General features: G+C 38.8%; 1 protein-coding gene across 6 annotated transcripts; it reads left to right on the top strand.

Moving 5' to 3' along the window:
* Window positions 1–15,227: 15,227 nt before the first annotated feature.
* Tfap2b (transcription factor AP-2 beta) lies at window positions 15,228–43,766 on the top strand. 6 transcript variants are annotated; one of them, XM_047558799.1, is made up of 10 exons: window positions 15,228–15,440; window positions 18,505–18,531; window positions 19,698–20,156; window positions 24,808–24,868; window positions 32,232–32,451; window positions 34,281–34,399; window positions 36,422–36,563; window positions 39,392–39,651; window positions 40,696–40,758; window positions 41,967–43,766. In XM_047558799.1, exons 1-9 carry the CDS (start codon window positions 15,360–15,362, stop codon window positions 40,755–40,757), a joined length of 1,431 nt encoding a protein of 476 aa, XP_047414755.1. In that variant the 5' UTR covers window positions 15,228–15,359; the 3' UTR covers window position 40,758; window positions 41,967–43,766. The 6 variants fall into 6 exon arrangements, 5 of the variants coding, with proteins under 5 accessions (XP_047414755.1, XP_047414759.1, XP_047414756.1 ...); XR_007109524.1 differs by having other exon boundaries at window positions 15,229–15,440; window positions 39,392–40,758; XM_047558803.1 differs by lacking the exon at window positions 40,696–40,758 and having other exon boundaries at window positions 15,229–15,440.
* The last annotated feature ends 28,323 nt before the right edge of the window (window positions 43,767–72,089 follow it).

Below are 72,089 nucleotides of genomic sequence, written 5' to 3'. Positions count from 1 at the left end.
TGTCCTTAAATGCTTTTAATCAACAGACCTGAGAAATTAAGGAGAAAGATACTTAAGTCATTTCTAATAAGGAAGGTAAGTAAATTTCAGAAGCAAATTTGATAGAGTGGAAGAAATTAAAATTAGAAGGTAGGCAAACAGGAATTTTGTCCCAACCCACTGTGATTCTGGAAAAGTCACTTCACATTCGCATACTTACTCCCTCCTCTATAAAATGAAGGACCTGGCATAATAATTTATTAAGTTCCTCACAGTTCTTATGCTGAGCTTCTAAACTTATTACACAAAACATTTAGAATTGATTGTTCAGCTCAGTTCTGCTTCCTAACAGTTGAGTGAATTTAGTTGACTTGCAACTTACATTGGATAATATTATATATATTCAATTTATATTAAAATATAAATCATATTGCTCTAAAGTTACATTACACATTTTTTTTTCATTTAGGTATTTTAGTAAAAACAGAGATTAACAGTACTAAGTCTTCTCTCGTTGCGAACCTTAGATTTATTTGATGATTATGACTTAAGATCCCTTAGAAAATTATGAAGTTGTCTCAGCAACTTAGCAAGACCCTGTCTCAAAATGAAAAAGAAATTTAAAAAAGAGTTAGGGATGTGACTCAGTCATTAAGCACTCCTGGGTTTAATCTCTGATATCAAAAGAAAGAAAGAAAGAAAAATAAAGAAAATTATGAAGTTACTCCCAAATATTCTTTTTCTCCATAGTTTATTGGTTCATTACAATTATGTAATTCTGGAATTCATTGTTACAAATTTGTACACATGCACAATATACCAATATAGTTTGGTCAGTATCATTCCCTTTTCTCATCTCCTCCCTCTACTCTACAAATCTCCTTTTAATTTTCATGAGATCCTCTCCCACCTTTGTTTTCCTTTTTCCTCTCTAGTTTCTACATATAAGAGAAAAAAATGACCTTGATTTTCTGAGCCCGACTTATTTCACATAACATGACGTTTCCAAGTTCCATCCATTTTCCTGCAAAGGATAAAATTTCATTCTTCTTTATGACTGAGTAGAACCCCATTGTGTTTATACACAACATTTTCTTTAGTCATTCATTGATGGACATTTAGGCTAGTTCTATAGTTGGCCATTGTCAATTGTACTACTATAAACATGGGTATGCATGTATCACTATACCAAATGTGCTTTCTTAATGATGGTGGTAGCTAGAGAAGGGTGGACAAGTGAACCCTACACCAGGGTATCTCAATATTAGCATAGCTGTCAGTTTGTTAATTCTTTCTTGTGGAAGTTATCTTGTCCATCCTTTGATGTTTAGCAGCATCCTTTGCCTCTACTCACTAGATGCCAGTACTACCACCACCCTCTGCCCATTTGTGACAACTGAGAAATATCTCCAGACATTCCCAAATACCTTCAGATGATGAAGATCCCCCCACACACTGAAGACAACTGTCTAAATAGAAGGTAAACAGATTAACACATTCACTTTCTTTTCTTTCTTTCAATTTTCATACTTTGCCTATGTATCTTTTTTCTTTCCTCCATTTTATTTATTTTTCTCCTTTTATTATTCTACTTTTTCTCTGTGTCTACTAATACAAATTACTTTTGCCACTTTCCAAACCACTAATTCATGGAAATCAGAGAAAAGTTGATTTTTGGGTCTTGATAAATGCCCATAGAATGGTCATAAGTCTAAGGAAGCAGATTTGAAATCAAATTTGGGCTGAAATTCCCCATTTGTGCCCATTACTGACTCTATACCACCTCTGGGATATTTATTAATTTCTTCCAGCTTTTGCTTCCTCATTTGAAAAACAGAAGTATTTATGACTCTTTTGTAGAATTTCTGATTAAGGCTTGGGATGTAGTTTATTGATTGAGCACAGACTTAATATACATGAGGCCCTAAGTTCAATTCCCAGCATCACACACACACACACACACACACACACACACACACACAATGTGAAGATTAAATTAAGCAAGATAAAGTACTTACTGTGCTTGGCTTAGGGCACAGGACAAGGTGAAGTCTCAAAAGGTGGTATTAGGTTACTATTAATGGTGTTAGGTTACTAGAGAGAAGGAAGTTATACATTAATCACAGTGAAGAGATTTTAAAGGTAGAATAAATCATAATAGAAATTAGAGCATTGTTATTATTTGTTAAAACAGTCTAAAGAAAATAAACATGAAATAAAAGGAGATAATGCTATTAATATTTGTGTCTGTTGACCTAATTAATCCACAAATTGATAGTTTACAGAAGTGTCTGTTAACTATTTTACATAGGAGCAAATATATTTTTTCAAGTGTGAATTGGTAGTACTAAAGTGTATTAAAATAAGAATCACTCCAAAAGAAATTATTCCCTTCTTCTTTTGGAGATAATAGTACAACTCACCAGATGATAATAATTGTATAAAATTATTTTTTTCATTTCAAGTTGCTTGGGAGCAAGTTCAGTTTGGGGTCAACATCATCAGACTGTCCAAAATTAAGTTTCTTGTTTTCTAGTACTGTCCCCATCTCTGAAATTAAAATAAAAAGTACTTGCAAAAATAATATCAAGGTCATTGATCAAAAGACCCATTGCCCAAAGATACAAGGTTAAGAATTAGCCATTGTCAGGCTTTTATTACAGGTTTGTAACAATCAGACAAGTTTCTAGAGTTAAGCTATAAGTCCTGGGACATCTCCAGTTAGCTAATAGTTCGCTGCCTGACCCAGCTCTCTCTGTGAGCTCTATTTCTTCAGAAAGAGGACTTAGAAAAGCTGTCATTCAATGTGAAGAAACACTCAATCTCAGAATCTGGCTAGTAGAATCTAAGAACCAAAGAGGTAAAAAAAAAAAAAATCAGCTAAGGTTAAGATAGTACATTTGAGTCCAGGACAAGGTACGCCTCCTTATCAGTTCACAATCCAATGTCCCTTACATTCCCTGGACCAAAAACCAAAAGCTAAGAAGGTGTTACGATATGTGGCCCTGGAGATAGGGACCAACCAGCAAGTGATATCAAGACTCGAAAATGCTCAGAGTGATAATTCATGGGAGAAAGTCACCACTAGCAGAATATACAACAAGGCAACCTAAAATATAAAGAATCTGGAATCTCTGAATTTATTATGGAACAGGAGGCCCTCCCTCTCCCACACATATATATACATATCATTTACTAGTTGCTAATTCTAATTTTTATTAAAAGGAAAAAAATTCTAAACAAAATAGTAAAATTTGTGAGAACTAGAGCCTCTAAGCACTAGATAGAATGTGGTAAATTATTTAAGACTTTAAGTTGGAAACTAAAATACCACTTAATGAAGTTTCATAGTCAAAGTCTAAAACACTTCTCATTCTATAATGTTTCATTTCTTGATGAAGACAGCATATTCCTTATGAAAATCTTTCCTTCTCTAATTTATCTTTCTATATGTGTAATAATTGCAGAAAAAGTTAGGCACTTAAGAAATACGCTAAAAGAACAGGACTAATGTGTGATGTCACATGCCTATAATCCCAGCTACTCTGGTAATTCATGAGTTGGAGGTCAGTCTAAGCAATTTAGTGAGAACCTGTCACAACAATAAAAAGAACTAGGGATGACGTTTAAGGTAGAGCACTTAACCTAGCATGACCTAGATCCTGGGCTCCATTCACAGCACCACAAAAAAAAAAAAGGGTGGGGAACAAAGGAAAGGAAAAGAAACAGGAATGTACCCCATGTAGGCATCAGAAGCTGGAAATATGACCTAATTCAAATTTCAATTTCATCTCATTGGAAACTTTCAGAAAACTTTCATGCTGAAAACTTCATATTTCACATATTGACTCAAATTCTCAAGGCAACCAGTAGGAGAGAATGAAAAATGGACTGCCCATGCTTAGTGAGGTCTTAAAAATGTTTTTTACACTTTGTTTAGGTTGTGATGGTGGGGTTAATAAAATATTTTATAATACAGCAGGAAAAGAACATTTTCATAATTTCTTTATAAGTATAGTGAAAGTTTTATGAAGAACCTTCACATTCCTCCACAATTAAGGACAGACTTGGAAAGGATTCCTATTCTGTTAGTCATGTGCTTATTTAAATCACTTAAACATTTTTTAATCTCTCTCAAAGAAGTCTGGTTTTGAGTGTGATCACTGGATAAATCTTCTGCAAAGGATTTATGTCTTTTTTTTGTACTCACAGTTTATTTTTTTAATTTAATTACTTACTTATTTTTTAATTTTTTATAGACTTAATTTTGATTCATTGTACACACATGGGATACATCATTTCGTTTCTATGGGTGTACTTGATGCAGATTCACACTATTTGTGTAATCATGCATGTACATAGGGTAATGATGTCTGTCTCATTCTACCATTTTTCATACCCCTCTCCCTCTCATTTCCTTCTACATAATTTAAAGTTCCTCCATTCTTCTCTCACTCCCCACACACCCCACTACCATTATATATTATTCTCCACTTACCATGGAAAACACTTGGCCTTTGTTTTTTTGGGAATGGCTTATTTCACTTAGCATGATATCCTCCAATTCCATTCATTTATTTGCGAATGCCATAATATTTTTATTCTTTATGACTGAATAATATTCCATTGTGTATATATAACACAGTTTCTTTATTCATTCATCTGTTGAAGGGCATCTAGGTTCCACAATCTAGTTACTGTGAACTGAGTTGCTATAAACATGATGTGGCTGTGTTACTCCAGTATGCTGATTTTAAGTCCTTTGGGTATAAACCGAGGAGTGGGAAAACTGGGTCAAAAGGTGGGTCCATTACAAGTTTTCTGAGGATTCTCCACACTGCTTTCCAGAGTGACTGCACCAATTTTCAACTCCACCAGCAATGTACAAGTGTGATTTTTCCCCACGTCCATGCCAACATCTATTATTGTTTGTGTTCTTGATAATAGCCATTCTAATTGGAGTAAGATGAAATCTTAGAGTTGTTTTAATTTGCATTTATCTAATTACTAGAGATGTTGAACACTTTTTCATATATTTATTAATTGCATGTATGTCTTCTCCAGTTCCTTGGCCCATTTATTGATTGGGTTCTTTGTATTTTGGGTGTAAAGTTTTATGTCTTTCACAGATCAAACAAATGTCCCTCAAGAATCTCCCTTGAAAATGAAAACATTAAAGATCTTTCATCCATGTCCTACCTAAATAAATTTCCTTTCCTTCATTCTATACAGTCATCTACAGGAATATTATTAAATACGGAAAAAAGTGATAATGACAAAAGCAAAACAATCAGAAACTGACAAACCAGCAAAGCTATTGAGTATAATTACTGTGATGTTGTTTCTACAAATAGGAATCAGATAACATGTCTTACATGGAAACATGGACTCAGTAAATGTGTACAATTCCCCAGTCAGACAATACTTTTACAGAAGTAGAAATAATGAACTCTTCCACATATATTGCTCAATGCCAGTTTGTAACAATAATTAATCTGAGGCATTCACAATGCAATATCAAACTGAGCACCTCTAGTAGAATCCCAATGTCTTAGTGTGGGAAGGACCACCAACCCACACTAGACAGGTAGATGTCCTGCCCAGCATTACCCCATCGTTTATGGAGGTTGTCCAGGCTCTGCTTTTATCCTCCATGGTCCTAGCTGTTTACCACAATCAAGTCTGCTTTTCCAATACTTCAAATTTTTATTCTCATACTGAGTTAAATCTGCCTCCTGGTAACATCTCTCTTATCTTGTATCTTTGAGGAAAAAGAGAATTATTTCATCTAAAGACTTTGAGCACATTTAGGTCAGCTATTTCAGTATGTGTTGGCAATTTAGTAGTGAACAAGACTGGTAACTTTTTACTCAGTTTACTCTTCCTTCCTCAAGACACCCCTCAAGTATTAGCAAATAGCATTCACATGCCCAAGTTCCCATTCCACTTTCTTCAGCTCTCTCCCCTGGAATGCCTTTCAGGACTTTGCTTAATCTGGCTACTATCTTTTAAAGACTCGTTTTATCAATGATAGGCTTAAATTAAAACACCCTGACTAGACAAAATGTCTGAAGTACAGTTTAACTGGCATTGAAAAATGTGGGATTACAACTTCCATGTATCTGAACTAGGTTTACTAATTGAACCTGGAATTTCACTCAATATAAGGGTTTATTGGTCTCAATAATTTATTGTGCATTATGCTATGTGGTTATTATGTTTTAGAAATCATAAGGACAATGATTCATTGAAAACTAGGCTTTTTTTTTTGTACCAGGGATTGAACCAAGGGGCACTTAACCACTGAGTCACACTCACAGCCCTTTTTTATAGTTTAATTTGAGATAGGGTCTCAGTAAGTTGCTCAGGGTCTCACTAAGTTGCCAAGGCTGGCTTTAAATTCATGATCTTCTTGCCTCAGTTTCCTGAGCCATGGGAATTACAGCTGTACCTCACTGTGCCCAGCAAAACCAGACATTTTCATGTCTTCCTTTGTCAATCTATGAGCCACCTTGCTCATATTTTTGTGACTTTTAGTTTTGTTATAGATTTTAGGATTCGTCCTTGAGTGTTAGTTGGTTGAAATATTTTTTTAATCTTCATATTGCAACCCAACATAGAGATGGTTCTCCCTAATGTTCACCACCTATAAAGTAATGAACATGTCTTTTAATTCTTTCTCCAAGTCAATAATTTTGAAAGCAATATTAGAGAGAATAAGACCAAGACAAAGTCCTGTGGCCAACAAACTATTGAAACTACTGATTCAAATTGGTTTTACTTCATTGTCAAACTCATTGGGAGAGAATTATTCAAATAGTTCCAAATCTGAGGTAGAAGTAGTATATACAACTGGGCGTGGTGACCCTTGCCTGTAATCCAGCAACTTGGAAAGTTGAGGCAGAAGGATCACAAATTAGAGACCAGCCTCAGCAACTTAGTGAGACCCTGTTTCAAATTTTTAAAAAAGATCTGGGGATATAGCTCAGCAGTAAACAACTCCTGGGTTCCATTCCCTATAAAACTCCCCCCCCCAAAAAAATATAAGAAAAAAGAAAAGATAGTATATACAACATTCTGAGTGCTTCATTTATACTGAAGACAATGTATTCATAAGAGGAATATGCTTCATATAAATAAATTGTGACTCAGGGAATTTAACTATTATCCTGTGACCAAGAGTTAGTAAGTGGCAGATTTGGAATTCACACACATCTGTCCTCTTCCAAATTTCATGTCCTTCATCAAAAGGAGAATCAAAATACCACAGTATCAAACAAACCTAGATAAGAGGGCCAATAAAAAACCTTCAAAATGTCTCTATGAGTCCAGAGACTTAGCATATAAATAAATTTTAAAAAAAGGAAAGGAGAACACATGGAATGGTTCCTACAGATCTCTTTTTTCCCTTCCAGAGTTAATGATTAGTGACACGTTGACAACCTAAGCTACCATTTTTCTGGGGAAGACCCTATCCAAAATTTCTAATATCTATTATCTATTTCTCCCTTTCTGAAAAATGAAGCATTTTCCTGTCTTTCTAGTCTTAGTGTTGAACATTCCTTATATTCTGCACACTTCATCAAGTATTACTGCCCATAATTTCAAGATCATAAGCACAAATTTTTAGTACACTGATAAATAATTATTCTAGATTAAGATGTTTGAGTTTTTTTTCAAAGTACCTGTGAACTACTATTTTTTAAATTCATTTTTATTGTAAACAAATGGGATACATCTTGTTTCTCTGTTTGTACATGAAGTAGAGGCATACCATTTGTGTAATCATACATTTACCTAGGGTAATAGTTTTTGATTCATTCTGTTATTTTTCCCTTCCCCCCCTCCCACCCCTCTTATCTTGCTGTAGAGTCCCTCCTTCCTCCATTCTTGCCCCCTTCCCACCCCCTATATGTGTCGTCATCCGTTTATCAGTGAGATCACTCGTCCTTTGGTTTTTTGAGATTGGCTTATCTCACTTAGCATGATATTCTCCAACTGCATCCATTTGCCTGCAAATGCAATAATTTTATTATTCTTTATGGCTGAGTAATATTCCATTGTATATATATACCACAGTTTCTTTATCCATTCATCAATTGAGGGGCATCTAGGTTGGTTCGACAATCTGGCTATTGTGAATTGAGCAACTATGAACATTGATGTGACTGTATCTCTGTAGTATGCTGATTTTAAGTCCTTTGGGTATAGGCCAAGGAGTGGGATAGCTGGGTCAAATGGTGGTTCCATTCCAAGTTTTCTAAGGAGTCTCCATACTGCTTTCCAGAGTGCCTGCACTAATTTGCAACCCCACCAGCAATGTATGAGTGTACCTTTTTCCCCACATCCTCGCCAACACCTATTATTGCTTGTATTCTTGATAATCACCATTCTAATTGGAGTGAGATGGAATCTTAGTGTAGTTTCGATTTGCATTTCTCTTATTACTAAAAATGGTGAACATTGTTTCATATGTTTGCTGATTGCTTGTAGATCTTCTTCTGTGAAGTGTCTGTTCATATCCTTAGCCCATTTGTTGATTGAGTTATTTGTATTCTTGGTGTAGAGTTTTTTGAGTTCTTTATACATTCTGGAAATTAGTGCTCTATCTGAAGTATGAGTGGCAAAGATTTTCTCCCACTCTGTAGGCTCTCTCTTTGCATTGCTGATAGTTTCCTTTGCTGAGAGAAAGCTATTTAGTTTGACTCTATCCCATGAACTACTAACTATTAAAATAGTATCTTCTTCCTTCAAGCTATATGCTTTGGTCTGGATGTTTGTGTACTCCCAAAATTCTTATGCTAAAATATAAACCTCAACATATTGGTATTAAGAGGTGAGACCTTTGGGAGGCACCTAGGTCCCAAGGGATTAGAACCCTTAAAAAAGAGACTTAAGGGATCTTATTTGCCCTCTTTGCCTTTCTACCATCTGAGGAAATCTAGAAGGTGCCATCTATGAGGAAGGAGATCTCACCAAGCAGTAAATCTGCTGGCATCATGTTCTTGAACTTTGTAGCACCTGGAACTGTTATTTATAAATCTAAGGTATTTTGTGTTGGGGTAGGTTGACTGTGCATAAGAACTTACAGTAACTGCATATTTTAAAAAAAAAGTGGGAGAAAAGGGAAAGAGAAAATGGTTCAAAGTTTAACATAAAACTCTTAAAATTTAGAGCTGGGGATGTATCTCCGTGGCACAGCATGTTTGAAGCCCTGGGTTCGATCTCCAGTATCACAAAAACTAAAATAAAAAAAAAATTTTTTTAAATAGTTTAAAAGTTTCTGACATTCTGCCCTAATAGCAGCATAATTCAAAGGAATTAATGGCCATCTTGCTTCTAACTAAGCTAGAAGGTATTTTTTGCAGACCTGTAAGGTATTTGGTTAAAGCAGTACAAACAGAGTGAGACACTATGTTCTTATCATTTCTTTGTTTACTATATTCTAAGGTCATATTACTACTAACAACTCTTTTGTGATCAGTATTTATCAAAAGATTGGGGTCAATTCTTTTAAACTCTTACACCGCAGGGTCTCAGAGAGCTGAGATTTTGCTGCCACAACTTCAGAAAGGAACATTTTTATTTAAAGCATTCCATTAATTACCAACTGATACTTTCTTTTTTTTTTTTTTTTTTTTTTGCGCGGTGCCCAGGGCCTTGCGCTTACAAGGCAGGCACTCTACCAACTGAGCCATATCCTCAGCCCCCAACTGATACTTTCATAAGTGTGGTTTATATTAAAAAATGTCAGTTTTTAAGGATGAGATTTGGTTACCACTGAGTAAATTCTCCTCATTTTATAAAGAAGAAAACTGTTATCCAGAAAGGTCAAATGACTTACCCAAGGAAACATAGCTCATAACTGGGGAAAAAAAAATCTGTCTTACATGAAAACAATAATAAAGTCATCAAATAAGCATTATTCTCTATTGTGTCAAAGTGCATAACAGTGAATTTTAGGAAGTAGTTTCAATGTAATGCTAATTTTTCCCAAATGTCCCTGTACTTATAAGATAAGCTATGATGTTATACCTTGTATGTGTTTATTCATGCTTTAAAGGTTATATTTCTGCTCTGCATCTTTCCAAGCCTTTATTTGCAAATTTTTTTTTACTCACAGATATGCATTGGTCTATTGGTTGCCTTTCGAAACAAAATTGTTTAGTGTTCTCACCCTTCAAGATCACTCCTTCTTAAAGTAATAACATGGAAAATGTCCACAATGATGGAAGTACCTATCCTCTTGCATTAGTCATGGCAGAGGAGACACACCTCTCCCACATTTTGTATGTGAAATATCCTTGATACCAGAAACCATTGTTCTATGGCTGTTCGCATCATTTATTCCAGCACTCCATCTTACGTTCTTTCACCCCTTTATCTCTAGGAGATAAAAATTGGAAAACTGTCCCATTGGCCACTTCACACTCCCACAATTAATCAGAAAAGTCATTCAAACTATTAACTGAAATTTTAATTGCACCTCATAAGTTTAAGAGAAAGGAGTTTTCACAATTACAGTTATTTTCATACTTACAGGTGATTTCAACTCAATATCACTTTGAAAGTTCACAAATATAGCACTGATTAAATATCATGATTAAAATATGAAATTTTTATTTTGGGTGTTTGCCTCAATCTACATAATCATGAAGAATTAATCTGGAGATAATTTCACCTGTATTTAATTTATAAAACATTGTTATGCAAATATCAACTGCTCCAATATTGTTTCAAAATCACTCAAACCTATTGGTATCAAAGCCCTATAGAGCCGAGGGAAAGGTGCTTGTAGTTTAACCTACTCAACAGCAATTTTTTGAAACTGATGTTAAAATATGTAACAGCCAGGTGTGGTGATGCACACCTGTAATCCCAGCAGCCTGGGAGTCTGAGGCAGGAGAATCACAAATTCAAGGTCAGCCTCAGCAACTTAGGAAGGCCTTAAGTGACCTAGCAAGACCCTGTCTCAAAGTTTAAAAAAAAAAAAAAATTAAAAGGGCTGTGGCTGTGGCTTGGTGGTTAAACACCTCTAGGTTCAATCTCTGGTACCAAAATATATATATTATATATATATATATATATATATATACATAAAACAAAACTTCCCAAAAAATAGAATCATGAGAAAGTTTCAAGACAGCATGATGGCCAAATAGGAGTCAGACTGTCACTATAAAAGGTAGAGTAGTAACATCTTATTGACCAACCCCATGAACAATAATGTTCCTGATGGGTAAGGGTAGGACAGTGTTGGAGTTAAGTTGAAATGAATCAGTGCTTTCTTCTCCCTTTTTTTCTTTTTGCCTATTTATAAATCCAGGGCCAAAATGACCCTGGAAAATCATAATAATCTTAAATTATTTTTTCTAATTTCAGAAGTAAGGAAGGAAGGCAGCGTCATGACACTGTGGGAAAAATACTGAGTACATGTTTAGAAGACCTAAGTTGGGACTCCTACCACCAGTTTCTAACCAGAAACAAACGCAAGTTCCTAGCCTAGAAGTTTCCACTTTCCTTACACCCAACTCAGTGTTTTGAGAATATGACAAAAAATCACATTGCTTACAAAGCTGTTTACAAAGAAATTGCATTGCACATTTCTTTCACAAGTGTTATTTAATCACAGTTCTTCTTGTTTCATAGATAAGTACACTGAGCTTCAGTGTATTAAAGAACTTTTCCCCCATTACCTAGAATGAAAAGGGTCAGGGCCCAATACAATAATCCTACTTCTAAGTTGTAGCTTTTCTTACTTTGTTATTTTTGCTTTGGAGAAGATGGAAAAGGGAAGCCCAGGAGACTATGCAATAAAGAAAAAGAAAAAGTGGTCCATCAGTATTTACAAAGGGAAATAGCCTTAAACCATAGGTGCCAAGACAAGGAATAGTGATTGGAAGTTAAAGAGATTCAGGTAGTTCATAATTATATTTTTAGAAGAAAGAAGGCGTGAGAGTGCTAAAAATTGACTGTGATTTAATGCAATCACATTTTTACTAACATTATAGAAAATCATAAACCGATTCCGAAAGCTGCCAGCAGAGGGCTCCATGTTAGGTGCATTTGCTTTCGCTTTTTGGCTCCTGCATTTATTGTACTATATTCCTTCTGAGACTGAAAAAAAAAAAAAAAAAAAAAAAAAAAAAAAAAAAATTTAAGGAGGGTATTATTAACTCTCTGCTGTTATTAACGGAAATAAACATGGGCAAAAGGGGTAAATACAGGTGTAACTACCTAGGATGTCTCAAGTGCTCTTCTACCCATGTGAGCGAGCCTTTGCGCGCCCTGAAAAAGAAATAGCATAAGGCAAGAAGAAATGATGGTGAAAATGCATATCGTCGTCTTTAACTTTTTTCTGGAAATCCAGAGCTACTTCGCCTTTGCGTTTGCATTTATTGTGAGCTTGCAGGAATTTTTTCCTATGTGACGTGAATGAGTGTTAAAGAGAAATGTAATAGAATGCAGAGCAAGAGAGACCTGTTCAAGTTAGGAGAAATTACCTCAGTAGAGACGAGCTTTACTTGTAAATTTTTGAGACTTTTGAACTTTTCACATGTTGAAACAATCGTTTCTAAAATTAGTAGGTACAATAGGAAATGAACTTTTTGAAATACTCGTGTCAATAACGAGTTTTCAAGAACCGAAAAAAAAAAAAATCACAGAAAAAGAAATTAGCAACCTTTCAGAGTTTGCGTCTACAAAATCCCGACAGAGGGCGATGTTGCCCGTTCAATGACTTAGGGAACGCACCCTGGGAACGGTTTTCCTTGAAATTTCTAGGATTTTTCGAATAATGCCCACGTGAAAAAATTGTCTAGGACTTTTATTATTGATATTTATTTCATTGAGTAATTCTCTATATATGTGCATTAGTGCATATAATTTTAGGTTTGTGTTTCATTTTTAATAAAATCGGATTTAGTTTTTAAAATTGCCTAAGATTTAAAATAAATGCTAGTCAAATGTTTCAAGACTTTTTGGCATTTTAAAATACTTAATATTAACAAAAAATAAAATACATACTAAATTTTTAAATTATACATATATAAGGCTATAAATAGGCATACTAAGACATTATATTTTTTAAGTTTTTTATATAAAATTATCCCTAGAGGTTGTTTTGTTTTATTAAACTTTACTGTTTATTTCATATTAACCAATGATATATAAAAAGTGATTAAATGTATTAAAGGTATTTAGAAAGAAATGAGATTTTTTCAAATACTTTTTATTTGGGTTGAGATGATCTTTAGATAATATAAGAGAATTGTTGGTTTGAAAAGGAGAAGACAATTTTTCCCATCAAGAAGTTTGTGACTGGAGGATTGGAATTTTCATGTCTATAGACTATCTTTCAAAATATAGATCTGGGACTGACTTCAGTTCTAGAAAGGGATGCGGAACCCATTTTAAGTCTCACCACACAATGAAATTAGGAAGAATGCTTTCCCATCTCCTAACTAGCTTCAAGGCAAAAAGGAAAGTCATTGGCTGATGTTCTTTGTGGAAAACCTCTGCAGATTCTGTGTAGTTTAAGGTGTTAATATTTAATGAAGAGGGAAGGAAGGAAAAAAGAGGGAGGGAAAGAAGGAGAAAGGGGCATGAAGGAAAGAAAAGGAGGGAGGGCAGAAGGAAAGAAAAAAGAAAAATGAAGAAAGGAAAGGATAGGATGGAGGAGGGAAAGGAAGAAAAGAGAAGGAAGAAGGAAAGACAAAACATGAAAATTAGAACTGGAAATAAAGAAAGGGTTTATTAAGTTCCTATTGAGGCACCTTTTTGCTCCTCTTCTTTGACTTATGGCAAAAATAATCAAGATCTGAAGAATTGTTCATTTTGCCCTACATGAAGCATCTCCTTGGTTTTTATCGAACCGGTATCCACTGCTGTCGTCAGGAGCCCTCTCTCTGAGAAGCATTGGTCTGTGTTGAACCAATGCAGCAGCGCCTAGCAGGCAAGGATTTAAAGACAATCGCCCTTTGCAGATTCACTCTTATCAGATTTAATAACTTCCACCTCCAATTGCCCCAACACTCTTTCCCTCCTGTCATTTATTTTCTGCCCCAGGGGCAAAAATCTTCCCCAATGCTACCCTTCTGACTGTAGGGAGTCTTCCTTCCGCACCCTGAAAGGCAGTAGAAAAACAGAGGGGGTGGGAAAAAAGGGGAATAAGTGAGTATCCACTTCCTGATGAAATTCAGAAACCAACTGTCTGAAAGAGCAACTATTTATAAGGTTCGTTTAACTTTGTTCTTGTTGTTATTTATGCTTTCCTTAAAAAAAAAAACTGTATGAGTCACTTTATTAATAAAAAATACCTTTAAAAAATAAAAACACGGAAACCTCTTGACAGGCTAAATTGTTTTTTCACTGTTTCTTTGAAGAACATACAGCTTTAATCTTCTCAAAAATTTAGGTGACCATTTCTTAAGCCTCCATGATTAAAAACCATTTACAAGGGATAGACAAGAGATGTAAATATAAATGGTCTTACACTTCTGTGAAGAAGGCTCAAAATTAACATTATCTGAGCATGTGGATTTACTTCCAACATCTGAAGAAAAAAAAACTTCATAAAATGGAGATTCCAGTCATAAGGAATGGTACATGAAATACATTGAACCCTTAATCAACAAGCAGTATAGACTAAGGTGTTCAGACAATACTGAAGTTTCCAAATATGTTGGGCAAAATGACCAAAAATACTTGAAATGATCCCTGTGGTAGCTAGCTTTTTTGTTCTACAGTGACAGAGACAAAGTTAAAAAAAAAAAAAAAAAGTTGTATAATGATCAATACAGAGAGCCTTTTTAAAAATCACCAAATCCAATTTTCAAACACTCTCCTTCTGTACACACACGGATAGGAGATTTGTGTTTAAAAAACTCAGTAGTGGTCCCCTCCTCTTTAAAAATCTACATAGAAAATTAGAGGACTAATGGCCCCTGGTTTCTCATTATGAATTGTTGAAGATTTTAGTCAGTGGCTACAATGATTCATCTTTTTCAATATAGAGGTTTTAAAATGTATGTATTTATCAATCACCCTGAACAACTATCTCTTTTAAATGCACGTTTAGAGTCTGTAGACTCTGTGTGATCCAGAGGTGCTTATATAACTAAATGTGGGTATCTGAGTGTAAATGCGTGTTTATGATTTTTTATAATATATATGTCTGTGGGTTGCATCTAACTCCTGTGTGTGCAATACTGTTTTCTTTCTGCTGAGGCTTACTTCTCCAGCCTATTGTTTGAGACAACAGATATAAGTTGCGATGGGAGAGGAGCGTCGGATTTGGTGTGTATCCCCCATTTCCAATTATAGATGGATCATTACAGACAGCGGAGTCCTGAGAAGCCAGACATCTGCTCCTCACATGAATGCACTCACCTCCTAGAGACCAGGCTGCCATCATGCTCTGGAAGCTCGTGGAGAATGTCAAGTACGAGGATATCTATGAGGTGAGCCGACACCCCCAGATGCATTTTAGAGCTTTGCAGATAGAGAATTTGAGCTTCTTGACACCCCAACTGATATATATTTTTAAGCGATTTACTCGTAGATTTCCGGTTGGTTTTCTCAGCTTTCTTTAACTTTGAAAGGCTGACTCGGAGACTTCGCTATTCTGAAAAAGGACTTTTAAGTTTTGAAATCTGGCAACTTTATTTTAGGAACTATTTTTTTTTCTTTTCTTTTTCTTTCTCTCTTCTCCTCCTCCCCCTAGGTTATGATGGGGAATGTGGCGCTACTTGATGTGGTAAACTGTCAGAGAAAAATAGATTCAGATAAAGGCAGGAGCTCTTCTCGTTTTCAGTATGGGAGAGAATTGGGTTTTCAAGCCCCTTTCATAACAGATTCGGGCTTTAATTTTATTTTCAATAAAATTTCTGAAATTGTAACAAGCAGATCCAAGTGGAGGTCTGAAAATTAGAGGGAAGAGGTAAAACAGACAGATACATGGATGGATGAGCACAGAATAAGGAGCTGTATCCGACCATTTATTTTATTTTATTTTATTTCATTTGTTTTCTTGTGTTTTGCTCCTTTGCGGGTCAGTAGGTCCAAAGAGAGATCGCCGCCTCACTATGTTCGGGCACTTTTAACGAAATCTCCTGCCCAGGTTCAGTGCACGCGGTTATCTCCTCCGAGGCTAGCGCAGCGCCTCTCGGACTGGAGAAGTTGCGCGCGGCAGAGCGGGAGCCTGACGCCCCGGCGGGGCCCGACCGCGATAACCCGTGCCCTTTTCCGTCTCGGGCGAGGACTGACGCGGCGGCCGGGAGGCTCCGCGGCTAACCGGAGAGGCGGGCGTCCGGGCGGGGCGCAGGGTGCGAGGCGGGACGGGGAGGGACGACAGGTCGGGCCCGCGGAACCTCGCTCTCGGCGGGAATAGCCCGGGAGACCTCCAGTTAGGAGCAAGGGGAAGGGCCTTAGCGAAAGCTCGGAGGAGACGTCGAATGAGGGAAGAAGAAAGACAGTAAAGCCTGGAAAAGGGCTTTTAAAAAACGGCGAACGGGAGTTAGGGAAGGGGGTGGGGGTCGAAGCGGATGGGCAAGGCAGCGGAGTTGTAATGAGAAAAAGTTGGAGAGAAGAGGGAAGAAGAGAAGCACATTCCCGGGCGACAGGCACAGGCAAAGTCCGGTTGGACCAAGCGTTCGTGTTGGGACGCAAAGGCTCTTCAAAGGGCCGGGCAAGAAACCTGCGGCTCCGGGATGACTCTGGAAAGACCGGCGGGGAGTCGCCTTGCGGATATTAAAAGTGGGCGACTCGCCCAAGCGGCCGGCCAGCTTCTTACCGAAGCCGCTGGCCCAGTGCTACAAGACAGAAAAGGGCTCCGACGAGCGTCTCGCAAACAGCGCCCAGCGCCCGCGCCCAGTGTCCTTCAGCTCCCGCCATCCCTAAATCCTAATTTTGGTTGTGTTTGTGAGAGAGAGCGAGGGAGAAGAGAAAGAAAGAAAAAGATTCTTCTTTCTGCTGAATAATGATTGGGGTTTCCCTTTCCTCGTTGTGGTTGTGTATTGACTGTAACGAAGAGCCGCGCCTCCGCGCCTGGTGGGGTTTGTTTCGGTTCTACCTCCTTTTCTTTCCTTAACAGGCGGGATAATAGTAAAGTCGAGGGCATTAGAACTATGAACACCCAAAGTAGACGTGACACTGGCAGGGCTGGGGCCACGGTGTAAATAGCTGTGGGTATAGGCAGAGGGATTAAAGTAATCAGAGTAACACTCGTTCTTTGATTATGAAAAATAAACGGGCTAAATGGGAAAGGAGGGAGGGAGAGAAGAAAAAAGGGAGGGAGAGAGGAAGAGGGAGGGGTGGAGTGGAAGGGGGAAGAGAGGAAAGAGAAAGGGGGAGGGTGAAAAGAGAGGAGGAGAGAAAAAATATCGAAGGTGTTCCTGAGTGCCTAAATTTTATGCTCAAAAACCAGGAGAACCCTCCGTTTGTTGGAAGGAGACTATTTAAGTCTGGACTAAAGTTGAACTTTAACAGAAATGGCAGTCTGGCCAGTTGAACGGGTTCTTGAAACATCCAAAAAGGTTTTCTGTTGCCCCTGGCTTTGCCTGGAAAGGATAAGTTTAGTATACTTGAAGATTGATCGTGTACATTTAAAGTGGAAGTAAAATTGCAGTCTATGTGAACACTAAAGAGGAAAATTCTGTACATGGATGAAAAGCCCCCATTCTCACCTCTATTTTTTTTTTAAATCAGTGCAATCTTTCGAATTCAGTGAAAGTCTCCAAATATCACTGTAAATAACTGTGCCCACCAATTTACTTTTCTCTCCCCTCCAAATGATGAGTCGATGCCTTCTATTTTGGTTTTTAATCTGCTTTACACAAAGATTCCAGGGTGATCACTTCTTCCCATTAGGAAAGTCTCATACAAGAATACCTACATTCCGTACAAGCCCCCAGTGCTGCTTTCCTTCACTGACTTGTCCAAAGGAGCAGAGGCTGCCTTACGCGTGTCCCGGCTCAGTTAATTGAAGTTCTGCCTCTTTCCTGCTAAACTTTTTCCCCAGTCTGCCTTTGCCAGCCCCCTCGTCTGATTACATCTAGTAATTCTCCACTGAATGAACGTCATTTACAATAGTAGGGGAGCTCTGCGCTCACTGCTGCTTCACGCTCCATTTGTCCTCCATTCTCCCTTTAAAGTACTCGTGTAATATTAATAGTCATGAATATCAATTATTATGAGGCGGTGTAGGCAAGCGGAGGGAGGAAGGGGCGCCCGAGCAGTCTGAGCCCAGCTTCGGGTGGAAGAGGACTGCATCCGGAGCCCCGAAGAACGGCAGAAGAAAAGAGGCCAAAAAGACAGCAAGAGACAGATGAACGATTCTATCTGTGTGTGACAGGCATCGCCAATCTTGTTGGAGGGGGGTATTTTTTTTTTTTTTTTTTTTTTGATGGCTTGTCCTGGAAACACCTCAAGCTCAGCTTCTGTGTCCAGTTTGCTTCTCTGCCGGACTCCTTGATTTTTAAAAAATCATTGTTTGATTTTGAGCAGTAACCAGGCTTTTTTTTCCAGATGTTAGTCCACACCTATTCATCCATGGTGAGTTTGGATTCACGTTGTACCAGCATTGCATGCTCTCTCCTCTCCCTGTCTCTCTGTCTCTGCATCTCTGTGTGTGTGTGTCTCACTCTCTATCCCTCTGTCTTCCTTTGAGCGCCTTTGGCTTGGTAATTTAGCACCATAATTGGACGAGGCTGCAGCTGCTTCTCTCTGCATTGTGTGTTCTCCGTCTGAGCTCCATGAGTCAGCTGGGAGGGGGGGAGGCTGAACCAAAAACTTTTTATTTGCCATTGCAGTTTGAAAATTTAGGTGGCTATTTCTGCAAAAAGAACCATGGGAACTTTACTATGGTATTACCACAAAGAAGAGGGAGCATCTTAGAGTACCCCCAATACACCTCCCCCTTCTCTTTTCACTTGGTTTACACTCCAAAGAGGACCAAGAATAAGTTGTCTGGGTTTTTCCCCCCTCCCAAATTCAGGTCCTTCATTTTAACACCCTGAAGTATAATAGCATTCAATATAGAAAAGCAAGCTTAGAAATAACTCCTGCAAACCACAACTCAATTTAACATGGGCTTAGGATATGATTTCAAATGAGATCCAATTCAATCAAACACTATTTAAGTTATTTAATTCCTCCTGGGGAGGGAGGGGTGATTGGGAACTCAGATCTGGCAAATTCCTGGGAGCTCCTGGAATTACCAGGTTGTGTAAGGGGCTCCAGATCAGCCAGCTGCATTGCCAGTGAAGGCAGAAGTTGCTTTTTAAACAGGGGAGCAGCAGTCAGTTTGAAGTTCTATTTTGTTATGCTTTGGGTCTCTGGGAGTAAGGAAAAAATAGCTTAAAACATGCTGAAGAGCAAATACCATATATGTAAATCTCCTACTTTTTTAATTAAGACATTTAATTAATGTTCACACAGTTCCTTTACTCTCACCCCACTGCCTGCTTTGCACTCCCAAAAGAAGGCTCAAATGTTGGTTAGCGGGTGATCCTCCTTTTCTTTCCTCCCCAAAGCCTCCCATTTGGAATTGCTGAAATCATGTGGCCCAGAGTCAACTTAGGGTCTAAGTTTCAGACTCTTGCTTCCCCTGTCCCAGGAAGGCTTACAGAAGTAGCCAGGCTTCTCCATTTGTCCCTTGTATTTTTTTTTCCCTCCCTTTCTCTCTCTTTCTCTCTCTCCCTTCCTCTCTCCGCTCCCAGGACCGGCACGATGGCGTCCCGAGCCACAGCTCGAGGCTCTCTCAGCTGGGCTCGGTGTCCCAAGGACCTTACTCAAGCGCCCCGCCGCTGTCCCACACCCCGTCATCGGACTTCCAGCCCCCCTACTTTCCGCCTCCCTACCAGCCGCTCCCCTACCACCAGAGCCAGGATCCTTACTCCCACGTCAACGACCCCTACTCCCTGAACCCATTGCATCAACCCCAGCAGCACCCCTGGGGGCAACGGCAGCGGCAAGAAGTGGGTTCGGAAGCCGGCTCTCTCCTGCCTCAGCCTCGGGCCGCCTTGCCCCAGCTCTCGGGCCTTGACCCTCGGAGGGACTACCACTCGGTCCGCCGGCCGGACGTGCTGCTTCATTCGGCTCACCACGGCCTGGATGCGGGCATGGGTGACAGCCTCTCCTTGCACGGCCTCGGCCATCCCGGCATGGAAGACGTCCAGGTAATTACAAACAAGACAATAAATAACGATGCCCCGGGACGGGGTAAGGACAGGGGAGGGGCAGCTTTGTCTCCTTTGAGGGAAGTTGTTCTCATCTTTAGAACAGGACAAGCTGGACAGGACATACATAACCGTGCACGTGTATGTGTATATATACAGACAGCAGCAATTTCTGGAGGGCTAATTGCGAAGGCCAGAACCCCTGGAAATTAAATCATGAAAGAAAAGAAATGTGTTTTTATAGTTTAGGATCATTAGAATCAAAACTAATGTTTTTGTCTTGCCTCAGCTACCTAACTCCTGCATATTCTCTTCTTGCTTTGTGTGAACAAGCCTGGCACACTACTCACCCACCCCCATAATGCACAACCCATAGTGGGCCAGTCCACTGATTTAGCAGGTGAAGACCTGGCTGCCTAGAAGACATGAGTCTAGCATGAAAGTGCAAGGATCTCTGTAGGTTCCAGAGGTTCCTGCTGAATTTGCAAAGATTTATCTAAGCATGACAATGCACATTGGAAGAAAGTCATGAGCTGTTTGTTTAAACCAGGTCTTGCTTTGAATGTCCCACAAAGTGTAAAGTCTTCCCCAAGATAGGATTCCAGAGTCCCCATCCAAAGATGGAATATTTGTAGGGGACACAGAAAGTCACAAATTGGTTTGGGAGTCCATGAGGACAGATATCATTTTGGAGATTCTTTGCACTTCTTGGTCCATTAAATGACTGTGGTGAAATATTATCCACCTTCCTCTTGGGTCTCATTCTCCCATTAATACTCTTCTCTCCCAAATGCCGATATCCCAGTTGAAGGGGCATCACGTGTTTATTTCTTAAAACAAAAGGCTCAAAACACTCCCTCACCCACCCACTATCCCATATGCAACCTACACAATGGAACCTAATTTGGTTGAGAATACTTGTTAAACTAAACAAAGAAACATCAAAGAAATGATTCCTAAAAACTGTGATTCTGAGAAGGTTTCCTTCCCATCCCACAATTTAAATAATCTACAGAAAAGATAAATATAGTTGAAGGGTATTTAATTGACATTTGGATCTCCTTTGGTATCATTGTATATATTATATATCATTTTATACTTACCTCTGAAGTAAAACAAAATGAAAAGGGAAAAAGAAAAGAGTGCTCCAATCCTTCTTCACCTTGCTGAAAAAAATATATAAAATGTGACAGCAACAAATGCTGTCTCTGTGTGGTCTATGATGGTTTATTGTTTTAAAAGAAACTCGGTTACTTATTTTTTTAAAAAAGGCAAGATTACCTGATTTGTGATTTGTGGCTGGATTTACCCACTGTAATAAGAATGATGGTTTGTGGATTTAACCAAGCTTGACTGTCTCTGTTTGGAGATATTGCTCATTTTGGAATATCACATGAGAAAGGAAACATTTCATAGGTTTTTTTTTTTTTTTTTTTTTAATGCTTTGGGGTAATGTGTGTCTCAGGGGGAAAAGTTTTTAAATTAACCTTTCTGAGTATGGTTCAAAGTGCTGGATAATGAAAGTGGATCAACTCATCACTGTTACTCTTGGTGGTGCTAACACCAGCCATGTTACTTCCACCCTGCTGGCCAGGGGCCTTGGGCTCAGGCAACTGAGTTGTTTTCTCCAAAGAGGGAACAGATTTCTTTGATTTAGTTTTTTAAAAGCCAGAATTTTGAGGGGTTTTGAGTATTTTTTTGAAATGCAAAGAGTGAAGTCAAAACAGGGTCAGATCCATGAGTATTTTGGAGAATATCCTTATGAAAGCATGGGAAAGGATATAGTGTTTATGTGAACAGATTATTGTTGCTGTCTAGAATGGAGACTGCAGAGGTGGAGAGAGCTTAGCAATGAGCCCTCTCTTGCTCCCTATCTCTCCTGACTCCCTATCTTTTCCTTCTCCAGCTTCATCCTAGCCCATGGCCTGCAAGGTGCCCTGCAGGACCTTCTCAGGACAACCTTCAGTGCAATAGATTGCAGGGAATATACCCAGTGCTTCTCCCAGCGTATAAATAGTCTGTGCAGGGACAGTCCCTATCTCATTCTACATGACAGACCTTCTGATGCCAGAGTTAGATTGACAGGACACAGGGAAGGTGACAAAGACAGGAGAAGATGGGTACCTAGGATCAGATACCCAAATCCCAAGACTGCAATTTGTCTGCTCCACTTCCAAGTTAGGGATCTGGAGTTCTGGTGCTAAAGTTCCACAGTCCTACCGGATTTCAATATTCCTTGAAGCTGCCTTCAGAATGGGTTGACTGCACCAGACTGGTCTGTACTACTTAGTACTTAAAAGGGGCAGGAGAGTTCCTTGGCCTGAATCTCAGTCACTTGTTCTATCTCAAAAGCCTGATGTGTATGTGCTTGCAACGCCTGTGTGTGTGTGTGTGTGTGTGTGTGTGTGTGTGTGTTTGTGTTTCTGGATACTTCCAGCCACAGACCAGACAGACCCCAAGGGTATTGCCCAGGCCTGTGGGTCGAGGGTTGGGGGATGTTGTGCGACCCAGAGGCACACACGCAGGGCCACCGCCCTGTGAGAGAAGAGAAGGAGAGCTAATTAACCAAATGCTTCTAATATTTTTTTAAATGAAACTATAAAACCCTGTCAATTTCTATTTCAATTTACTCACTGGGGCTATTAAACTAGCAAATCACTGTTTGGGTTCTGGGTATGCTACATTTCACCCATTGTGTGTGGGGAGGGTAGTGTTAAAAACTCAAGAAAAATGGCTACAGAAAGACTGAAAAGGGAAGCTAGATGACACTTAGTTTTTGATTTGTTCGGTTGCCATGTACACCCCTTCATCTTCACATCTTTGCTCTCTAACTTTCCATCACCTCTACCACCCATGAATATAAACATAAAAAGATGTTAAGTCAACCCCCCAAACACACACACACACACACACACACACACACACACACACACCCTTGTGTCTTAAAGCAACCCCTGGTATCACTTTTAACTAAAGAAGTCTAGTAATTACGAGTCTGAGTTGTTTTTCTGCGCTTCCGCATGCAGTCCTAATTAAATCTTTACGATCCTCCCTGTGACGATTAAGCGCCAGCATGCTGCGTGAATATCCTGTACAAAAACCCAGCAGGCGGCCGTAATTAGATAGAAAATCAGACAAGAGCCTTCTCATTAACTACCACAACTACCCCACGTCGCTGATGAGGCGTATATACATATTTACGTACTAACGTGAGGGTGAGGTGTGGGGCTCACGGGTCCAGGCCCGTGAAAGCGAGGGTCTGATCCTGTGTGATCTCATCCATAGTGTAGACACTGCGCGTAGAAAGCGGTGAAACGGGTGTGGGTGCGTGTCTGCGTGGCCAGGTCGCCTGCGGAGCTATGAACAAGTTATGCTAAAAATTTTAAACAGTATACTATTTCTTAAGTTGCACATGGCATGTTGCAACACGGAAAACAATTCTTATGGAAAAATAACAATTTTTCTCACCTTTCTGAGAGCAGAAGGGTGACCATTAAAAATGGAAAGAAACAAATTAAACATGACCCCCTGATGATGAGATCATCCCAATTCCCAAATGCTGCTTGTTTGGGGTAGACAGTCTTTCTTATGATGAACACACACCCTGTCTGGGGATGCAGCATGGGTGGGTGGGAAGTGCTTTGTAAACAACACCTCACTCCCAAGCCCTTTTCTTTATACTTCTCTATTGAGCGGGTGACCAATTGGTTCAAACTTAGTTGAACATTTCAGAAAGATCAAGCATTTATTTTCATTGGTATGGGGGTTGAGAGGAAATGTACTTTTGGACACTGGGATGCACAGCCAGACTCAGTTGCTCTACATCCAGTAAGAAACTTGCTCCAACAACTATTTTCCCTCAGAAGTGCTGCCAATCCTGAGTTGAAACTTTTCTTTTCTGGGCACAGAAGATGAATGTTCCTTGTGATTACTTAGGTACTGACTGGGAAGATCCTGAACTTTGTGTGTGTCTGTAGTTACTGTCTTCCTACCAGGTGTGCTTCTTGCTGGGAAGCAGCATCAGCAGAGATGGGAGGGGCAGTACATTGTGCAGGTACCTCCAGGGATTGTCATTGTGAAGCAAGAATCTCACAGCTCACAGGAACATGTATGGACTGCTGTGGGTGTGCGGTCCTGGAGACTTGCAAACGTGTTCTTATGTGTTACTGTTTGCATTCCATTCCAAATTGCTCAGACTTTAATTAAAATCCCATAATGTAAACTATTATGTATTCGTAAAATAGCTCTGGGGTTAAGAGGCACTGGGATAGAATGGAAAACAGAAATTGCTTTTAACTAATATTGGTGAAAATTTTTCAGCTGTTGCCAAATTTTCACACTTCATAAGAGCAAATAATATAAAGGTTTACATATCTATGTAATATCTATGTTTTATATAATAACTTAACCAATGTTGCATCCCAGATGTCTCCCTTAGTTTCCCTTTTCCTTTTCTTCCATTGGAAGAATTTATAATTTGGGTGAATTTCATTTCTATGTCGATTTGGAGGTAATAATGATAATAATAAAACCTCCCTTTGTGTATTAATATAAATGGAAATATAAAAATTCCAGTTTAGAGTGACATGATTTATGTGTGCAATTCTTTAATATCCAGTCAATTTGAATAGTGATGTTTTTATATTCACAGTCAGTTGAAGATGCCAATAACAGCGGCATGAATCTATTGGACCAGTCTGTCATTAAAAAAGGTATGGAATATTCCTCCCAAAAGTAAGCAAAGTTTTCCTATGCTTTAATGTCTTTATGATGAGGTTTCACTTTGGAGGAACTCAATATTTTATAAAATACAAACGTCTGTTCAGGATTATAGTACAATTTCAGGGAATCTTCTTCCCTGAAATGTGGTGAGGAGTGAAAACCACAGACACAAACCCCGATGAGAGAAACAGAGGGACATACAATTGCCATTTTTCTCATAATATATATGGTAGCCATTCTAGATTTATCTTAAATAATTGAACTATCATAATGTCTGGAACTGGCTAGGAAACACTGGTTTCAAGAATGTTCTATAATCATTTCATCAATAACTAGAGTTTGCTGAACTAAACTATCATTGAGGCAGCTTCTTTTTTCCTTCTTTTTGTTTTGATTTTTTGATGGTAATTTTGTTCCCAGTTCTCTGTGTTTTATGAGTTGTTTCTTCTTATTATTCTTAATTGTGCCAAATGTGTTGCTAAATATGCGCATCCTGAAAAGCTAAGACAGCCTATGCATGTATCTAAATCTTCCTACATATGCACTCATGATTTAGTGTGACTGTGGAATCACCCCATACTGTTAAAGGGCATGTGATATTAACAAATGTTTGCAGTCTCTTGTACAGCTGTAAGCAAAATAATTAACTAATTAAACTAATTAAATGTAATTACAATAACTCATTTCAGGCGTATTGCAGCTGCTTAATTTTTTCCCCTCTTCTCTGACAGTCACTGAGAGAATGTTTGGCGATTAGTGTGGGTGCCGAAAGGCCTGAATGTCACTCATGCCACAAATTTAGGAACTTGAATGTGTAAACAGTGCAATCTTTAATTATCACAGGAACTGGTATTTGAAAACACAATTTTAACTACTGTAACCCTTTCTTATCGATGCTCCAGAAAGCCTGCCTTATGTTTGGTGTTAACAGTCCCCAGTTTTAGTCATTCATGATTTACTTGAGTCATTTGACATTCACAAAAATAGTTAAAAGAGGAGATGCTCTGCAAAGTAATCCATCCAAACTGGGAAAGTAGAAAGATTACGGAATAAGGATTACAAACAGGGTGAGGTATTCTAAATTATTTTCCTTTACAAAGGTAAGAACTATAAGAGGTAGGCAGAGGAAGCAGTACTTGATATGATGCCATTTGGCTTGGGAATAGATACCCTAAAGAATAGTAAGGTGTGTGTGTGTGGATGGGGGACGATTTCAGTATTGCTCCAAACACCTCTTTCTTTCTTGTTTAGATAATATCATTTCAGTCTTTAAAGCCAGCTTTTGGATTTGCTAAGATACTCAGCACTGGTGCTTAGACTTGCAGCTGTGCTGACAGCTCACTTTCACCATTTCCTCTTGGGTCTTCTCTTTTGGTTAATTGCTGGTTGATTGGAGTGGGTTGAGGGAGGAGTTTCTCCATTGCCTCTTTTTAAAATTTTTCCATTTTGCTTTCTTTTATTTCCCCCTCCCTTTTCATGGAAAGTTAGAACCACTTAGCACGGGGTTCTGTATCCTAGCAACATCATTTGAACTGGCAGTGGGACATGCCCAACAGATGACCAATCAGAAATGTTATTAATAGTCAGGCCAATAAAAATATTTGAAACATAGCTTGCCTAGCAAAATGGAGCTGAAAATATTCTTAGATGTATGATGCTTTGGTTGCAGAGCTTATATATGTTTGTTAGGGAAATGTGAATATTTATGTATAAGATCATCTCCAAGAATAAGAAAAGGAAAATATTGACTAAAGTTGCTGGTTGTTTTTGGAAACACTGGAGTACTTTCTTTGTCTTCAAAAGCTTTTAACAAAAACAAAAACAACAACAAAAAAGGTACAGCTTAAAACATCTAAGTAGCACCCAGTCACTTTAATTGATTTAGGGGAGTGTGATGAGTATGAATGTTAGGTCAATTCCATTATTTGATATTTGAGATATTTGCTTTATTACTTGAAGAAAATATCCTAATAACATTTTTATCTTTGAAGAGCCATAGGCAAAATAGGAATAAGTGGTTGTTTATTTTTGTAACTCACCACGAACCACTTAAAATAAACTTGTGGATTCATTAGCCCCTTTCCTGCCCTCTGGTCTCCCAATATTGCCTACCCTTCCCCCACCCAAATGAGGGATGTCTCTACAAGATTAATTTTATAAAAAAGGTGAGGAAGTTTTCTCAACTGAATATTCTAAATTTCAACAACTGGCAAGGGACTTAGTTGCTTAATTTATTTACTAATGGGCCTTTAGATATATTTTTTACATCTATCTCATTAATAAAAGACCAGCAACTGATCTGGGTTTGAGTGTTTCTGCCTCTGTTTATGAAGTCATAGACTTGGGCATAAAGGATATATTTCTATTTTTATGGCTCTCTCTCTCTCCAATTATGGCAAAGCTCCTACTAAAATTTAAACAGTCTACATTTTTTTTTTTTTTACCTGTGTTCATATCAACCGGTAGATTATAGGCTCCCTCTCTTGTTATGTTTGCTATCTGGGCTTAGCTGACATTTCTGAAGTAATTTAGTTAAGAGGAAATGAGTTGTTCCCAGTAGAGAGAGCAAACGAGTGGAGTGAAGGTAGCCAGCGTGATAAATGGCTCTTTCATTTGAAGATCTCCAGAGCTCGTTTACGGCTAATTTTCTGTATTGGCCCCCTTTGAGCTATTAATGCAATCGGCAGGGACCGTGGCCCCTCTCCTCTTAGCTGCCCCATTAGAGCTCCCATTAAGCTGCCTAGTCTCAACTCCATGGCAGGAGTGGGGGGGGGGGGGCGGGTAATGAAAGGTGCTTTTTAAACTCTCCTAATCTAAACCGGCAGAGGGTGGTTAATACGATTTGAAGGGGGCTGGTCAATGAGCAATCAATAAAGTAATAATGAGAAGGATTCGCTACATTAACAGTCTAAAAATCCAACGAGACATTAAAAAATCATTCTTAACTCTCAGTTCCATTAAGATTAGGAATGGGTGGGGATACCCAGCTAATATAAATGATCATTACCACCATAATATAACCTACCTAAAAAAGGCTTACCTACACTTTAAGAAAAAGTTTTTGGTAGAGAAACAGATTGCCAATATGCAATCTATTTGACACCTTAGACAGCAGAAAATATGCTGGGATTTCTTGGAAAGGCTAGTGTGGCTGGAGTCCAAGGTTCAAATGCTGTGACTGTGGGGCATTTTTATTGGTCTTAGGGATATCCTGTTTGGTTAGTTTCAGTTCAACCTCCATTCTCTACCATTTTTCCCCGTTAGTTCTGGCCCCTTCCCCACATAAACACTTTTATTTGTGTGGATTTTCTTAGGGAGGAGGGACAAAGAAATTGCCAAATCTGAATTCCAACGGGATTTTTAGAGATTATTCCTTCTTGCCTAGAAGGTAAAAAGCACAAAAGTCTGTCAGAGTCCCTTAAAGATTTAAATTTCCCCTCAAATAAAGGGGTTTGCATTTCCAGGACTGACTTTGGATCCCAATAGCTATGTATCAAATAGAGACCCTGAGATACATTTCAGTCACCCAGGGAATGATTGAAGTTCCTAGAATTTCAAAACTGAAAAGGTTAGACACTCTTCTGCACTCCTCCAATTGTGGAAACCCTACAAATGCAGAGAAAGAAAGAAGAAAAATTACTTTCTAAAGGTTCTACACACCAAATAAGTAATGAGACCCAACTCATTTTTCAGCTTCAGATTGTCCCAAATGTTGCCAGCACTGGATATTTGAGGTTTTTATATTACAGCTTTCTTTGGGAGAATTATTTTCTTTCTCTTTCCATGATTTCAGTGCTCACATTTATACAAGTGCTATACATGTGGAGTAAAATTTAGTGCTCAGGTGATAGGTAGGGAGGTAAATGTGAAGAAAGGATTCTCTGCTGGTGTGAAGTTATTATTTCACTTTTAGGGACCATTATAAATCAATGCTAAACCTCTTGGTTGCTTCCTAATGTAGTTTACATATTTAAGTCAGAGCACCTTTCAAAGCAAATTACCCTTTCAATCTGTAAAACATGTTCATTTCTTCCCTCCTTCCCATCAATGGATCCTGCGAAACAAAGTTTTCAAAGTTATAACTTCATATTTCTTTAAAAAGAAGAGATTAAGAGCTAGCCTATTAATGCTTTAGCTCTGTATAGTCCACCAATGAAGAATATTTTCTCCAATTATTTTACCTTCCTCTATCTTAAAACTATCACGAAGCATTGAGCTGTTTTTAACCTTATTTTTTTTTCTTCTTCCCAGCATAATTCAGAGGAAGAGGGAGGGGAATGAGTTTTGTATTTGTAGAATCCAGAAGTTGGCCTTGCCATTCAACTGAGAACTGAAGAGAGGAAAAACTCCCTTTTAATGTATGCACAGAAAATTGTAAACATGTAAAGAACCTAAAGCTTCATGCTGGGTTTTGCTATGCTCCATTTCCTTACCATTTCCTGCTGTCACTTTAAACCTATCTTAGTCATCGCTAGGTTCTGTGAGCAGGAACAGTGTGCTCATAATTACTAACAAATCAACCGGGCCCTGTTGCTCTCTGGGTTTATTGATAAATTGGAGAAAAGCAGCAGAAAAAAAAAACACAAAAATAATAAAATACTGGGTTAATCAGCTGAGGTACACAGGTGTGAGAGTGGAGAAGGTAGACAATCACAGAACTTTATGGACCTAAATGAAAAACTGGGACAAAAATGTGAAGAATCTAGCCTAGGGGACCAATAGGAGGCCAGGACAGGAGAGAGATTTAGAACCTGAGGATACAGAGTAGAGTGTAGGAACATGATTTGGATACTTAAATCAGAAAATGGAAATACAATCTGAATCACATTTGCTCACATTGTAATTTGGGGTGGGGGCGGAAAGCTCCTCTAAGACTGTAGTGTGCTGATAGAAGCTGACTGGATTGGGGTATTTACCTGAAAATATATATGCAGAGAAGTACAGCCCAAGGGAGGGAGCAATGTACAGTCCCCAAAGGAAACTGCTCTTGTCAGGTTAGTCAGGCAATTAACAATAGTGAAATTAGAGAGCAGGTTATAAAGTGTCTCTAAAGGTCTGGTTTTTCAAGAAATCTGGCATCTGGGATTTCAAGAAGTAGGTACAATTCCAGTGTTCAGGAGATATTTGGCTATTCAGTGAAGAAGCTGAAACTGAACTTTGTGTTTTCCGTTTAGTGATGATTTCTTCGTTATTAAAATATCCTAGGTAATACTTAGGGATAAAAGTGTTCCTGAGTATCAGAGATGAACTTTTTATACAATTATTTCTATAGTTATCATCATGTTAAAACCACAAAGAACCATGTATATTTGGGGGTAAATTTTTTCCAAGTTTACCTAATGCTACTTCCAATACTTGCAATTTTTTGTAATACCTTAAATATGAATCTGAAATATAGGAATCAGCAGTGCTATGAAAAATAAGATACATTAAAACAGATGTGGATATTGTATACAAGAATTAAATGGCAGGTGTTCCCAGCTCAAACACCCATCCATTAAATGACTGCAATTTCAGATTTTACTCAAATCTAATAAATATACTTCGAGTTTTTGTTGCTTCATTCTCTACCAAGAAGCACATTCACTAATGAGAACACATGGAAAATCACAAAGAAGTGTTCCCAATACTCCATGACAGGACAGAAGATCCACCCTGGTACCTAACATCATTCATCCATCTGGAAAAAGGGTTTGGGTACTGTGGACAGACCCAGAGATCTTAAATGATTATCAAGAAGTAGCAATTTGGAGCTTCTATCCACCCACCATGGGAAAACTCTTTTCCACAAGGTATTTGTAAAGAGCCAAATGCAGTTCATAGTGTATGAGATGTAGGACTTACCTTTTTGTAGGAGTCTCCAATCATGGAGGTCTGTATGTTGGAATCTGTAGTAGAAAGATCTGTGTAATAACAACAATGTCTTTGTTAGTCTATTCCATACAAGGGAAGTTATACATCTTGTTTGCCATATAGAGTTCTAGACCCCAGCTAGTAGAAAGAATATATCTTTACCCTGTCAAGGGGATTATAGGGTGAGACAGAGTCTCTATCAAAAAGGTAGTGTGGAAACTTCTTTTTTTCATACTAACAAGATGCATGTTTCAAAACATTGCTGAAACTAGTGATCCACAAATACTATGAAGATTTGGGGGCTTCATATCCCAATGGAAGAAGCTAAGGTGTAGGGCAGATCATAAGACCCTTCTCCAGTGACTTCTGAGGCTCCTAAAAGAAAACGGACTGAAGTAATGTAGAAGTCCAAGGGGCAAACTTTCAGGAAACCAGGAGGTTGACTGTTCACTGCTCCTCATTTCCCACTTTCTAGTCCCACTGAGCTCAGCCTCTTCCTGATGTGCAGATGACAATGAAACACAATTAAACAGAAATACAGGCTGGAGAGGCTGAATGCACCAGCGTAGCAGTGGCAACCAGCTGTCAGCTCTTATTAACTTCTGCATAAAACATACCTTGAGTGCGGTTTGTTATCAATTACTTGCCGAAATGAAACAACTGGGGCAAGGCAAGACCGCTGCTCATATGAATTAGAGTGATTGGTTGATTGATCAGGGCACCTGTTGTAAATCATAAGTGCCTCAAACAATCACCAGCCGGTGCTTTAATTTGTAAACAAAATTCATGTCACTTTGGAATTGCTTTCACTGGAGATGAGCATTTGGGTTCATTTCTAAATGAATCTGTTGCTGTTATTATGTAGGAAAGAATGGGGCCCACTTTAAAGAGATGAGTAGCTCCTTGGGGCCCAACTCCCCAGCTCAGTGGAATCACTTGTCTTTTCTTGGGCATAGCATCTGACAGGACCCATTCTCCTGATTCTATTTGTATATTACCATAGATTTAGGTCCTATTAGAGAGGAGGAAGAGTTTCCATAAAGACCATTGGTATTACTACTTTATATCATTGAATGGTCATAATAACCTTCAGCTCCAGCGCCAAATGAACTAGGCATTATTATCCTCAGGTGACAGGAAACCGAGCGAAGTTCAGTGAAGTGTCTAAGGCCACACCGCTAGCACGGAACAGAATGAGGTTTGCCTCATTTCACAGCACAATCCAAGCACTGAATTGAATGTTTTCTCTGATACTTACCATAGCAAGAGGGGCTAGGGTAAGCGACAGTCAGGTTTCTACACACTTGAGGTAAGTTTACAAGGGAGTGATGGCTTTTGTTTGTTTCCAGTGCCCTGAAATGCACCCTGGCCCCACTGGAACAAACATTTCCTCCACCAGCGTTTCACCTGGCGTCTGTCCTGTGTTCTTATGCAATGACACCGGTCACCAGGACTGAAACCCGGTCACCTTTATGGCATTTTTTTTTTCTTTCTTTTTAGTTCCGGTTCCTCCCAAATCTGTAACTTCTCTAATGATGAATAAAGATGGCTTCTTGGGAGGCATGTCTGTCAACACCGGCGAGGTGTTTTGCTCCGTCCCGGGTCGCTTGTCTCTCCTCAGTTCAACTTCAAAGTACAAAGTAACTGTGGGAGAAGTTCAGAGACGGCTCTCCCCTCCTGAATGCCTCAATGCATCTCTCCTGGGCGGCGTCCTCAGAAGGTAAAAAAACAAAACAAACAAAAAAAAATAGTGTCTTATTGGGGTGTGGGAGAGAAGACGCCTGTGAAACCGCTGGGCAGGCCAACGCGGTTGCCTAGCAACTGGGCGGTTAGAGTCCCTGCGTGGAGCGTGCGGAGAACTGTGGCCGCCACGTGCTACGTACCAGCCGCGCGCTACCGCCTCATCCCTCCGCGCCACGCTGCCCCCACCCTCGGGGCGCGGCGCGCACGCGCAGCGTCGCTCTCCCACCGATTTTTCCGCCCTGGGAACCTTCCGCTTTAGCGTCCTGAGCCTATCTCCTCTCACCCTTGCTACCGGAAAGGACCTGCAGAGCGCTCTCTAGCTGGAGAATGAAACCTATACAAACACACTCCTGTAAAATAGACGTTCCATAAACGCTCTTCACACCTTACGCTTGATATTTCTGTTTTGTTTTAAAATAGTTAGCGACCAGCTACTTTTCGTTTCACACACCACTAATGCGTTGTGCTCCGCAGATTGAAAAAAACTTCCAGATTCTGGACTCCTTCCTTTAATAACATCACCGTCAATAATAACCACTTTGGAAGTATTAGTAACATAACTTGGGCCACTTAAGCGCTGCCCGATATTCCAACCCGCAAACCGTCTCCTCCTTGTAGAAATGAAAGAGATGGTTAAAGATTTAAATGCATCCCCCAAAGTCTTTGCCAGTACCTAAACCCTGTGGCACTGTCACAGACTTGAAAGTGACGTTGTATTACACAAAACTTTCTTTGTACTGGGGATTGAACCCATGGGCACTTAATTAAACTAGATGCCCACCCCTTTTATTTTTATTTTTTTGAGACAGGAGCTTGCTTAATTGCTTAAGGCCTCACCAAATTGATGAAGCTGGCCTCTAATTTACCATCCTCCTGCTTCAGCCTCCGAAGTTACTGGGATTATAGGCATGGGCCACCAAGCCTGCCTGGCGAGACAAAACTTTCTAAGTGAGCCCATTTTAGGAGTTGACAGTTCCTTACTTTTCTAAAAGTGACTGTGTGAATAGTGCATCGAAAGGCGGTCATGTTAACTGGGGTTTTCCTCTTATTTTTGCCCAGTCTTTAGCACATGCAGTGGAGAGCCTCTGGAGAAATTAAGGGTGTGTATGTGTGTGAGACCCAAGAACTTTTCTTCTTTTGAATCCTCTTGCTCTGTCCTATCTTGGTTCCCTTTTCAAAAATGAGCCCTTTGAGCTTCAGAGTGGGGAAGTTTTCATCAAACGTGTGTATGAAATATAGGAGCTTAAAGAGATAATATAAAGTGTTTATTATATAACCAACTCTATGTGTTAGTTTTTCTGCTGTCATGATTATCATCAACATTAGTTACATACTTCAGTTTTCCTCCTTCTAAAACAACTCTGTTGCGTTGCAACTTTTGACCCCTTCCTCAGAAAGCCCACTTGTGCCTTCCACTTCCTGAACCACCTGACACTTCTCAGCAAGGTTGCTCTTACTCCTTATCTGTTCTCCTCCCTGACACCTTGAGAAGAAATGAACCTGTGTGTGCATGTGCAGTTTTTAGCTTCTCTGGAACCTACATCTTAATTATTCCCATCTGGTATTATTTTTTTCCTCACAAGATAAAAAAAAAAAAAAGACTCATTTTTTTTTAATGTTCTGTATTGCAGAAATTAAGCAAACCTCAGCAAACTATCAGCAAATAACCAAAAGGAAGGGGAGGGGGGGAGTGCTAACCTCAAGTTAAAACCTCTTCAAGCTCCACTGGGCTTTAGATTGCTAAGTCTAAACTTTGTTTCAGGAACACTCTGAGGTTAATCAGAATGTTAATTCTTGCAATTTCAGAGCCAAATCGAAAAATGGGGGTAGATCTTTGCGAGAAAGGCTAGAAAAAATCGGTTTGAATTTACCCGCCGGCAGGCGTAAAGCAGCAAATGTCACGTTACTCACCTCCCTGGTGGAAGGTAAGCAAGATGTGTGGCCATTTCACGAAGTGGCTGAGCTTAACTGTCGGCTGGAGGTTGACATTTTACATGTTTCATGATTAACTGGAAATCATTGCGATCGTTGTACCCTTATGAGTTGGATGTCAAGCGACTGCTTGAGAGAAGTTCAAAGGCCCTTTTATTTAGAGGGCACAAACAATTGCAGAGCGGACAAGGGACATATACAAAGGTCCCTGTGCTCTGAAGAGTGATCAGGTCCATCCTCCAAGCCAAGGCAGGAATCTCCTCTGTTGCCATTGGTGTCTGAAACACCTCCTATATGAACTCTTGCAAGAGTAACTCAGAATGCAGCAATCCATAGCGCTTCTTCTTTCCAGATTTACCTCTGAATTGTCACTGCTAGAAAACACTGTGTATACATGATCCCTAATGGTTACTTTAAAATTCATGTCACTCCCAGGATTCTACCTCTTGCTTACTGCCTGGGACTTACTGAAGTATTAATAGCTTAATAAGGCCAATGATGCCTAAGAGAAAATTAGGAAGGGGCTTTGAGAAAACATAGAGGAAGAGTCAGTGTGATCTTCTATGTAGATGTGTTAATTGAGAAGTAAACAGCCACAAGTGTAGAAAACACCTTTTTATTTGCTCATAGGTTTACATTGGGGGGATGGTATTTATGGTATGTAATGAATATGATCTTCGACATAGTCTAGAACAAGGATATCTGCAGTTGAATTTTGAAAGCAGAAAGGAAATACAGCCAGATGGTCATAATGGAGGAAGAAGCAGACTTTAGAGTCTAGCATTTTGGTCACTTTTTTTTCCCTCCATTTTTTATTGATAAAATATTGTGACACTCCTACAGTAAGTTGATTTTTGGAGAAGAGCATCTTAGTGTATTTAAACAGCACCTGAAAGTCATCAGGGCTATAGGCCTTGCACTTTGCCATCTTTCAGGCAAAGTAACTTAGCCCAGACTTACCCTCCAGAGGCAGCAGTCACCAAATTTCCAGACCACACTTATTAGCAGTTGACTCTCAGCCCGGGGGTTTCACATTTTGCCCTTCAGGGAATTGCTGATATCACAATCTTCATTTTGAAAAACAGTCAAAATACTCTTAGTCCAAGACAGATTTTCAAGGAGAAGGGAGGAAACTGGAAATCCCACTGAAATTTCAATATTTGGTTGGCAGTTTTCAATTTTTGTATCCTTGTATGTACCACGCCTGAAGTCCTTTGTTGTTATTATGATAATGATGATTAAAAGTAAGTCATGCTCCTTAAAAATAATGTAGCTAGGGGATAATGTTTGTGATCTTTCCTGCTCGAACCCCTAAGGCTGTGCTTTAAAGGGTAATAATGCCTTATTCAAAAAAGACTTTCTTATAAGCTCTGGAATACTTTAGATGCCCTGGTTTTCTCTATCTGCATCTTTGTGCAATAGAAAATCTTTAAGTAGGAATATATGATGACGGAAACCTCTAAAGGCAGGAAACCTGAAGGCTATATTCTTTAATATTTGTGAACATTTACACACATGGATTTGTTTATACATATTATTTATTAATAAGAAATTTTCCTAATACAATTACAGGAGATGGTGGTAACTTGTAAGTTTTTTTTTTTTTTTTTTTTTTTAAGTAGGTGTTACTGATACTTTAAAAAGAAGGCAGAGCAGGGGATCTGGCTTGTATATTCAACCAATTGTCTACATTGAGTTGTAAGGTGTATCTTGAATTTATTGACCCACCTTTCTCTTAAGACTAAGTGAGTAGGAGACCCCATAGCTATTCAGGGAATGTCTAGCTAGAATTTGACTAGGGAAAGCAGGAAAGATTGGCAAGAGTAAAGTTTATACTCTCAACTTTGATTACAACTGGAGAATCCTCTTTGCTTTGGGCATTTGTCTCATGAGATTGCCTTTGCCCCTAACACCTCCACTGCCATACTGGCCATACTAACAGTTGACTAGGATGTGGCTCCTACCTTTGATATGTTTAGGGACTGAGTGCTAATTCTCTACTGCTATCTTTTCAGGAGAAGCTGTTCACTTAGCTCGGGATTTTGGGTACATTTGCGAAACAGAATTTCCTGCTAAAGCTGTCTCTGAGTATTTGAACCGGCAGCACACGGACCCCAGTGACCTGCACTCCCGGAAGAATATGCTGCTGGCCACCAAGTGAGTGTCCCAAGCCTTGGATCCCTGACTTCCACCCTTCTGACTTCCACCTGCTTGCGAAGAGGCATTAGGGAGCTGCAGTGCAGACCCTTCTCTATGGGGCAATAAAGGAGCTCCCTGTGTCTTGTAGCAGTAGTTTTTGCACCCTCTGGTGTGCTAGAGCTGGCTAGGAAGCAGTCCCAGCCTCCATCAGGTGGACAGAGTTGATGAGCTCTCTCTCCTCAGTCCTATTCTCTATATCCAAGTTTGGCTTTTTAACAGTTCTCTTCTACAAGCCTGGGGATGTCAGGCAGACCTTTTCCAGGTGGGTCTTTTTTCAGTGCTTCCCTGAATCCCTGGGTGCATATTTCTGTCTGAGTTTCACATCTATTTCCTTGTCATATCCATACAGCCATGTGTGCTCGCTCAGGGTGTCTCGATGTCACCCACGTGTACCCATCTCTACCCACAGCTCTAATTACTACGTTTCCAACGTTGCTGTTTGTCATCTTCCACAGACTTGTAAAATTTACTGCAACTCCAGAGGGGAAAATAGTAAATCTCTGGCTAAATTTAGGTCTAGAGCTCATTTGAACTTTTACAGTGGGTTTTCTATTTATTTGATTTACTCCTGTCTTTGGCTTCGGTGTCATATTGTCGGTGTTTTATGGCCAGCTCGGGCCTGTAGTGGGCGGCGCTGCGTGCGCCAGCACGTTTCTCTCGCAGGCGCGGCCTAAACAGCGGCGCTCATTTATTTAGTGCTCGAGGACGCGGTTTGTTCCGTTGACAGCGTAATTTAAAGAAATATATGGAAGGCTGAAAAATCATTTGCTCAAATTTGTCCAGATGTTTTTGAGACGTGATTGGAATTTGATTGCCCCTTTCCGCAGGGTCAAAAAATATTAATGTCCCAGAACTTTAATTGCTTACAGACCCTGGTTTTGGGCTTTGAAGATTTAAAATGTTTGACTCTAAGCATTTGTTCTCCCCAGTACAGAATTTCCTTTTTGGCACTTTGGTAATGAGTACAAACTTAAGGAAAGACTTTAACCATCTCTCCCAAGGATCAAAACCTGGCACCCGCCCTCTTTTTAGAAGATTTTCCTCTGATGCACCAACTAACAACATATAGATATTTGTCAGTAGATTGTTCGGCTACCCCTTGCCTGGTGTTTGGTGTGTGTTTGTAGGGAGTTGTTCTTTCTTTATTTTTTTTTTTAAAGGAAGGGTACTTTAGGGGAAAATAAAAATCAAACCAAAGTGTATAACTCAGATAATGGGATTCTACAAATGACTATTTCCCTAAGGAATGTTTGTCACTGCTCCCCTCTTGAAGCCTTATGGCTTTCTCTTAGGCCGGTGCTTTTTAACCTGGGATGAGTATCAGATTCACCTAGGGATCGTTTCCAAGATATGTATGCATGGACCTATTCCCAAACCCTCTGAATTGGAATCACTGGATGGGGGCCTAGGAGCATGCATTTGAACCCCACGGGTGATTCCAAGAAATCTCTGGCTTAGGAACTGCTCCACTTAGGAAGGAGGAATTACCTAGTTATAGGTACTTTTCCCATGGAGACATCAGAGGGTGTTCTCTATCCACCAGCCTTTAAACAAGTGTTTCAGCTGCTTTCAGTGGATGAGAGAGGAGGTCTTCTGCATTTGGTTAACCACCACACCTGCCAAAGTGAGAACACCTTGGGGAATAGGACACCCCAGGATCCTTCAAACCCAATAACTGCCCTGTTTACCTGCTGTTTAGGTCAGGTGTTGCCAAGTATCTCTCAGGCCATCCCAGAGGGGGGTCTAGGAGTAGATTTGCTGTAGATTTGCTTCTCTTGAGACCCCACAGACCCACAGGCTGGGTGGAGGCAAGTTGCCAAGAGAAGTCAACCAATCTGGGAAGAGCTGTGGCCTGTAGGATGCTGTGTTTCTGCCTGCCAGCGGAGCCAAGCCATTTGACTTCAGGGCTAAAACTTTGCCTTCCACCTCCTATATTAAAAATTTCTCAAATAAGCACAATCTATAGTTAAGCACGCAGAATTTCTAAGACTAGGAGATTTCTCAAAATTGTAGGTGCCTTGAGGAAATGAAAACCTTCAACAAATAAAAATCTATTCTCCCTAGTGTCTTAGTCTACCTTTAGGTTTTATTTAAACTATGTTGGAATTCTTTTATATTGACAACAATCCTGTTATACAAAGATTTTTAGTAGCCCACACTTGCAAAAAAGAAAAGGGAACAAACCATTTTTAAAAAGAGGGAAGAAAATATTTCCCTCCTCGGATTGTGCAGGTGAACAAGTTTGTGCTTTGAATGGAATCAGCATTCTCTCCTAGAATAAACAGTTTCTTGCCCTGGGCCATGCAAGGCTCTAGCAATCTGCTTCAGTGCCAGGGACAGGCTTGTGGCCAGGGGCCTAAATCTTTCAGGGCTTTTTGTGCCTGATCACCAAGAGGTTGGAGAGGCAGGAGAGAGGAGGGGGAAGTGGCTTAAAAGAAATACCAGGTAAGAGCTCAAATGTATTGAATATTCAAAACCAAAAGCTGAAGCTTACGAATTTCCCAAAGCAGAATCTGTATGGTCTTGGAGTGAAGAGGGAAAGACTGAAAGGGGGAAAAAGGCAAAGCTTGGTGGTGGAAGGGGTACATTACCTCCCCACCCCCACTTTCCTTCCAGTGCCAGCTGCTCGACCAGGGAGTGCGCTGGGAAAGGAAACAGAGCGGAATCGCACACATTAGCCTCGCTCTTCGGTGACCGGGCGCCTCTGGGCTTGTGTGAACGTCTCCTTTTTAATGCCAATGACAACTCTGAGGGTGATTTTCTGTTCCTACTCCACCTCTCTGCAGGCAACTTTGTAAAGAATTTACGGATCTGCTGGCGCAGGACCGGACACCGATCGGGAATAGCCGGCCCAGTCCCATCCTGGAACCGGGCATCCAGAGCTGCCTCACGCACTTCAGCCTCATCACGCATGGCTTCGGCGCCCCGGCCATTTGCGCGGCGCTCACGGCCCTTCAGAACTATCTCACCGAGGCGCTCAAAGGCATGGACAAGATGTTCTTGAACAACACCACAACTAACAGGCACACGTCTGGGGAAGGCCCAGGTAGTAAAACTGGCGACAAGGAGGAGAAACACAGGAAATGAAAAAAAAAAAAAAAAAAAAAAAATTAAAAGAAGGAAAAATGTTTTAAATACAAAAGAAAAACAAAAATAATTTTAGCTTTAAAATATTGGATTGGCTTTGGAAGAATTATATTAGGTAGAATACACATACAATCACAAATTTAAAAAAGAAAGCTAAATAACTTAAAAAAAAAAAAAAAACTGAGGCGTACAACGGAGCAACAATATCGGTTCTCGGTGTCAATTTCAAGATACACTTGGAGACAACCGTCCGGATTTTCCACTTCGGTTCTTTCGAGCTTAGTAATACTGATAATAAAAGAAAACTATGATTCCCCCCCCCCCCTTTGGAAAATAAACATAAGACTAAACACGAGAAACGCTAACTTATTGGAAGAAAATCGGAGAAACGTTGGTGTCAGAGCTTTGAGAGCTGGTTGACTGAGACGCACGAACTTTTTAATTTTTAATATTTTTTTTTTTAGGAAACTTGCAGTCCCCGCCCTCCATCTCACCTGACACCTCTCCCAGCCACCCTTTTTCTACGTTGCCCTCCCTTCCTCACACTGTTACGGGAATCTTCGGGGATGGAAATGAGTGTTATTAACCCTTTTGCGTTGTTTCAGTCCCTTTAGTACCCCAGCCCCACCCCGCGTTCTTACTCACCGGTGCCCAACTCCCTGGTGGTTTGCATAACTAGGGAGGGCAAGGGCGGGCAGGGCGGGCGGCCTGCGGAGATGCAGGCGGAGGCCGCAGCTTTTGGTGCCGGCCAGCGGAGCAGATTTTCCGCGGCTGAGGAAAATCCGGACCAAAAAGTTGATTCAGACGCATCATCAGTTCCTTTCAGAAATGTTACTAGTTCCCAGACTTGCCAGCATCTGCATACAGAGAATCTTGCATTTGTTATAATATTTGTGTCATCTACCAATTTTAAGAACGATAGTAAAAAAATATGAATGCGTTGATTAGTATGTAATTCCTTCGGAGGGGTATGTACCATTTCATTCTCTTCTGTTTTCCAAAGCTTTGCCCGCATGGTTTATGAGCTTCTTCAAAGAGGACTTGGGCTTCCTACACAATCTATAAGGTACTGAGAAAAAAAATCCGATCCCTTTTTAATCAAAGCCTGTATGTCAGAATTCTGCAGGTGCACTTCTTTAAAGAAGCTCAAAGGGAATAATTTAGAAAGTGGCCAATATGATGGAAGCAGCTTTGAATCTACTAACATACCTCAACACTTGAATTCCGGTGGTGTGGGGGGGGGGAGGCTGCAAAACGAATTTTAAGAGAAAAGAGTAAGGGTTCTTGCAAACCCCTATATTCTAATAGTATTAACCTCACTTAAAATGGATTCGATCTCCCTGGGCTCTTTGGTGATTGCTGTTTTAGTGGGGAGAGAAATAGCTTTGCACGCAGAGGTGGGAAAGAGGGTGGTACAAGCCCCCGTGTTACTGCAACAATTGCTTTCTTACAAGATGCTTTATGAATGAGGCATTTTCTCTCCCAGACATGCACTTGTTTTGGCATATGATGATACAATAATGCAGAATGAAAGGAGATGTATTTCAGCTTCGAATTTTACCGTCTGGATACACTGTGACTACTCCCAGTGGATAAAGTTTCATGCATTTAATGTTTCTCACTTCTAGCAGTCCCTCTCCTTTCTCCAGCTCTATCTTAGTATTATCATGAAATAAAATCTGGAATCCATTGTTGCATCTTCCTAAAAGCAGTGAAAAATCCCCTGAGGGTAGTGGTGAATGAGATAGGTCTCTAAATTTAGTGAAGGGACAAGCTCCTTCTTTAAACAAAGTAGGCAGGACCTTTGCAACAGCACTGGAAGATAAAGATCCAGATGTTGTTCCGCAAGACTTACAGATAGGATCCATTCAAATCCCTTGGCCTCTCATTTTTGCAACTCCCTACACTGCCTTGGGGCCAGAGGGAAGGGTTGGGATTTTAGGAACCTGCCGAGAGCGTTGCTCAGAGTCGGGTGGGGATTAGGGAACTGGTTTCAGGTCAGCAGGAGGACCCAAGCCACGGGTAAGGACCTACCCCAGCTCCTATCCCTTGCTCCTTTTCGGGTCTGTGGGTCTTCAGTACCCAGTCCTAGACTGAGATGAAAGGAGCACAAAGGCCGGGAACAAGACCTTAGGGAAAGTGTAGACACTCATCTTTGTCCCATTCAGAAGCCCGTGCCTTTGACCGAGAACCTGGACACTTGCATTAGATGTGTTCTGATTGCACAAGGCCGGGAGAAATCACACTGAAAACCATCGTCTCCTTTCCTTGCAGGGCAACGCGCCCCACGCGTGTGACGTTCGAGAGACGCGATGGATGCGCCTTGCTCTTACTGTGCATGTCCTGAGAGCATGTGGGCCACTCGCGCCCAGTCGTGTTGAGGACATAGAATCAGCCGCTGCAGGGGCCGCCGGCAGCACCGGCCCATCTCGCTCTCGGTCTCACCCTAAGGGCTAAGACGACCGAGAAAGCCCCGTTCTCCAGTAGGTAAAGGGGCGGCGCCCCATGGGCTGCAGGCGGGGTGGGGGCCCGGCGCTGCGTAAGCCCTTTGCTACCAGCGACCACCCCGGGTCCCTGCTCCCAGAAGGAAGTGGCCTAGAAATGTCCAAGGAACGGAAGCTTTCCTCTCTTCTCCTCTGTCAGGACGGAAACTCACCCCACCCTCTTGCTCCTAAAGGGGGGAGGTGGAATGAGTTCACTACCCCCGCTCCTTCCCTCACTTCTTTCATGTAGGACCCCCGCCCCCATGCTTTCGTTAGGCAGGCCTGCTACGTTTATCTGATAATTGAGTTATTAAAAGATTTGGTTTCCTTGGGCTTATAAATCAATAAACAGTAGGATTAACGCAAGAGTTTGCCTTTTAAGTCAAGGAAAACGTTTAAGGCAAGACCCTTTGAGCTTTGTTTTTTAAAAAAACAGGTGAGTTGCAGCTCTCGCCCACCCCGGCATCCTTAGACATTTTAGCAGTGCCCGCATGCCCCTTTCTAAATGCTTGGTCCCTAAATCAAAATAGCTAAAATAGATAGGAGTCAGGATGTGGCAGCCGAGCCCTCTCACTTCCACTCTGCAAGTTCTTTTAGAGGCTCTAAACATATCCAGGCCATTGTCTGCCCAGTCCTGCCTCCTTCCTACTTGTAGGGAGTCTCTGGGGAGCAACGAAAAGGCTGTTCTGGGTGAGGATTTCATCATGAAGGGTATCTTTTAACGTCGGCCCCCAATGAGAAGTAAATGTCTTTCCTCCCCTCCCCACCCCCGAATTAACTTGCCTTTTCTTTCCTTTTTTCTGGCCTCTACATCCTTAGCTTTCTCCACCCCCACATAAAGAACCGAAGAGGCTTTCAAAGGCCCGATTTGTTTTCTTTGGCCAAGGAAAGCACTTTCTCTCAAGCATTATATCATAACTTATGAAAACTTGGGTAGAATGGAAAACCCGAAACCCAGAACTCATCACACACTGTTCTACTGGTCCAACGCGTTCCTAGTTAGACTGTTTATAGAAAATTTGTCATCACATCTGATATCCTGTACTTGTAATACATTATGTGGAAAGGAAATAATAATCTTAAACCATCTGATGTTGCCTCAAGAGCCCAGTGTTTCCCCTCCTTTGCTGATGTATATTAAATTATTGGCATAGAGAAATATTGAAATTTGTTCATTTTTTTAAAAAAATGGAGTGAATACTATCCTTTAAATGCCCAAATGGACTCCTCTTTTGAGTTGGTCTTAATTCGCTAACACTGTTTTTTGCCACACAATCAAGAAATATCATCTATTGACTCTTCATGAGAAGAGCTCTGGAGGGTATCCATGTTAAGTTTGTATATATTTATTTATGCTTAATTTAATGGGAATGTGTAAATATGGCGAGCAAGTAGTTTGGGATTATTTATCTGTGAATCTATACCTCTGTGAATGGGTGGTTAAAAAAAAAAAAACACCGCTTGACCCTAGGTAGAATCTTATCTTTTTCTGTTCTTTATAGACAAGCTGTTATGGTATTGGGTAGAAATTGATTTATTGTCCAGTGTTGATCTGATTTACATAAATAAAGATTGTTGTGTTTTTGTTGTGTTTTCATCTTCGGTTTCTTAAATTATGGATATTGTTTAATTCTACAGACAGACATATTGCAAGAAGCTTTTTTCTTTTTGTTCCCCCTTTAAGTACATAAAGCATTTTGTTATAACAGAAATACAATAAATTTTGCTTATCAGAAAAATGAACACTTGTTTTTATAGGTGGTTTTGATTTTTTATAATTCCAAATTGACACTTCTTTCCCATTCTCAACCAGATTTGTAATAAAAGCTCATGTTAACTGTAACTTTTGGTTTGTTTTGCCCTTTGACAATGAGAAACCAAATTTACTTTCCAAGTAACTGAAGGATTTTGGGTTCAAGTCAAAGATGATCTACCTTCTTCGCCTGCTACTGGGGTGGCAGATTAACATGGTATTCCCAGAATATGGTGCAGGAAAGAAGTCTCCTAGGTGTGATGTGGACTCCTGGTATCTGGAAGAGTCAACTGGCCCATTTCAGGACTCAATTTAACCCTGATTTCATCAGCAATACAAGGCCCTCCAAAAATAAATGTAAAAGCTCCCTTCACCAGGAAAAGATTGTACATGTCTTAGGAGGTTGTCTCTTACCTTAGACCCAGAGGCTACCTCGAGAAGTCAGCTTTTCTCATTTGAGTTAATGGACTTCAGCCCAGTTCCAATAAGCCACATGACTGAACATCTCAATCTGTATTTTATCATAAGGCTGGGGTATCTTTCCTGAAGCCAGGAAAGCAGACTCATCCAAGATGTTATGCTGTTTGGGCAAGTTCTTGTTGCTTTTAAGGTCTTGTGGTCTTTAACTGTAAAATTTGAACCTCTTAAGGTTCTTTCCTTCAACATTGCCTAGTATAATTATAAAAAAGCAGAAACAGCAACATGTATGTACACTTAAGGAGAATCAGAAACGTTAGATCATGATTTCAAGCTATATGACAGTGCTCAGCATATAGCTGGCACTCAATAGTGTATATTCTATACAAATTTTCTGCTTTTCCAAGTTGTTCTTTTCCATTTGGACTTCCCTATAGCAAAACCAGAAGGAAAATGGAATCTGTTATGTGAGATTTTCCTCTTGTCTTCTTAATTTAAAAAGGGGGATTATTATGGCTAAAACTATAAACAATGGAATAAAAGAAAACATAAAAAAGGAAGGAAAATGGAAAGTAGCAAGGAAGCAAAGAAAATCAAGGGAGTTTGATTAGAAGAGTGCATGCTGTTAATTTAGCTTACTAGAAAATATGTATATGCCTTAGTCTCAGGCTCAATTGTGTTACACCCAGTTGAGTTTCCTTTTCATTTGCTTTGCAGAGTGTGGGGTTGGATACCACTGGGATTATAGAAAGGAAATTGTGGGTAATTTTCATATCCTATGACAGAAGAGTAACACTAGTCCTAGATAAACAGACAAGTAGTTTATTATCCCCCAAGTAAACTCCAGACCACCACTCCACTCCCACCACCATTTAGCACTGAGGATGACCCAAGGTCCTGAGGAGGCCAAACTGTGAGAAAAGAACTGCATGAAAAACGTAGAAGGAAAAGTTGGAAAGGGAATATTAAGGGGTTGGAAGTTGAAGACATCCTTGTTTAACAGAAAGGCCCTGGGCTGCTTGTCAGAGCTCCCTAATCATTCTCTTATGTGGTTATGGAAACAGTAAGGAAAGAGATGTAGGTAGAAAAGTCAGGCCGCTGACTAGTCCTTCCAGGGGACCCTAGGTGACCCTGCAGGAGCTGTCACTGTGGTCCCTCCCGGCCAGGAGCTTGCCAGCCCAGGTGAGCAGCTTTCAGCGACCCTGAAACCCACTCGACGGTTTCAGAGCTTTATTAAAAATAATGCTAAGAAGATCCGATTGTTTTATGAGACCACATTATTTTTCCTCATTTGTGAACAGCTTCATGGGTTCTTCCCCAGGGACCCTGGGCAAAAGAAATAGGAACCACTAGAGAGTTGCTGGCCCTGAGGAGGTGCCCCTTCTTGAGGACTCTCACTGCTTCCTAGCGTAGGCTGTCTTCCATGCTTGGACTTTAAGGGGCGGTTGTCTGTCATGTTGAAACCTCAGAAATTAAACGTGCTGCTCACAAGTCCATTAATTTTAGATTCTCATTAATCTATTTATAAGTGAGCCAGCGCTGGCTCTATAAATACAGTCCTATAAAACTGAACTTTTTCTCATAAATCTTCCATGTTGTTTATTTACATATATTCCCTGCTCCTCTAAAGATCTCCCACAAACTTGGGGAAGACTGGGGCAATCTCGACCTGCGATGGGGGTGCGCTTATCCCTTCCCTCCCTCCCCACTAAAATTGTGGCCTCTAAGGAAAGAATTGCACGCAGTCAGAGGAGGATGGGATAGAAAAGGGAGGGTGCAAACCCATCTTTCCTTCTTGACTCTGTTTCTTGTTTTTATCCTAAACTTGTACTCTCCATATTCCCCATCAAAAGTTTCACGTTGATTTATATAATCATAAATAGCATTCTTGCGACTGTAGCTCCTCTCATAGCTTGGGGTGAGCTCCTTTCTCACTTTCCTGGCAGACTTGTACTTTAAAATCAGGCCTCATAAATACCCCCCAGGCTTCCTCCAGATGAGATCAAATGTCTTTCCCCGTTCACTTTCCTAGTTTGGGACCCTCCACGCCTCTCCCCGAAGTCGCAGGTTAGCGCACTCTCACTGGCTTTCTCCCAGATTTCCAGAAGCAACCGCCAAAGGCAATTTAGGTGCTTGGTAGGAGAGTAGTGACATACCCGCGGCTGCGTCTGCGGATGCGCGTACCTGGTGCGCACCGCCTCAGCCTCAGTGGAGCCCACGCACGCCGCGCCCGCTGCTGCCTGTATGCAGGCGCTGGGGCTTGTCCGGCAGGTTCTCGACAATCGCGCACGCGCGGACGCCCACGCACGCGCACTTACGCACGCGCCGCGGCGCCTCGGGGCGTAACCCCAGCTACCGCTACAACTCCGAGCGCTGCCCGAGCGCCAGCGTTTCTGTTGCGCGCCCTCGGGAGCAAGGCGAGCGGTTTGCAAACCGCTGTAGCGTGGGCAGCATTCCCCGCCCCTCCTTTTCCAAGCTGCTTGTGCTCAGATTGAGGGAGCAGTTTTGCCACACAAGTTCAACGCTTTTCATGCTGGGCATAAGCCAGTAAGGTCAGGCGGCGATTTTTCGCCCACTTGTTGAAAACCTAGTGATTCCTGCCCACCTTGTTTTTCGCTTTTTATCTTTTCTCCGAGAGGCTGCAACCTTCTGGAGTGGACTCAGGCAAGAGGCGTCCAGGCCCAAATAGGGGTCACACCTGCTGCCGAGAGAGGTCTTTGCATAAAAATGCTCTTTAAATTTTTTAAAAAGCAGCATAATGGCCTGTGGACTTACCAAAGCGTGACTAGCCCAGACCGCACGGAAGGCAGCTCTGGCAGTCATCTGTAACTCGACCAGTTAACGTCCCGGACATGTCTGTTCGCAAAAATATCAGCAAACGTTTCAAGGATGTGACTGTCAATGCATGTTCACCGAACCATTTGCTTAATTGTGAGGAGCGCATGGCCATTATGCGTGGAATATTTTGGGGGGGCGTGTGTCAGGGTTTGTCTCCTAAGGCCAGTGTCCCAAGTTGTACAGACACTTATCAGCGAAAAGAAGCTGACACACGAGCAGTAGGGTACGGAGACGTGGGAAGAGGAGCGTCTCTGGGACTGAGACTGGACATGCAAGTCATGTTAGTCTTCCTTGGGATGGAAATTTCTCAATTCTTAGGGTTCTACTATGGTGACTAGTATGGCGATCTAGAGGAGCCAATGAGCCCCTGGCTCACTAGGTGAACCCTGGGATTCAGAGCTCTGGAATCCAGTAGAGGACTGGCATACCGGATTGGGTGGAAGGACTGATGGCTGTATGTTCGGGAAAGAGAGCGAGATCTGTAATTCGAGGTTCTGAGGAAATGGGATTTTAGTTTCTACACAGTGATGGATTTACTTCTAAACCGTCGACTGCTTAGTCTAGATTTGGAAAGGGGCAAGAAAGGGGTTGTATGAAGTGGCTGGAAAAATCCAAGCCAATACCAAGAAAACAAGCATAAAACCAAACCAAAATTATCGCTCCATTGGATAGCCCTCATTAAACAAACAAAAACAAACACATACAAAAAATGTCAGTGTTAATTTTGAGATGAAAGCATCTCTGTTTTGGACCAAGATGAGTTTTGTTTAAATGTAACTACCTTTGAGAAATGATTTTGTCAAGAGAGACCTTTTTGGGTGATTGTAGTTAAGATAGTTCACTACCCAAGACACACACACACACACACACACACACAATTACAATATAGGAACTCACTACTATCCAGACTAAAAAACCAGCCACAGCAAAGCAGTGTTTACCAATGTGAACTATTTTTGACTGGAGAGTCCCTTGTGTTAAGAAATTTTTGTTTTCATTTCTTAGATTTTAAGACTTTTCCTTTCCCTATAAAATTCTTTTGTCTAAAGGGAGTCTTAAAATAGCGAATTACCAAGATTTGACACAAAACTTAGCTCTTTCTTGTAGGTCGTTACACATGTTCCCTTATACTGATTTTAGGAACTCAGGAGATGGGTCCTGCATGAGACCTGTCAACTAAATGGGTCCACTTAGTGAGTCATTCACTTTATGTTCAATCTCAGTATTCTTTTCTTCTTCAATGATAAGAGCCAGTCAAGACAATGGGGCCAAATAATCCAGAGAAGGATCAAACTGATCTGGGTCCCTGTGACCTTTTACCCTTCCTTTAATTCTCAATAGTGAACATCTGTGTTTGGTGGCCAATGTCTGAAAGTAATAAAGACAATTAGAGCATTTTATTTTTTCTTGAAGGGGATTGGGTATCAGTGCAGAGAGGTTAACTCTCTGTTGATGATACTGCTTTGCAAGATGAAACTAGAGGAATAACTTCCACTAAGCCTTGTCTTTCACAAGGAATGGAGTGTAGTAAGTGTGTACACTGAAGCTATAGGTAATTCATATTGCTCCTTTCTTCCTTATCTGTATTTGTCTGTGGGCATGTTTTTTTCATTTGTCACCTCTACACTAGGAAAAAGAGGGTTATGTCCACTTCTCTTTAGACTTATTCTGGGTTTTCTTCTAACTGTAAGGACTGCTGAGTTAGGTTCTTCAGTATGTTCTCACTGGCCCATCAATTTTGTGAAGATACTTCTCTCTCTTCCATCAAAAACAAACCCCAAACCAAACCCAAACAAATGCACAAAACACAAACATCCACAACATGTTAACTTATTGAAAAGTATTTCAGCTTTCAGTGTGTAAAACTGCAAAATCAACTAATCTTGAGGCCATTTGAAAGGTCAAAGATATGAAAGAATAAGATATTCCAGCGATAACCAACTAGAGAAATTTATGTCCAAAACAAATGTCAGAAGAGGAGTGAAATGACACTTTTTCTCAGTACGTGTTGTCCCTGTGGCCTATGCTGAGGGTTTTTGATGATCCAATGTTGGTTTCTTATAAAGGACAGACCTCTAATTCTAAAGGAGCAAACGTATTACATATACTTGCATGAAACTATGTTACAATTTGGAACTCTTGACTGAAATTAAGGTTGAAAAGTGAGAAAATATCTCTAGTTTTTTGTCTGTCTCTATTGTTATCTCATAGAACCTCTGTTGCAGTGAGTGTACTTTTTTCCCAGTGAAGATTATTTGGGAAAGCCATCTTATTTTTTAATGTTCTAGAACTTGTAGATGGGGCTGGGTCTAAGAAGCAGAGCTTGAAACCTTGAAAATGAGGGTAGAGTTTTTCTGTCTCTTGGATACCGATGGCTTCCCTGTATGTCATCACTCTAACGTGTACAAGGAAACATGAGTTTGCAGCTGAATGATTCTACATTTATTCACATATGTGCACAAGCTCATGCAGAAGACTGTTTTCACTCATCATTTCTCCCTGATGTTAAACATGTGTTGGGAATTTTGGAACTCTGACTTCTCCAGATCATATTTGTGACTTTGTTCTTACACATGCAGTTTAGAAACCTACAAGGTGATAACTAGGTTATTCTCCCCCCCTGCTTTTTTGTGCTGTTAATAACTCTGTCCTTCTTTCCTCTTCCCCACTGACACCCCCCTCCCCAGCATTCTGTCAAGCAATAGGCTGTAAAATAGTTATCCAGACCAGCAGCCAGGCAAGTGCCGTTTGAGAGTAATTTCTGCCCCAAGCATTTAGCCCAGGGCAAAGCAAGCGTGCTCTCTAACTGATCAACCTGGATATTTCATTATTCATTAATTTACTGTTTAACCAAATCCCACTCATTATCAGAGGCAACGCTTGGCAGAGCCCAGCGAACAGTAGCAGTTGGTGTCAGGCGTGGAGAATTGGCCCATTTGATCCTGGGCTGTTTTATTATTCAACACCACTGACTGAGAAAAGGTCCATGAATAATAAAGAGCCAAAGCGTGTTTGAACTGAGAAGCATGACACAGCCTTACAAAACAGCAGTTAGAAAATTAAAGGCAAGGTGGCCCAGACTTTGCATTTTTTATCTTGGCTGTGGGCACAGACATTTATATCCCTACATTGTTTTCAATGATTTTTTTTTTAAGTCCTTAAGACAGAGGCATTTGTTTCAGTGGCACTCTTTCAAAAACAGGCCATTGAAGAACTCAGGAGCAAACTTACACAGCAAGAAACAAACATGCCTCCAGATGGGAACTTGAAAACATAATTTCTAACCTTATAATCAGTTAGGTCCTTTGTGGCCCTTCTCAGCTAAGGGGAAGATGTGGGTGATTTTAATTCTCCTTTGGACCTGCCATCATCCATACTCTGGACTGGTTTAATAATATAATTCATGATGCCAATCAAACACGTTATATTCCTTTTCTGCTTCTTGACAAGTCTTTGGATCCAAAAGCACCTGGCCACAAAGGGCATAAACATGAGTTTATAGACAATGTAGATAATATTTAAAATCTCGTTAACACCAGAGAAGGAATTATGAAATATATATGGATGGAGGGAACAGTTTACACTCCTTCAGTAGCAACTTTCCTGAGTTTACACAGGCAAGAGTGGTCATAAGTTCTTTCATGCTTTGGTTAAGTCTGTAAGTGTGCAACTGAATCAAATATACCTGTTAGATCCCTTGCTGGTGAACTTCAAAGTACGCTGTTACGTCAATTTGCTCATGTATCATTTTTAATCTCCTGATTTATAGTGCTTGGATAAGTATGCTAGGACCTATAACAGAAATAATACCATATCTTTTGTATGTTACTTTCTTCTGCTAGTAATCTGTTTCTTTTATGCATATGCAGTTTTACTTAGGTAGAGATACAGTATGAGCTGTGGCTCTCTAATTCAAATAAAAAAATACCTATATAGGAAAGAAGTTCAGGGATCAATAAAGTCTATGTGGACTGCCTATACTCATCAAAATTTTGTATATATAATATATTTTATGTATAGAAAACATATATATATATATATATATATATAACTTTTTCCAGGATTCTTTGTAACTTATTCAAGTAGAACTTCCTTATTGCTAAGATAGTTGGAGTGACATGTGAAAGCCTCCATCCAAAGGTGGTATGGTAAGATTGAACTTGAAGTGATTTTCATGTATTAATTTTTTTGTGGTACTGAGGATCAAATTCAGGTCCTGGTACATGCTAGGCATTAACTATATTACTGATCTACATACCCAGTCTTACTTCAAGTGATTTTTAATGTTGGCACTGGTGAACATAGTTTGGAAATACTAAGGAGATGCTTAGTGTTGTCTTACCTGAGGACATTCTCTGACTTGTTTTGGATGCCTTTGGAAACTATTATTAATATACTGAACTTACCTTTAGCATTGAAAGCATTCTTTTAACATTACTATTCCAACCTCTTCTTCTTACAGGAAGTTAGAGAATGGCACATCCAACTTCATTCCTGTAATTCCTGGCAGAACTGCGATTAGAACTCTGATTCTGAAGTGCTCTTTCCTGTTAGGGTTTCAGGCTTTTAGATATCAGTGTCATTTTTCTACATAAATTTCAGTAGTTTTGAAGGAAGAGAGCTTAAAAATATTTGGATCTCCTAGGACTGAAATACAGTATTTTAAAAACATTGGTATTACAAATTTTGGCACACTAAAGAAAGGATGAAAATTGATTTTCTAACTTGGTTGGGATTGTGAGGTCAGGGTAATAAAATGATAATCCCATCATTTCCCTTTCCAATATGGTAGATCATGTTGTTTACTTATTATTATAAATTAAAGTAAGTATAAATTAGTATACTATGAATATGGTTGAAACTTATGATTGATAAAGATAATGTCTTCACTTTCAGGATCATGCTAGCCCTCATAAATCATGAGACCTCCACTTTTAGGTATGGTCATATAGGCACAATTGCCAAAGTGAAGAATATTGAATAATATTGAGCAATCCATTCACTTGAGAATCACACGGTCCCCTTTCTCCCACTCCTAGCCTAACTTCAGACTGAGATATTGCATCTTTTCCCCAAGTGCAGTGTGGTCTAGGACTCTCAAATTCTTTGATGCCACTTTGAGTTCTTGGCATTTAGAACTTCAAATGGTTGGGAAAATCAGTACATGAGAAGAACTGGTTTTCATAGCTACTGGATAATAGACACAGTTGGAAATTTGGATGGGAAAAATAGCATTTTTCTGGACTTGGTGACTCAAAGAGACAAATAGACCCAGTGTAAATGTCACCTCATCTGACAAAACTTTCCTTTCTAACTTCTTTACTTCCTGTTATTATTATTTATTTTTAATTTCTGGCCCATGGTTCTCCACTCTGACGTTGTATTAGAATCATCTAGGGAGAGTTCATAAAAACACTGGTGTTGAGGTCCCAGCCTCTGATTTATTTGATCTGAGATATGGGTATTACTTCAAAAGATTCCCAGGTGATTCTGATGTGCAACAGAGATAGAAAAACAAGTTATCATGTTCCTACAACTTATTGCATAACATGACACTTATTCAATTGTTCTGTAGTTTTATAATGTCTTGCTCTCTGACCGCTTCATATTATAAATTTTTTAAGTTTAAAGGTTACAACTTAATCAACTTACATAAAACATGACTTATAGTAGTTGCTTATTCATTCGACAGATTCTTCTGTCTCCCTACCATATTTTTACCTAGTAATCACTAAATTCTAGAATCTAGGGATACATCTGTAAACAATATGGACCTGGTTCTTTACCTTGTAAAATTTACAGTATTTTTGTCCTTAAGGGCAAGGATGTTGTTTGTGCATTTCCGAGTCTACCTAGTATTAGCTAACTGCTCACTAAGAAGTATAATAACACATCAAATAATGCTGAGTGCCTCCTGTGTACCACCAGTCAACAGGTTAGACTTTGGCTACATCTAGGGAAATGAACCAGGTAGCAGAGGTGTTAATTTGGGCATATTGTTTTATCTGTTCTTAGGACTGGCCCAATTTGAGTTTCCCAAAACCTGTGCAGTTGTGAAAGTTTTGGGTAAGCTTCACTTACTAATACACACAGATACTACAAAAATTTGTGAATCTAAAAGGTTCCTACAGATTTCTAAAACATGGTTTCAAATCCTAACTCTGAATTCTTGACAGTAAATAAATGAGCAGGCATTTATAAATTGCTTTAATTTTACTTAGCCTACTTTCCTAGGACACAGTATATTTTTCAGGTAATGATTATTCGAGTTGATTAACTTGAAACCTGGATGTTTTATATGGTATGCCTCATTAATATTTCTTTCCAAATCAAAGGTAAGTATCCAACATATAGAGAACATAATTATAACAAATTTGCATTCCATTTTATGAAGTACTTCCTTTAGTTTAAAAAACATCATCTGATTTGATTCTTGCAACAGGTCTGAAATGTAAAATCACCTCTCTTGATTTTACAGAGGAAAAAGTCTAGGCTCAAGTTGAAAGCCAAGTTCAACTTGTAGGATATGGCAGAGATAATAAGTTCATTAGTTTTTCTATCATCTTAAATTTCCATACTTACAACCTAAATGTGGGTATCTGCCTATACACTTCACATGAATATGCAAACACTAAGTTTTTGCAAAGTACTTGAAAGGAAAAAACAACAGAGAGCATATTAGTGTTTTGTAACATGATAAACATTTTAACAGCTTATTAATTTACCTTATCTAAACAAAGATGTGCATACATTTGTGAGAAATTTGAATTATAGAATATTAAAAAATGATGGAGACTTTCCTTTTTCAAGTACAAAAATAAGTGGTCCTGCAATAATTAAAGCCTCACAGGATTTTAGAGTGCCTACTTTGATTAATACATAAGAATGCTGTGTAATCATTCAATTATCTGTGTATAAAGCGGTGCTTCCCAGGTGCTGAGGACACTAAAAACAGTGTATTCTCTTAAACAGTTTATGTCTTCTCCCTGCAATCTTTACTTAAACTACTGATTTTTTCAGTAAGTTTTTTCTATATTGCTATGATAAAGGCAAACTTCTGCTTGGCCAGACTTTTAGTAGATCAGAAATTCCAGTGTGAGTGAGTAAATTAATGAGGTTTTATATTATTTGCAACTTAATAGATTTTACACCATATGTCTGCCCTTACATACATGTATAACCTTCTTAATATATATGTTTTATACATTTAAAAGTATTCTGTAGAGCTACTGACTTGATTTATCAGTGAACCTAAGATGTTTCAAATTATTTTATAGCTTCTTAGCATAGATTTGCCTTAGTCCATCTGTAGCAGGGGAAGAAAAATTCTGTTTCCTTAAGTCCTTTTATGAGGGTGCCAAAAGGTATAAAAATATGAAGCCATTTTAATAGCCAGGCTCTTTGAAACTATCAAGCACACACAGTGTGCATGCTAAGTTCAATCACACTGATGGATTTACATGTAATGTCTCAATTCCAGACTCCCTCATTAGTGCAGTCAATCTTGAAGTTCTCCCCAGTGAGAAGGGTGAAGGTGACTTCAACACCCGTGAGAGGATAGCTGGATATTACCAACACCCAGAAAAAGACAGTGGGAAAAAGCTCTACCATATGAGGCTATAATCCTAGCTGTGGTCAATGTGTTGAAAGCTTTATATTTCCTGACCACAGGATCTTTCTATAAAATGAACAGGGAGGAGGGATATTCCCAGGATTAGCCAGCTGGCTATTTCTATATGCTTATTAAAATTTCTGGAAGAAATAGTGAGGCCTTTAATACCCTTTTAAAATAAGATGACTATATCCATTTAAGAAATCACAAGTTTCCTCCTTTCCCAAACTATTTGTCACAAAAAGGCAGAATAAAATATTTTCAAACTTAAATTTTGACATTGCAGTAAAGTAATGGGAATATAGAAAACAGTGGTAAAAACAGCAGTAGTGGCAGAAGCAAGGAGAGAATCCAGATGTCACCTTCACAGGAAATCTTTTTCTCCTCTGAGGACCCGCAGGTCAGGCTTTTTAATTTTGGACAAAACACAGTTTCATTCCATCCCATGCAGAGTGTGGAGACAGCCTTGTCTTTCAGAGGCTGCGTTTGGAAATTGCTGCCTCTTTGTGTTCAGTACCCACATGCTATTCCCCTAGCTTGCTGAGTGAATCCATGCACAATAGTGGCATTAAAGAAAACAAAGCACAGGCGTTGCATTCGGGCTCTTTGTTTATGGAAGAAAAAAAAGCGCATCTAAACACCTAATATTGGCCAAAAGACACTGGGTCACTGGAAATACTGAAGAAGTAGCATTACAGTTGGTCCCTCTGGATGAAAAATCTTCAGAGTGCTTGGTTAGATCTATCAGACCTAAGAATATTTCTGGCTTTTCATAATTCTCCTCTTTCTTCTTCATACAGAGACCTAAGTGAAAATCTCTCTGTTTCTCTCTCTCTTTTCTCGTTCTCTCTCCAAGTTCTCTCTCCCCACTTCAAATAGATCCCTGAGCCAACCAAATCTTCATTTGTAGATTAGAACTCCCAGAAAACACATAGAGGAAATCTAATATGCTTTCAGTATCTCCAAATTTGGTCATTCCAGTTTAGACATTGTCTTTTTCTTCTCATTGGTATTTTCAGAATTAGGGCATAGGTGAACTTGAAGAAATTTTTTTGTTAAAAATTATAATGAATGAGGGGAGAAAGGAAGGATAGAAAGGGGAGGAATGAAATTGACCAAATTATACTATGCACATGTTTGAATAAACAACAGTGAATTCTACCTTTCTACTTTTCTCTAAAGCAGAAATTTAAAAATAATAGAAGGAAGTCCAGTAGAGTAGAGGAAGGAAAGCAGGGGATAAGAAGAGAGGAGAGAAAGTGGAAGTACTGGGGATTGAAATGGAGCAAAGTATATTACATGAATGTATGAATATGTCAAAATGAACCAGGCTATTTATATAAATATGATTCACTTATAAAGCATTAAAAAGTATAATGAAAACAATGGTTTGTAGTTGTTCAGCTTTTGATAGCTTATAGTGTGCCTTCACATATTTTGTTTCATTAATTCCCTAAAACAGATTCTGTGGATTGTTATTAACTGCATAGGGTCAATTGAGCAAAAGGAGATAGAGGAAAGTACAGTGATAAGCAATTAAAAAGAGACTTTTAAACAGACTCTTTGGAAGTCTTTTAATTGCTTGTGAACATTCTGCCACACCAAAGTCTTCTAAATTATAATATAATATAAAATGTACTTACCAATTTGGCTCCAATAATTCAGATAGATAATGAGAGAAAGAATTAGATCATTTTAAAAGTGTGTGTGTGTGTGTGTGTGTGTGTGTGTGTGTGTGTGGTACCTAAGGGGCAATGCATATCCAGATTCGGGGTGAAAGTACAGAAGGAAGAGAGGGCACTGAACTTTAAGAAAAAATCTCTGCTTTCTAATATTTAACATCAACATAGGAAGATAGAGATGTTAAATTATTGTGCAAAAATGATATGAATGAAGAAAATATAAAGATTGAAAGGAGAGCAAGATTGAAGAGCAGAATGAGGAAATAGAGAAGAGTGATCTAAAGAGTTGGTAATTAAGTAAAATAACTAGTCATACCTCTTTCTGATTGAAAACCTGATATTTGGGAACCTAAACATTATATTTAAATTGAATCATCCAGAAATTTAATAAGATTTTAAGATAAAGACAGACTACTTTCTCCTAGGATATCTCTTCTACTTGATTTCCTTGACATAAAACAAAGTTTTTCAAGTCTCTATTAAGATTTAAATGTTTTTTTAAACCAGAATTTATAGGCAAAATAGCATATTAGTATTAATGATTTTCAGTTGTATAATTGATAATTGCAGCTTATTTTCTGTTTAGATATAAGGGTAGTATTCATAATAAAATATTCTTTGTGCTTTGGATGAGATTTGGAGTTACTTATAAAGTGAAAGTGGGTGTAGAAAATCACTGGGGTTTAAAGATACCATTTACTGATTTCACAATTCACATCAGGTTACATACCTATAATTACATATGGGCAGGCAGGATACTCTTAGATCTTGGAGAATGTGATATATGACAAAGTCTACTTTCAAGTAGTCTTTCTGATCTTCTCTCAGAGGTATAAATGAGTTAAGCAGGCAATAGTTTCCTGAAACAAAATGAATTCCAAAGCCTGGAGAAAGATTCAGAAAACTTAATGTCTAGCTGATGAATATTTTTATTAGCCTGAGGAAATTACTCAATTAATTTCAACATTGTTAGGAAACTCTGTTATACAGTGGACAATGTACTACCTGCTGGAGAGGATATCAAAGTGAAAGGTTATGCCTTCTACATCCAGAGGAACATAGAGGTGAACTAAGGAAAGTGATACCATTTCTTAAGTTGGATGATTTAATGAAAAATAAAAATAACAGAATGAAAAAAATACTATTACCCTATGTAAATGTATGATTACGCAAATGGTATGCCTCTACTTCATGTACAGAGAAACAAGATGTATTCCATTTGTTTACAATAAAAATAAATTAAAAAAAGAAAAAGAAAGTACAATGATTATTTAATATGAGGTTGAATTCCCTTCTTTTCCTCTCTTTCCTTCCCTTTCCATTCATTCATCTTTTTGTTTTTCTTGTATATTTATTTCCCTGGGTATCAGTTTTGTTTCTACTCCAAAGCAAGTCAGTAAGTGTGGCAAAAGTCAGTTTAACAGAGCTGATACTTAGTTCCAGAAACTGGTCAAATCAAGAAAACAAAGGCCTCAATGGCAGGTTAATGCATTTGTCAATATACCCAAGTAGAACAGGGCAAAGGCATAAATCTTGAAGCACAAAGGACTAGGTAATAAGAGACAAGTGATTTGGCTTTAAACCCAATTACTAGCTATTTTTTTGCTTTAAGCAACTGTATATTTACTCATTTATAAAATGGACATATCATTTTATACTTGCCTCCTAGAATTGCAATGAATGTCATTATCAATAAAAAATAGACAAGTGTTCAGTGGTAGTACTATCAATGCTAGAGTACTAGGAACCTGAATTTTTTCACTTATTAACATAGCAAGCACTTTCTGTGAGATGAAAAATAATAGGAAGAAATTTTATACTTTATATATGAAAGAAGAACAATATAAATCAAATTGGTTAAGATTATACATAAAGCCAAAGACAGGAAGACAAATGACTTTTCATGTTTTATTGTCCTGGCTGGAGTTGGTTGAATTGTGTCCCCCAAAAATGTGTTTAAATACTAAACCCTGGTACTTGTAAATGTAATTCAATATGGAGAAAAGGTTGTTGCAGATGTAGTTCAGGTAAGGATCTTGAAATGAGATTATCCTGAATTAGGGTGGATCCTAAATTCATTGGTGGGAACCTGGAATTGTAGCTCATTTGTAGTACATCCCTAGTAAACACACACACAAACACACACACACACACACACACACACAATGACAGAAGACAATGCACAGAGACACAGATAGACTAGTAATCCATGTGAGACAGAGGCAGGGATTAAACCAGTTGTATTCAATCCAAGATATACCAGGAATTGATGAACAGAATCAAGGAGGAAGACATAGAATGGTTTCTCCACCAGAACCTCCAGAAAGATCCACCCTGTCAACATCTCATTTTCAGACTTCTAAACTCTAGCACTGTGACAGAATAAATTTCTGTTGTTTTAAACCACTCAATTTTTGGTCATTTGTTATTGCAACTCTAGGAATATACACCTGACTAGGTGGCAGAATATTGAAAAAATAAAAAAAGCAGAGAACGTTGCTCAGTGGTTAAGTGCCCTGGGCTCAATTCCTGGTACCAAAAATAAATAAATAAATAAACAAACAAACAAATAAATAAATAAATAAAAATAAAAAAGTTATTTTTCAATGGGTGGCTAAGAACCACCTGAGTTAGAATCAACTGATTCATACTGAAGGTTCAACTCACTGCTCCAGCATGAAGGGAACTAAATTTACCAAACTAGAGTTCATTGTTCCTACTTAATATCTAGATGAAAAAAATCTCATCTTACCTGTAGGCATGAGTGATGTCAACTCAGCTTAGGATAATGCTAAGAAAACTTTAATGACATAAAGTTGTCTTTTCTGAGATACTAGCTGTAGAAATCAGAAAATTTTATTTATAAAGTAAGAAGTAGATCCATAAAGTAGTTTCTGGGCTGAGACTGCCAAACAAAATATGTTAGATTTAGGCTAAAATTCATTAGTTTTCACTTCTTCTCTAAACCAGAACTTAAGTTGGAAATAAGGCATTCTTTTCAGATTCACTGAACTTATCATGAATAAAAAGTGTTTTGAAAATCTGTACCTCCAGATGCACTGTTAAAAAAAAGTTTCCTGGGAAACCACTAATGAGGGGTTCTTCTCTTAGATGTTCAGAATGCATATTAGCATGTGAAGTACTCTTAAAAATCCTTCCATTAAGAAGACTATTTATCTCTGTTTAACCAAGAATTACTCAAACTTATTAGAAAACAGAAACATTTTCCCTTCTCACATATGACAATGACAACTAATACACAGAATTATTGATTATTGTCTCCCAGAACACTGAATTTTTAAAAAACATATTTTTAGATTTTGCCTAGTTAGGAATGGGTGAAGGGACAGGTTGAAGTGATACTATTGACCAAATTTGAGATAACTTTCTTATCAAAATGTGTCAGGAGTATAATAGTTATAACCCATGGGGAATATAAGAATTGGTGAATTTATACTAATAATCAATTGATAAATATCAGGGAGAGAGCAGAAAGCTCTTCCATCTAGTAGGATGCCAATTAAGAAATGTAGGAGGGATGATAGAGTTTTAAAAATATTACCATTTTGCAAATATTATTATAATAATTATTTGGATAAGGGTCATCAATTAATCCTAAAATTAATGGGTACAATTTGAGGAATGTCAAGCTATTTACATAGACTTAAGATATAACTCCACTAATTCCTTATTAACTACAAAGGACAATTCTTATGAATGTAAAAAGACATGTATCTTCTGATATAGTAGCTAGAGAGTAAAACAATGCTATTTTATCACTATGCTGTTTGGCATTTTGCAAAAAAATGCATAAGCTGAATTTGATTACATGAAAACATTGGATAAATCCAAATTTAAGTACTTTGTACAAACAAGTGGTATGAACTCTTCAAAAATATCAATGCCATGAAAAATAAAGAATGACCAATGAATTATTTCAGATTGAAGAAGATTAAGGAGACATGTAATTAAATGCAACTCATGGCCAAAGAAGAAATGATTGCCAAACAGGTGCACACGTCTGTAATTCCAGCAGCTTGGGAGGCTGAGACAGGAGGATCATGAGTTCAAAGACGGCCTCAGCAATTTAGTGATGCCCTAAGTAACTTAGAGAGAGCCTGTGTCAAAATAAATATAAAAAGGGCTAAGGATGTGGCTCAGTGGTTAAGTGTCCCTGGGTTCAAGCCCCACTAATGGGGGAAAAAAAAAAAAAAGAAATTGTTTAAAGGATTTTTTGGGGGTAAATTGCTGAAATTTAAATATGGTCAATAAATTAGAAAATAATATTGCATCAATGTTAAGCTTTGATTTTAATAATTTTACAATGATGAAAAAGGCACATGATGTGTTCAACTTAGTCTTTGTATTCATATTACTTTTGATTGACAAATCATAATTGTGCTCATCTGTGGGGTTCAATGTGCTATTTTAATATATGAATAAAATGTGGAGCTCATTAAATATTTTAGGAAAGGATGAAAGAAGGAAAGAGATAAAGGAAGGAAGGTAACAAAAGAGGTAAAATGGTGAACTTGGTTAATACCAGAGTTCTTTGCTCTCTTCTTGCAATACTTGTGTAAGTTTGTAATATCTGAACATAAAAAGTTTTCTTAAAACTGGAAGAAACATTTTTTCCAGAGAGAAATGTTTCCTACTGAAGAGAGCAAAATTGGATTATGCATTTCATCTGTGTTTCTCTAACTAATAAATTTCTAGCTCTAACTGGTGAATAAGAGTAGCAGACGCACATAATGTCATATCTATTTACTTTAAATGCATGATCAAGCCAGTTGTAAGGTTCAGTTTGGTCATAAAGAAGAACTCACATGATTGTAATATATGAGATAATATAATTCTTTGTATAAAATATGAAGCGCTAGACTTTGGGCAAAATTTTGTTTAATATGCCACGTAGAAACTAAAGTCTTGATTGAAAAACATCATTTGGGAAGTTTTGGTAGAGTCTCCTCTTTTGTTGGGAGGGTAACACCAGGGATTGAACCCAGCGGTGCTTAACTACTGAGGTACATCTCCAGTCCCTTTTTTTTTAAATTTTATTTTTTATTTTGAGACACGGTCTTGCTAAGTTGTTAAGGCCCTTGCTAAGTTGATGAGACTGGCTTTGAATCTGCAATCTTCCTGCCTGTCTCTGGAGTTTGCTCTTAGTAAAAATAATTAAATGCAATTATTTAAAATATTTCTATAGACACCTTATAAAAATGTGAAAAAATAAGAACAGTGATGTGAAATAGATTCTTTTCCTAAACGTGAAATTAAACATAGCTGTAGACCAACTCTAAGTAATACTTGGAAAAGGTGATAATATAGTTTTGTTTTATTCCTCAGTTTCTTCTCACCAAATCCAGCAGAAGCAGTAAGTGTGACTAGGAGAATGTTGCCACCATAGGTTAGGTCCAGACATTTATGTTCTGTTACCATCTGGTATCTACAACCAGCTTGTGCCCATGCTCTGCATTCTGTCCTCCATTGGCTCATATGGGCCTCATTGCTTCTGTCTGTCATACTTACATGTGAATTAGGTGGAATTCTTTGTCTACCTGTCGCAATGAAGTTCAGCATTTGAAGTGTAAAATCCGTACCTACTGGTCTTCATGATTTCAGCCATTTGTTTCACATTTCCTACTATAGGGATTCATTCATGGAAATGTGGCTAGATTTCCATTTTGGACTCGTTTATTCTATAGTTGCCTAGAAATAATTGTCTCCTTTTTGGTAGCAATGGAGAGGTTTGGAAGATTTTCCTGGATTTTAGGCGTGGGAAACAGCACAAGTTTCAGGCTGAGCACTAGTTAAAAAAATGCCTCCCCCACTAGTCAAAAGTAATTTACTTTATTGTTACTTCCTGTGTTTTGCTATCAACAACCCCCATGACATCAGCAGCCCTTGGTTAAAAGCTGCTCACTAGATGCCTTGACAGCATTTTGCTCGTTTAACTGTTTCATGCCCCCCCAAATTTATCTTATTTACACACCTCTCATGATTTCAGTGAGCTTTCCCATGACAAAGATTCAAGATCCAAATTTCAATCTTTAAATACACACTTTGTTCTTAAAATTGGCAAGTTTAGAACCAAACTAAAGGCAAATGGTGGCAAAGGCCCAGAATCCACAGGGTTCTCTCAATATTCATTAACATCAAACTTCCATCATCACAAGACACTGCTGGAGTATAATAGTAGTGAGAAATCTGGCATTCAGAAGAAGGAAAGGGGGTTTTCCTGCCTATTTATAAACATTCTGTTCCCTACTTAATTCCCTGACAACTACAAGTTGCACAACTGGTCAAGTCTCCACCAAAGTATGATTCCTGCTGTATCTGCATTAGCTGTGTACCAGAATTAGGCAGAAAACAGCCATTCACAGGAGCTGTCACAAATGTGAGGACACAAACACAGTCAGGGGGATGCTCCCTTCAGCAGCATCAGTTCCTCGGGGTCTCTATGAACATAGCGTTCTATCTGGTTGGCTTACAGATGGCCAGAGTGTTTGCAGATTGTCCTGAAAATGAGATGTCATGTGAGGGGGATCCTGGGGTACAGTTTTTGGAATGAATTTAAAATGAAAAATTAAACTGATGTGGGATCAACTCAAAAACCTATGTAGAATTGCAGATGAAAGAAAGTACTGTAAATTATGTTATCAAAGATGGGGAATGTTTATATCAATCATTAGGACTGGAGGATGAATTTATATAGAGGTAATTGATGAAACACATTAAAAATAGCTAATGTAGATAATAGATGAGTACAGAATAATACCCCAGGTGTTTAGGCCTGTAGCTATCCTCTGGGTCACAATAGCAAATGGTTAGGAAATTATTTTTAACCAAAATGCTGATACCTTTTTCTCTAGACATCCGTGAACATCCTAAATCATTACAGGTGCTACAGCCATGTATGCGTTTTAAAGCACTACTTACAGACTCCAGAAGAGAAGATCTGTGTGGTCTGTTTTACTGCAAGCACAGTAAAAATTAGAAGGCCCTATTTATTCATTACTAATGTGGTGGCAAAGATGTATCTTAACTCCTGATGGGTTTTACATGCCCTGCTATTATTTGTTGGGAAAATTTTCCTTTTTTTCCCTATTAAATCTTTATCCCAGGAGTTGTGTTTATTTGGCACTAAGTTAAAAGGAGAGGATGTTGTTAAAAGAAGGGACTACTTTACTGTTCCTATTAACACAGCATCTCAGTACCTACTGCTACTAAAATCCAATTGATTCAGTCTCTGAAGTCTGTCATCAAAGGGTAATTCAGAAACTATTGGAACTCACAGACATAATGTTTTTAATCTAAAAATGTATATCAGGGTAAAATGACTGAAATTTTGTACAATACATTTACTTTCTCTAAGTTTTGGTAATATAGTATTTGGTAATACCATATTGTAATTTTATTATTTTTCTGTGGTATTCATAGAATTCTTCAGACTTTTTTTTCCTAGGGGCATAAATGCATTTTAAAAAGGACAAATTTATAGAAATAATGGGTCTTTGTACAATGACATGTACAAATAAGAACATTTTAAATTGGAGCAGATGATAGATAATGTCTGAAATGTCAGAAGATTGAACTGGTTGATGTATCTGTCCATGCTTTAAAACTGAAATGTGGAAAATAAACAGAAATTTGATGAAATCCAAAGAGATATTATATAGTATGTTCTCTTTCTTACGAGTGAGAATTTAGGTCCTAAAATTTCCTCTTTTCCACAATGAACTCAAGGAACTAATATGGTAAAATTTATTTGAAGTGTCTGTACACTTCGTATTGTATAGGCATAATCAAGTGAATGTTTCCCAAGGTAGTCCCCTTTCCTTTTAACCTGGATCTCACACAGACATTTCCTTCAAGGGCAAAAGTGCCCTAGGACATCATATCTCATGTGCTCTTACCAACTCCCCTGTTCCTTCAGAGGGCTCACAAAGACTGTTTCTGGTATTTGACCTATTTTGATCTCAGGCTAAGTTTTGGAAGTCCTAAGAATGTTGGGATATAAAACTGGAACTATTTTTAAGAGTACCTGGAGTAGTCAGGAAAATACTGTAATGGGCTGGCTTCCTCTTTTTGTTGTAAGCAATCTGGAAGAGGGGAGCAATGACCACTGAATATTTCTTGGGCAACTCTGGATAATTGACTAGGGGTTTTTCTTCTGTTCTAGCCTTCATTTTGCTTTTGTTCCTGGTTTGTCTGAAATGGAGTCCCCAAATGTGACTTGATAAAGGGACTGCTGACCTCACAGCTACTTTAAAGACTTTTGTGGACTTGAATTTACCTCTTCCCATCTATTCTGATTCTCCAATATTCCAAAATGTTCAAATGTTCTTGGATGCAAGGCTTTTGTTGCCCACTAGGGAGATCTTGTATAACTATTTCATCTATTTCAACAAAAAAGAATGACTGTTGCAGGTCAAAGACCATGCCTGTAAGTGAGGACCTGGTCAAAGGGGAGGAGGAACATACTATATCCCATGATAAACCAGAGAATACCGTGAAGCAGTGTACATCAGGTGCCATTACTGTCTAGTATGAGTTTCATTTCATAATGTGAGAATTTTTTAAGACAGTAAAATATCTGAGATCTTATGATTATGTTGTCAGCATTTCCTCATCAAGAATATGGGACCACAGATTTTATATTTTAGTGACTTTACAGTTGCTTTCATAGATATTTAAAAAAAAACAATGCTATATGATGATGAAGTACAATTAAGAATTTAAGAAAAATAAAACAATGCACTGTTAAATTTCTAATCTAATAATCAAGTGATCAGAGGTTAGTATTTGAGATTATTCTTTCAGCATGAAAAGAATCCTAATTCAGTGGTTCAGAATCTCCTATTCTAGCATAGGCTCTGGAACTAAGTAGTCACATGACTCAGAGTTATTTAGCTTTCCTAGCTTCCTTGGTTCTTCCCTCTTTTTGTTACCAGTAAAATGAAGGAACTGGGGTAAACCAGTGGAATTAGTAGACCCTTACAGCAAGCTCTGTAACTTCATGTCTGAAGGCATTTTAAGAAATAATAATCTAGTCTTCTTTATTGTTTTTTATTCTCCTGTTGGAATTTGTACTCAGGTGACAGATGGGGGCTCTGTTCAGTCAACATATTAATGAAAATATTTCTGAGTTTGTTCAGAAGATCTACAGATGTGTTAATTGGCAGCTGCTTCATTATTCTCAGGGAGCAATTCCAAGTGAAATATTTGGAATTTGGTTTGAAATACTTCTTCCTTATTCCTGCCTGGAGGATTTATGTAAAAGAATAAAAATTCTACCCTAAGTCAGATTTTCTGGTCTGATCCACCTCTTGTAGGACTTTATGAGCAGAAAGGAAAGTTATGGCAGTTTTTCATTTTCTATGAGAATGTCAGAGCTTGGAACAATAATGGAGTCTGGAATTGCTCTTCATAAAAGTGTATGAAATTATCAGCAGAATGGAAGGGAAATGCAGCAGGTGAGATCAGAGATATAAAAATAATTTTCCTATTACAAAGTAGTTTTCTTTCTTTAAATGACATGCAGAGCTAATCCACCCTGATATCCATGCTGGGTATTTATCTTGTAATATATTTCTTTGCAAATAATTTCATACTATATTATCAGTGTGATAAATTCTCCTCTATCTGGAGCTTTCCTGAGTGGTGTGACACCTTAAGCAAAGCTGCTGCTACTGGCAATACAGATGGCCATACACAGTTTTTAAAAGAAGAGACCAAGGGTGAGGCACTCCATGAAACATGACATCTAAAAGGCTAGTAGAAACCATGAACTTTAAAAGTCTTGAATAAGTGTGCAAGAGAAATAGGGATTAAGGCAACTCAAGTGTCCTAGGACAAGCCAACCACAGTGGTTCTAAGAAACTGGCACTCATATAACTCTAAGAATGTAAATTGAATAATAATTTGGTAGACTTTAAAGCCACAGAAGATGCCTGAGGTCAATATTAAAGGCAGGGGGAAAAAAGATACTATGCTCAAAATTCTGTTATAGAAACCTGAAGACTTTGTCAGATTTCCAAGGTTTTCTTTATGTGGAAAATACATAGTCTGTTGAGCACATGCGTGATGCATTATCCATGCAGACATTTTAGGGGCTGATGGGTGGTTGTGAAGGGAGTAATTATGGACTGCAGTTCAGAGGAAAGGCAAGAGGAAAGGCACAATTGCATTTTAATGTTACAAATATTTCAAAGACAAGCTGAGACATTTTTAGAAAGGGAAGGGGCTGAGTAGGAAGGAAGATGCAGAGGCATCTCCAAAGAGATTTGCTCAGAGCAGAGAGCCCTCCAGATCATTCTCGGGAGAATTGTCTTAAAGTTAGAAAGAATCATTGAAGATGGGGAGCTTAAATTTCATTCTCTGCTCAGTCTGTGTGGAAATGTGACTTCACTTTTCTGTGTTTGCTTTTTGTCTGTTTTCGAGGAGCGATATTAGCCCCAGCTATTTATTCCATCACAAAGTTTCCTTAATTTGTAATGTTTACTAAAAGTAATTGTTTTCAAAAATTGTAAATAAAGTCTATTTTAGTCCATTTTTATGTAATCAGTTCTCCTCAGAAACAGTCTACATTTCTAAAAGCAGGTATCAATCCTGGAATATGTAAGAATTGCTCTTGTTATTAAGAGAGATAGATACTTGTAACACTAACATCTTTGTAGAGAAAGCACCTTACTTTTCCATAGATGAGAGCTGTGATAATAGTTTGGTAAAAATTTGCCCTGATTCAAACAAAGAGAAATATGAACAGTTTAGTGTAAGAAAGATGAGCAGCAACCTTAGAGTTAGACAAATCTGTCTGGCTTTATCTCTTATTAATTCTTGGGGCTTGGGAAAATTGCTTAAAATCTATGCTTCAGTTTTTCATCTGCCAAATGGGTTCATATTATTTATTTTATAGAAATGTTCAAAATGTTTACATGAATAGGGAGTGCAAAGTACCAGTGCAAAGCCTGGTAAATTATAGAATTCAAATCAATATCACACTAGCAAATACCCCTTGCTTCACCCTCCACCCCCCACCAATAAAAAGGATATTCATAATAAAGGAAATATATTCCAGGAGTTTGGTACCTCAGCAATTGTTGAATCAGACAGTTATGCAATGCAGATCTACTGGGCCCCAGAGTTTCGTGTTCCTATCTTGTAGGGGTCAAGACTCCAAATATCTCCTACTCTTTTATTTCTTATCAACACCTGCTTCTTCTACTTCTTGTACATCAGGACCAGAGATCTCTTCCTGAGTAGTGATAAAATAGTTCTGTTGCACTTGTTTGTGGCTTATAAAGGGCCATGAGCTATTCTTTCCAGGTGACTTTCAATTAGTGATTCAGAGGAGAAACTTTAGAACCTGCTACCTGCTAAACCGTAACCATCATCTCTTCACGCTTTTACTTTGTTTTGTTTTGAACATTATTTTTTAAGTTCTTATTTTTAATTAGAGCTTTATGTTTACACATAATAGTTGGGCTCATCCTGACAAACTCATACTCTTCATACTTTTTCTGTATTTAAAATTCAATTTAATGTCCCACTCTGTATTGTCTAAATCACATAAATAGACATATATTAGTCTTTTATACACTTTAGGGAATTATAAATTATACAACTATATATAAGCTCTAATATCTATAGAATTACCTTGGTAATAATTCTTTTTCATAGTTATGTATCTTACTTCCTTTGTTTAAACATAGGACCCTGGTTAGGGATTTGGTTTGGTAATAGGTTTGTGGCATATCATCTCAGTGAGGTTGGGGGTCTTCTGATCTAACACCACCTTCAAAACCTATTTTATTTAGATCCATAGATTCCCCTAAAATAGGAGATTGGCTGAGATAATTTCATTATACCTGATCACAGCAGTTTGAGTTTCGTGTCAACGTGGTATTTGAAATGTGTATATTAAATGTAGTGATTTTTTTTTTTTTGGGTTTTGTTTTGCTTTCTATGGGTAGTACTGAGGATTGAATTCAAGGCTTCATGCATGAAAGGCAAGTTCTCTACCACTGAGCTAGAACCCCAGTCCTTTTAATTTTTATTTTGAGACAGGGCCTCACTAAGTTGCCCAGGTTTTCCTTGAACTTTTGCTCCTCCTGCTTCAGCCTCCTAAACAGGTGAGATTACACGTATGCTCCACCATTCTCTGCTATGTGATGGGTGTTTTGCTATATTTTAAAAAGATAGTGACATTTTGTGAGCCTGGCCAGCTCAGGTCTGGGGAATTTGGTAATTTTTGAGAATTAGGACTCCATCCAACTGACCATCAGGCCAAATCTTGGAACAACTTGACCAAAACTTGCTCCCAGGGTGTGTTTGTTGCACTCTCTAATCTGCTGTCAGACATTTTCTTAACCTAGGTCCCCTTAAAGGAAGAGGTTGAGACAAGGACTTGATGTGGGGTAGATATTTGTTTTGGGAAGTGAACCCCATGAACAGGAGGCAAGGACCAAGAAGAGCAAAACCAAGAAGGCAAAATCAATCAAAATGTTTTTTATACAAGTGATGGAGACCCTGCACAATCTGGATCAAAGAAACACAGATGTATTGTCCAACTCCCAACTTTTTTGATTAATAATTGCTTGTGGAGCATTTTCTTATAGCCCTTTACTTCCAGGTGTGTTCATGTGTGGAGCTGGCTGTGTACTTTCATGGCATCTTTGTATGAACCAGGCGTGAAGAGCCAATGGAAAGTGGCACAGCCGGGAGAGCTTCTCCTGGCTGCCTCTACAACATCTGGAGGAAATGAAATGTCCCCAAAGGCATAAGAAATATATTTAATACAGAAGTGCTCATTCCTTTCTCGTCAGTTGAAGGGCTCAGTTTCCTTGGAGAACTTTGACTCTCCTCCCTAATGTCCCCAAGCCTCAACTACTTTAGCCTGTTGTGCTGTCTTAGCAAAGCCTAGGAAAAAATTTTGGATGGAAATTGTTTATTTGGTTATGTCTATCCTAGAGAGGTGGAGTTCAGGAGAGGGATTTGATATAAGGACCAAGGGAGAGGGATACAGTATTGATCGGGTCACCCAAAGGGCAACTGGGGCTTGATCCTGTCGGGACTTCTGAGGAGCCTTATGAAATGTGCTTCTTTCATTGTCATCCTTGAAGTTAGGTCATAGGGCTAATAAGTGGAGGAGCACAGATTTTTAAATCTGGGCCTGTGTAACTCCTGGAGCTGTCTGTTTAACTGCCAGTCTATAACGTTTGCCTCTATTGCACATTTGCTCGATAGTGATCTCATGCGTATTCAAAACCCATCAATCTAAGGAGAGAAGGCAAAAAGAGAAAAAATATCACAATTCTTAGTGATCAGGCATAATTTGATCTCCAGTGGACTCTCTTGTAAAGATAGTCATATCATTATGTCGTTCAATTCTATGTCCATCATTAGACTGTTACCCGAATTTGAGACAATAACAAATAGATTTACCCACTACTGTTTAATTCTTTGACTAGTAGACATGAAATATCAGTTTAGGTCTCCTGAAGGACAGCTTTGTCATTGTTTTTGTTTGGTTGTTGACATGGTAAAACACAGGGAACTTAATATATATGGTTATGTGCCACTATAATGATTTTAAAATGGAAGAGATTTATACACTATGGATAATTTTTCTGTGATGAAAATGTATAGAGATATCAAGACAATATAATGATTAATCATAATATTGATAATTTTTTGAAATTATCTGGGAGTGTGTGGCTTCATTGCTTATGTTGGAGGTAGGCTTAATCATGTGTGGATGGTGTCTTTTGAGTTTAGTGGGGAAATTGTTTGTCTCTGCAACTGCTTAGGGCCCACTTAACCAAAATTACAAAGGAGCAATGCTTTTCTTCAGCATCATAAACTTCTGTTTGGTCCTGGTTTTCCCTTCCCACATTTTTGGATGCTAAGTAAATCTTCTCTATTAAGAGAGGTCTTGCTGTCACTCATATTTATAGTTCATATGCACTTAAACCAGTGCATTTGTATTTAGTGTCCCTTGCCCCTCCTTGCCTCAGTCCTTATGCTATAGCAACCCTCCCTTATCTAGAGGAGTCTAAACCTGGCATGACTGTGCTTTTCCCTCTTCCCAGGTGCTCCCCTCTGTCTGCTGGACTCTCTTCCCTCCTCTTTGCTTGGTTGGCTCCTTCTCATCTTTTGAGACTCAGCTCAGGGATGACCATTCCAGAAGCTGCCCTCATACTCTATTTCCCAGCACTCAGAAGACTCTCCTTTCTGGACTCACAGTGCTGTGTGTGGATCTCTGTTATTACATTCACCACACTGTGTCATAGCTGTTGTTGCCATTACAGTGATCATCTCAAGGGCAACAAATCTGTTTTATTCACTTTTGTTAACTCAGCACCTAATAAAGAATAGGCATGTCATATACGTCTGCCAAATTGAATTTGAACTAAATTTAGTATTTTGGGGGCAGGAATTCTTTCTTTAGCTTCTAACATATAATAAAAAGGCTGTTTCTTCCACTTGCTCTAGTGGAATATCAATATTTCCATTCTATAACATCTTGCATTCAAGGGTAATAACTTGGTGAAAAGTTGAGCTTGATCTACATAGTTTCATTTGGTCAAAATAATTTTACAAAATAGTTGAGGGAGTGAGAAGGATGTTGGCATTGAATAGAAATATTTTTCTGAAACCAGTTTTCAAACCCAAACCATATCTTTTGGTTTTAGTGACTTTATGTGCCAATTCTGAGTCATCGCATAACTAACTAGACATTTCAGAATATTTTAAAATATGCATGCTGTATGGATAGTAGAATGTCCAGAAAGTTGTAACCTTGAACTCCTGTACTCACTGCTCCTTTCCTTGCTCTTTGCAATTCCTTCATATTTGGAATGATTATCATATATATGTAATCGTTTATATTCGAATGTTCAAATCCAGTGCTTAGGCAACCTACATAATTCTAAATTTTAAAGACTGCATAAATACATGCTCATGGATATTAAGGGAATTTTCAATTCCCATTTCATACATAATCATGTCATGCATTCTAAAAGCAGTGTTGGGGGAAAATAGCAAATCAAAGTCATTTATATCTAATGCCATTAGTGAGAAAACTTTAATATTAAAATGGTAAACATCAATTATTGCTATCACTATGATATGTTGGTAGGATATGCTAAAACATTGAGAACTAGACAGTAAGAATACATGTTTTGTCACATTTTAATTATTTGGAAAACTCTATCTTGACAAAAACTATTCAAGCAAATATAGAGCTATACATATGATGGACTATTTGTACTGCCCTTCTTTCAGAACAATTTTTATCATTGTTTTCTCTATCAATCTACATTCAAACTTGGTTGATGATTTAATTTCATTTTCTTAGAAGACTGCTATGATTTATAGTTGCCTACTCTAATATTTTTTCCTATTATCCACCATTTGCTTCTTCTTATTCTACATATTTTACTTGGAAATTTTTTCCATTGCATAACACTTTGTCAAAATTATAATGTCTTAAGTTTATTTAAAGGTGCCCAATTATGAGTTTGTGTATGTGTGTGTGTATCTTATGTGTAGTGGTAATTTAAACAATAAGAGATTATTTTTCCCATTTGTGGTACCTGTCAGCAGGGT

Source organism: Sciurus carolinensis, chromosome 7, assembly GCF_902686445.1.
Source record: "Sciurus carolinensis chromosome 7, mSciCar1.2, whole genome shotgun sequence".
NCBI lineage: Eukaryota > Metazoa > Chordata > Mammalia > Rodentia > Sciuridae > Sciurus > Sciurus carolinensis.
The sequence above is the reverse complement of the archived record's forward strand: the minus strand, read 5'-3'. Positions and strand labels throughout refer to the sequence as shown.

What these genes read in the sequence shown, in the direction of transcription:
- Tfap2b (XM_047558799.1), top strand. Translation starts at nt 15,360, where the DNA reads ATGCACTCACCTCCTAGAGACCAGGCTGCCATCATGCTCTGGAAGCTC. An exon ending in ACTCACCTCCCTGGTGGAAG is followed by an intron (nt 34,400 to 36,421) that starts GTAAGCAAGATG and finishes CTATCTTTTCAG; the next exon opens with GAGAAGCTGTTCACTTAGCT. An exon ending in CACGTCTGGGGAAGGCCCAG is followed by an intron (nt 39,652 to 40,695) that starts GTAGTAAAACTG and finishes TGTTTTCCAAAG; the next exon opens with CTTTGCCCGCATGGTTTATG.